This window comes from Pararge aegeria, chromosome 8 (assembly GCF_905163445.1).
Source record: "Pararge aegeria chromosome 8, ilParAegt1.1, whole genome shotgun sequence".
NCBI classification, from domain to species: Eukaryota; Metazoa; Arthropoda; class Insecta; order Lepidoptera; family Nymphalidae; genus Pararge; species Pararge aegeria.
The window spans coordinates 10,882,983-10,949,826 of NC_053187.1; the positions used below are offsets into that span (position 1 = coordinate 10,882,983).

Here is a 66,844-nt window from a genome sequence, read left to right on the forward strand (position 1 = left end):
TTTAAAGTCTAGTAGAATAACTTATTATAATTAAGGATATACATATTATAAGTTATATCGAATATATTTAAACACTTAACAGATAACCATCAGCAAAACACGAGAACAGGACATTTTCTGTTGTATTTTGTATCTGACTACATATCCAGTATGTTATAGATATAAGCACAACTCGAAGTGACTACGTATATATCGTTTTTAGGAATGATACAAGATTATGCAAACGTTTCAGGGATCCAACCTCATTCTGGCAAAGTAAGCTCGCGCGATATTTAGGTATAACTTAGGTGATACGAACTGTATTGGAGCATTCGTGCTTAACATTTAGAACACTGTACAACTCCGTAACACCATATAAACACAGGAACTTGTACATATTTGACCTTCATTTCTACTTATTCGTTCAATTGTTTTATGCATCGCATATCCTGTTCAATATTTAGTGCAAAATATTCTCAGTTTGATTCGGCCCTAAGTGAAATAAATTTCAAATATGCATTTGAACAAGATTCTTAATGGTTAACTAAAAGACATACTATACAATTTCAAAATATAGTTAACAGATATGTAACACTTATCCAGTATTTACTATTACCTATGTAGTATGGAATTTCAGAAATCTAAAATCTCTTGAAATGACTATCTTGTCATATCCATTGTCACTTGTGCACTTATTTGTAGTCACTACCAAATAAATTAAACAATCTTTCAACTTCTCTGATCATTACTTAGAAACCCTTTATTTGCACAGGAGACAATATAGCCTGCAAACGCACGCAAGTTTAAATATGAGTAATTCTTATTTAAAGCAAAATTGAATTAAAATTAGCCAATAACAACAAGCAAAATTATTGATGGGAATTTTTGATGATGTGACTTGATTAAAGTCTACATAACTCACTTAAATTTGTGCATGTGTTAATTAATGGAAAATTTAAATCAATTAGATTCAAACAAGAGGTTTGTGATATGTTACACATACATTATTATTTTAATTGTTAATGTAACCCAAAGCAGTTTCTATTATGCATATTTAACTAATTTACACGAAATATTATCAAAATTAAGCTTAATTTGCTATACTCCGCGAAAAGCAGGAGTTGGAGTATAAAGATTGAAATAATTCAAAATTACATCATACAGATTCTCCTGCTTTTCTTGGAGTGTAGCAAATAAAGCTTTAATTTTTACAATATATCATGGAGTTTCCGCAGAGTAACGCTTGCTTCTATCCAATTATTTACACGATTCTTCTCTCCGGTGCGAATGAGAACTAACGTGCTGGCCACTGAATTATCGCAACGATGCGCGAAGGTAATATACCAAGCATTCCACGAGTAGCGGCCACCTACGAATAACGCGCGACTCGGCTCGCACACCGCGCGAAAATTCGTCCCGTGGCCAGCACGTAAGGGAGTATTTACAAATTTCGAAATACGTGGGATGTGCATAGGGTGAGGTCTGGCAAAAATACTTTTAGTTTGAGTATGTTTATTGCTCATAAGCATTATATACACTTTGCACTCTTGAGCATCAGCCTTAGTACAAGATTTGCTAGTTCGCAATCGAGGAATCGCTATGGAGTAGGGAAATACTTCAACATCGGAGTAAAATGGATCTTATATGGGATATTCTAGGCTCGATTCCCGGCAGGGGCCATTAGGGAATTTATAATTTCTGAATTTTCTATGGTCTGGTCAGGTGGTCAGGTGGGAGCCTTTGGCCTTGGCTAGATGTCGCGTAGAAACCGATTAATAATATCGTGCAAATATAACTGGTATACTCCCTAACAGGTTAGCCCGCTTCCGTCTTTTACTGCATCATCACTTACCACCAAGTGAGATTGCAGTCAAGGGCTAACTTGTAATGGAATAAAAAAAAAATTGAACTGAAAAGCTCAAATTTGCGTGTCTCCAGTTGTCTAGCGCAGGTTGTTTACAAACATTCTCTCAAAAGAGAACGTTTGTAAAATCCAATACGACTGACATGTTCCATTTCTGTAATGTCAAACAGAAAATAATACTCGAAAAAGGTGCCTCGATTCCGAGCAAGCAAATCTTGTACTTAGGCTTCATAAAATCATATTAAACTGTTTTTGTAAGACCACACCCTGGTTTAGTCACATCCCTGGAATTACAAAGCTCTAATTGAATAGTCCCTTATGCTTGTAAGTAGCGGGCAGAAAGTTAAATCACCTTGATAATACTACATGTCACAAAACACTGTCACTTATCACTTGTAGTCACTACCGAACCAACGCAAACACTATGTAAGGTGTGTACTGAGAGACAGTTGGGCTCCGTCAGCATATGTGCGAGGGTGACCTTGGTGGCCACAGCGGGCATGCGGCTTCAGCGGACGCTTCATCTTTGTCGGAACAACGGCGTCTCAGCAGTTGGAACAGGGATGTGAAACGATCTTGGTCTGACAAAGTGGCCTGGAATATAATAAAAAACCATTGTACCCATTTGTATATATTTATAACTAAAATAATCTAAAATGTTATATTCGTATCACTATGTTTTTATGTTGAGCATCATTAGTTAAATATAATTTTTTTTTATTATTGAAAAACCATACAATGCAGTTTATAACTCGGTTACATTTAAGCTATTAACAGGTTTTCATAGATACATTCTATATAAACAAGACTACCTGGTATAACCAAGCAAATATGCGACAAACTATAACGAAAAGTTAAATCTTCTGTGAAAAAATTTTGCTAATTTAAATTTTACTAACTATTCTGCATTCGTCAATTTAAGATTCATTATTCATCAAAATGAAATCTGTACCAACTTATTTTTAGTCAAAGGTATGTGTAGAATCTTTTTATGACTTAGTTAATTGTGATTTTGTGTCATATTATAATTAACAGTCTTTCTAAGAGGTCAAAATTCGAGAACAATTCAATAAATGTTAAGTTAGAACTTTATTGAAGTTCTTTTGTAAAAGAATATGCTAAGTGCGACCGTGTAGGTCATCAATGCATGATATTGCTGTTAATATATTGCAATATATTTGAAATTTAGCATAGAAGTGAGCTATTAAGTTTTACGTACCTCAATCGCAATAGCGAGCATGAGATGTAAGACGGGTATGATCAATAAATAAACTCTGAACATGGTCTGCTCAGTATCTGCCACCTTCATGACTTCAATTTCCATGTAATCGGCTAGCCACTCCCACGGGCACAGTAAGAGCACCGTAACAAACACAGACTGTGTTACAAGCGCTATTACCATACAGTCTGTGGAAGAGTAAAATCACATTAAAATTATTATATCAACCCATTACGGGCCCACTACAGGGCACGGGTATCTTCCCATGAAAAGGTGGTAGGGCCGTAGTCCACCACGTCTAGCCCATTGCGGATTGGTGGCCTCCACACACCTTTGAGTAAATTATCGAGAATTCTCAGGCATGCAGGTTTCCTCACGATGTTTTCCTTCACCGTTAAAGCAAGTGATATTTAATTACTTACAAAACTCACATAACTTAGAAAAGTTAGAGGTGCGTGCTGGGATTCGAACTCGGCCCTATTAATCTCTGGGCTATTACCGCTTCAATTTATATTATAAAGAAAACCAAACAAAACGAGACGTTATATTGTCGCTAACTATTGGTCTTATAAGAAGGTGCAGAATAACTCAGCAGGCGATGGAGATAACGATGCTCGTAGTATCTCTACGCGATCAAATGAAGAAAAAGGAGATTCCAAGAAGAACCAGAGTTACCGCCATAACTCAACGAGTCGCTAAGCTGACTCTAAGCCCAAGTCACTGACAAAGTCACTGTAAAAAATATTTTATTCAAGTTATAGATTGCATTTATGATGCGTACATTAAGACAAAAATTGTGTATAGTAGTGAGATGATGGCGTTATTTACATTTGTAAACTTAAAACTGAGTCTTATAATAATTTTATCCAGGTTTTTTTTATTATCACGCTCTCACATCGTCATTTGAAAATTAGGTTTAACGGTCAATTTCTCAGTACCAGTCCAGAAATTAGCGTTGTCTAACCGCGAGATTCACGTAAGAGAGCTCGTTAAGCCACCTATCCCGGTTGTTATGCAATAATGGTCATTAAAGTCGCGGATTCTTCTTGAATTCTTCTACTATGAAGCTTTGCCCATGCAGTGGTACACTACAAGCTTAAGACAATAATGTGATTGTTTTTATACTCACAGTTAGCACAAAATGGCTGACGGAAGGGCCAGCCCTTAGCATAAACGCAAGCCATTATTAAGTACTGGAATGATGTAACTATGAATATTACTGTGTTTTCCCAACACATAACTTGCTCCACATCTGGACCACCCTGCACAGGATCGAACCTTAAACAATTGGTAAACATCGTTACACACTTTTCCATTTTGTGAGAGTTAAAAGCGGAACCTGCGTCCAAGCGACCTTACATAATTTAATGTTAAAATGGTAGGAGTTCAGGAGATAAATTTAGATTCCGTAATCTGAGTAAGGTTGCCTGGCAGAGATTTCTACTAAGCGATATGGCCGCCTATTGTATTATAAAAAAAAATCTCATAATTCTAAATTCATTTATTTCCAACTCTAACTTAACTCTAGGTCTAGTATAAGCACTTTTGAAACATCAAGTGAGTCTGTTTGTAGTGACTCTACCACCGGTCCGGAAGGCAGCTTCCACTGGGAAGAGCCGGCAAGAAACTCAGCAGATTGCTCTTTTCCAATATCATTTTATAGTTTAACAATCTTTAGAATTTTTACTACTTTAAGTGTCTGCTTTTAAAAATTGTCTTAATTTGTTATAGTGAAAAGATAAATACTATAAATACGAAACTTAAAAAAATAGCCTTCGAGAGATTGAGATGGATATAGAATATAAGGAGTATTACGATAAATGCGAGCTTAAAAAATGTTTGATATTTTAATGTAAAATATTTGGTTACATATTATTCAGTTTCCATGGTAAACAAAATAAGTATTCTATCACATTCTCTCGCAGACTTTATTCTTTACATATACATATGTGATTGTTACTTTATCGTGACGTACATTTGTTTCATAAGGTTCCAAATCACAACGATTCTAAAGGATACGCTACGAATTTAAGTACGAGGTCACGTGTTCTATTCCCGTCAGGGGTATTTGGGAATTAACAATTTCAGAATTTTCTAGGCTAGCTACCACCGATTCAGATTTGTGACTACCATACTCCCTAACAGGTTAGCCCACACAATAACATCATCTTAGACTGCGTCATAACTTACCACCAGGTGAGATCTACTGCTAACTTGTAATGGAATAAATAACAAAAAAAAAACTCACCATACTTGAGACTGTAAGAGGTAGATTGAAGCCATTTGTATGGTCAGTACGAGCAACACCTGCATGATAAGTGGCAGTATACTAGCTATAGCGACTAGAGAGACTGGCGGAGTTTGCTTCGTCAACAAGGGCCCGGGGGACGCCCGGCCCAAGGATAAAGCCAGTATCGTGGTTAGCACCAAGTCAATGTACAGGAACTGGTTGTTACCGAGGATAGAGTAGAACTGCAAACAAAATCCATATTAATATTATAAATGCGAATGTGTTTGATTATTTTTTTGTTTTTCCTTCCTTTTCGCCCGAACTAAGAAACCAATCAGCTTGATTTTTAGTTGAAAGGACAGAGACTAACATAAGCTACGCTACTTGTGTGCGTGGGTGTATGTACCTATGTGAATGCGTATGTGTGTGTGTGTGTGTTTGTAATTTCTGAGAGGGATTTAAATAAATACAAACTTAAACAAATGAATTATTCGTCCTTTCAAAAAACACTTAAAATATTGAAGCCCCGTTCCATGTAAGATGTTATTAATCAGAAAAGAAAACAATACTCACATTATAAAGGATGAGAATAGAGAAGAACTGGATAAGCGAATAGAGAGCCATGTATTTGAAGATCGCAAAAGAAGTACTCAGCGCACATCGTCCCTCCAGGGCTAGAAGTTTCACGCAGCGAATGTTCTGCTCCTGTGACGTGAACGGCGCTGCCACTGGTGAAGATAAATAAAATAAAAAAATTATAAGCTTAATTAATTCTAATATGTATTAATTATCGCATGTTTCGGAAAGTAAAGGCAATTGCTTTATTTAGCGGTGAAGAATAATGCCCCAATCAGCACTGGTGGCCAGCGTGGTGGAAAACGGCCTAAACCATTCTCATTGTGGGAGGAGACCCTTTGCCCTATAGTGGGCTGGTATTGGTTTAATAAGATGAAGAATAATGAATTTGAAAATGTATATGTTACCCAATTGGGAAATTAATATTAAGCTTGCATCCTGTATAACAAAACCAACTAAGTGCAAGTTAGACTTGCAGACGAAGTTTTCCGTACCAAGGTGCAATATGACCAATTACATAGATTAAACTTCCAATAAATCACACTAGCTGACCAGAGCAACTTCGTCTGCACCAAATCGGTTATTACCGGAAAACGCGAATAAAATGACATTTTTTAAAATTGAATCCTAGCTAGATCGATTTATCGCTCCCGAAACCCCCTGTATACTAAATTTAATGAAAATCGTTAGAGCCGATTCCGAGTTCTTTCGGATATCTTTGATGTTATAAGTATTCTATTTTTATTATTTGGGGATATAACGGCATATGTAGAAATACATATTCTGTGAAAATTTCAACTATCTACCTATTGCTGACAGACAGGCAGACTGATGGACGGCTTAGTGTAGTCCATTTCCGGACATCATCAGCCTATTAACAACTCATAGTATAGTGTATCCTTACACTCTCATAGGAAAGAAGCTATAAGAGAGTTAGCCAACCTCGCCGCTCCAATGCGGGCCCCGTATCTGATGCTCTGACGTTCATTATTAAGATGATGATGATGATGATGATGATGATGATGACATACATCTCCTGAGGATGTTTGTTTGTTTTAAGTTTGTTTTTAGTCTTTATTGCACACACACATTTTATATAAATTAAACACAAAAACAGAAGAAACTTAAAAATATAAAAATAAAATAGAGCGTGCAAAGACGGTCTTATCACTAAAGCGATCTCTTCCAGACAACCTTTGACGGTAGGAAAAAAAAAACGAAGGAACGGGTTGGTGCAGCAATTTCAGTATAAAAAATATATATGAAAATATAGATGCTCCGGTTTCAGAGCGAAACGTGCGTAAAGGGTACATTGTCGAAGATCTGTTTGGTGTGGAGTATAAGGATTGCAGAAATTATAAATTACACCACACAGAATCTCCTGCTTTTCGCAGAGTATAGCAAATTAAGCTTAATTTTCATAATATATCATGGATTTTCGCAAATGAACGCCTGTTTCTATCCAGCTTAACGTGCTGTTTGAGGCAAGAGTACCAATTTTGTAAGCCTGGGTTAGTGCAGAACTGAAAATCAATCTAATCGGAAATAGTTAGTTTACCTGATGCGTCCGCTTCGGATAACGAGATGCCCACATGTGCGGCCTTCAGAGCACCGCAGTCGTTGGCGCCGTCTCCACACATACCCACAACCAAGCCCTCGCCTTGAAGGGCGGTAATCAGCTGTGTTTTTTGGTCTGGCCCAAATCGCCCGAAGATCATTCCTGCAAAAATGTTACACAGTTATATATGAACCACAGACAGGTCTCTCTCGATACATATAGGACTGGTTCTTGCAGTCACAGAACAGCCTCACATGGCAGCCTTCTTAAATGATTTTCACTTCACGATATTTACCTATCTGTACCCGTACCTAGCTACCGTATCAGAATGTATATCGGACTTGACCGAAGGAGCTTTCCATTTGCATAAACTCATCACATCTTATCTAGACAAATAATGGAGCTATGAACAGATCTCTAAACTCTAAAACTATCAACCGAATTTGAAATTCACGGATTCGATAGCCCTATCCTTAAGTAAGGATACAGGCTATTTATCATAATTGATTACTGTGATGGCACTAGACAGAATTTGTAATTCGAACAAATAATTGAATTTTTTGCTGGTGTGTATTATGAATAAATAAATGAATAAAAATAAACGTCCCGCTACAACACTTTGGAGTGAAGTACACGAAATAATAGCACATCTAAACAGCTCAAACATTTTACCGTTCCAGGTGAAAATACAATAGTTTGTGAGAAATACAAACAAGCTATCACTGACCTCGGTTTACAATAGTGGACATCAGTTCCGGATAGTGCGTCCGTACTACGGCCCAGGTCTTGCCTTCCATAGCCAACACGTACGCGTCTATCGATAACTTAGGCGGGCCACCTTCGCCAACCACCTACAAAAACATAAAAAAAAAGAGAAAATGTGGTTTATGAGTTAAAACGACTTTAACAATATCAAGGTTAAAGTGGTAATAATAAAATTACGCCCCATGACTTTTAAATTCAGTCTAAATTTAGTTGTACTTTTGTTTGTTACCTTGGGACACCCTATTATATTTATAAACTGTTTTGAAAAGTTCTTCTTTTGTTTGAAACGCTATATTTTAATGTTGGCCCGCTATATCGCGTATCCTTACATTCAAATCTCGCTGCCCCCAATAATTTAAAATGAAAATTCAGTTCGATTTTCGGCTTTGTCACTTGCGAATCCGGGTTTATATTAGTATGTGAGAATTTTTTTCTTACCTCCATACATAATGCCGGCCGTGTGTCAGTAGTTTGTTGTTGGCCAACCGTGATCAGAACTAGCCTTTGATGAGGTTGAACCATACAGCAACCGCGGGCGACCGACATCGCGGTCATTATGTTGTCCCCTACAAAATAATACATGTAAAAAATAATACTGCTTATCCAATCTATTAACTTTTTAAGCGAATGTAAAACAACTTACCGGTGACCATAATTTGCCTCATATTCGCGTCGTGCAACTCCTTTATAACTTGCGTTGTTTCCGGTTTCAGGCTATTTTGCATGACTAGAAAGCCCAAAAACGTCATATCGCACTCTATGGACTCCCTCTTGAGCCGCTGTGCGTCCACCCACTTCATTTTACGGTCCAGCTTCTTGTGGGCTAGGCCGATCACTCGGAATCCGTTGGACGTGTATTCGTTGAGTATCATACTGAAGTTGTCTGGCAACGACACCGGATCGCACATACCTGCAACCTGTATTGTATTTAAAGTTTATTTTTAATCTTTTTGGGACTTATAAATATAGTATATTTTTTATCTCGGAAAAACATAATAAAACCGTTCCTGCTTTGTTTATATAAAGCCATAATTACCAGCAAGTATTAAAAACGGCTTCACAGCCAATCTTGTGTAAATGAACATGGAGGTAGCTTGGGTCCAAGATAGGATTTAAAACCCAAACAAACACGGAGGAAGTCCCGGGCAAAAGCTAGTAGATTCACACACCTTTTCGGGCGCTCCTTTCACGAAGTATACCATCTGTGGTTGTCCGAGGACTCTGGCGATAACGCCCATTGATTGTTGGGATGATGAGAAATGGAATCTGCGCAGCAAACCAATCTAGAAATAAAAAAAAGTAAAACTTTTTTACATTGTGTTTTTAAATAACTGAATAATCTTAATAAAATAATAAATAAATAAATATACTACGACAATACACACATCGCCATCTAGCCCCAAAGTAAGCGTAGCTTGTGTTATGGGTACTAAGACGACTGATGAATACTTTTATGAATAATATACATGTATACTTAGAATATAAATAAGTATAAACACCCAGACACTGACAAACATTCATGCTCATCACACAAACATTTTCCAGTTGTGGGAATCGAACCCACGGCCAAATAGAAATAAAGATTCACGCAAAGTACCAATTTTTATATCCCTACATAATGTCCCATTTTGCAATGTAAATGAAACTAGTGTTATTGTTTGGTTTCTTTTTGTATCAGATACATTTACAACATAGATAAATATCATTTTAAAAATTATCACATACAATCACTGTACACAAATGCTGCGTATATCAATAACAAGTATAGAAAAAGAATAAGCGAGGTGAACTATCATCTTGAATTCTGAGGAAGGTTCGAGATTCATATTCAAATTTCAGAACAAAATACTTTTCAAGAAAAAGCTCATAAAAAACTTATTGTTAAAAAAAGTGGGTACACAGTCGCGAATAATTTCGTGTTTAACACAAATGCACGCAATCGGAGACTGATTTCAGAGACGAGTTTTAGGAAAAGGACCCCTTTTATGATGATTTAAATATTTTTCACTTATAGTAAAAACGAGGATATATGCTTGAGTCCGACTATTATATATGATCAAGCAGATTGAAGCGACTGATACGGTGATAGTCCAGTGGCTAGGACTTCGACATCACTTTCGGGGCCCGAGTTCGAATCCCAGTACGCAACTGTTATGTGCTTTTAAAGCAATTTAAATATCCAGTATTACCCGCCTTCTTCTAAGTCATAATTTTAAACCGAGTCCTTTATTATAACGTATTTTTTTTATAAGGCATTTGCAATAAAGTTGAACAAACATTACCTATATTAGTAGTGCGTATCAAAAACGTGGAAAAAAGTTCCATGCTAGTAGATTTGGCGAAGTATAGCGGAGTATCCCCACCACTAATGCTGCTGTGAGTTATATGTAAAAGCTGACCTCATACGGCATTTCCATGGTGAAGGGATCGTAGTTATCCAAATTTTGCAAATCTCCATTGGCAGTTACAGGCTTAACGATAGCTGGCATTAGGTTATCATATCTGGTGTTTTCAGGACCTGGCTCCTCGAGGACCTAAAAATACAATTACAGAACTTAACAGGAATTGAAGCAAGAAACCACGACGACAGGTATCATCGATATAATCGATATAAGAATGTAAATTTTAGTACACGAAGCGACGCGCGCTTTTCTAGTGGTAACTAAATGTACAAAATACGATACGGTTCTGTGCGTAGTACAAACAAACAAATAAAACGCGAGTCCCTTTGCCTCATAAAGTATTTTTCCCTCATAAAATATTCTGTGCAGTGCACGCTTTTTTCCAGATTTAAAGAATACAGTATCTAAATGCTTTAATTAAGGGCTTCTCTTGAAATCGGTAAATAAATCAAGAAATTTACTTACCCACTGTGTAAACTCAAACATCTTCAAATCCAAAGGGTCACCTTTAAGTTGCCCTTGAATGCTGGTGAGTGAATGGCAAGAGGCTAAAGCTTGGACTAGGGGACTCTTCGAAGGCAGAGCGGCAATGTCGTCGATGCAGCGACCGAACTTCTCTTCGGAGTTGGAAGGAATAACTGCGTACAGGTCTAACCCGTCCTCAGTTAAGGTTCCAGTCTGTAATAAAGCATCTACGATAGAATCAGGAGTCTATGATACAATGTTGTTTCAGAACATTAATCTTGTTTTGCTTTAGTCCGCAACAACTAGATATATCTGAAAAGTCTATTTTTTTTGGAAGATCTATTAAAATATGCTTTCTTAGTACATTCGTTCTTTTATTCTAAAACGCACAAGTGACAAAAGCGCCTAGTCACACAATCACAACCAATATTTAACTTTTTTTTAATAGTTATAATTAGCAGAACGTTCATATAAGGTAAAAAAAAGTGTGACGTTTATTTTTGCGTAGGTGATAAGGTTAAGTTTTAGTTACTGTATTTTTATTTACTCATTGTATATGTTTACAAAGGTGTGTTAGCCTAAACAAAATTGTTTATTTATTATTAACTTATTATATCTATTGTTCAACATTTGTTACATTTTATTGACAAAATAAAGAAATTTTCAAACAAGCAATGGTCATAATTGACCTGATGGTAGGTGGAAAACCATAGCATATAAGCAGGGCAACACTTCGCAGGGCATGCCAGGCACAGGTCTTGCAATGTGCCATCCTGTGTCCATCAACATAAGTCGTAGGTGTTAAGCCTCATGTGTCTGTGATTAAACCGGCAACTACGCCCTTCAGACTGGAACACAGCATTGCGACAATGCTGTTTTGCAGCAGAAATAACAATGGCGGCAAATCTTCCCTAGACGAGCTTTGTCACAAAAAAGCTTTAAGTAGTGTGGATACATGTGGATTGTACTTATATATATAGTTCCATCTGTTAAGTTACCAGTGTTTCCTTAGGTATCCTGCAGGGCTAGCACGGGCAGGAGACAAAAATTATATCCCCTGAGGGATATAATTAACGTGTCCACCTGCTAAAGCTCGGGAACATGGAATAGAAAACTTTACCCTTATTATTATTGCAATTATATTATTTGGATACTATTTCCAATTGTGCGCCAATGATCTGAGAGTCGATAAAGCTGTGGAAGACGAAAATTTTTTATCCTTTCCCCGGGGAGATAATTGTATCCTGCTCATGCTAGCCGTGCTGGGGTGTCAAAGGTAGTACTCGAAATAAAAGATGTTAATGGGACACATATATAATTGATACACCGTGTTTCACAAGCAGAGATGCGCCGGGTACTGTTGCATCGCGCGCAGGCCAACTATATATATAAGTACAATCCACATTAGTAACCACAGTAGTAACTGCTAAAATTATTATCAACATCGTGTTCATTGATCACACGTACGTATATACGATGCGTACATACAATACGTACGGCATTGTGTACGTAGCGGCCCTGATAATACTCAACCAATTTTTTTTTTTAATACACACATCGCCATCTAGCCCCAAAGTAAGCGTAACGTGTGTTATGGTTACTAAGATGACTGATGAATAATTATATGAATAATATACGTAAATACTTATAGTATATAGTTAAACACCCAGACACTGAAAAACATTAATGTTCATCACACAAATATTGTCCAGTTGTGGGAATCGAACCCACGGCCTTGGCTCAGAAAGCAGGGTCACTGCCCACTGCGCCAATCGGCCGTCATTGTAATGTTGTCCTGTGTTCATTTTTGAGGTAACGGCGTTACCCCGTTTTGCACAAGGGAAAATTTTCGTAAGAACTGTGTTCGTTTGCGGTAACACAACTGCGCTAGAAATACCAAATGAGCTTACCTTATCGAAGCACATGACCTGCAACTTCCCACAGATAATAATGCGAGGCGGTGACACGCAAAAGATCTTATTGCGCTTGAGACGCTGCTGACTGTAAACAATCCCAGCTGTCATGGCAGCAGGCAACGCCGGTGGCACCACAATCGTTATTATATCTAGCGTTCGCAGCACTATTCTGCCTATAGGACTCTGGAAACCGGAAAAAGTTTTTTTTTTCATTAACATACTCTCATGAGCTATTCTACACTATATACCACCCAGGCCTACCGCGTCGCATCGCTCGCCTTTTTTTCATATCACTACTAGTTAGCCCTTGACTGCAATCTCACCTGCTAGTGATGATGCAGTCTATGATAATAACGGGCTAACCTGTTAGACCCCTAACATTTATATTAAACCCATCGCAGTTATATTAAACCCATACAAATAATCGCTTAATACGCGAGCACGTATTTGACGGTGGTAACAAGCAATGGCCGCAACCTCCCACAAGACCGGACCAGAGAAAATTCAGAAATTTTAAATTCTCAAATTGCCCCAACCGGAGATCGAACCTGAGATCACCCACTGAAAACCACAGTGGCGCTACCCCATGCGCGTCAAAAAGCCTGACATATTACTTACGAGCGGCGTTATATTTTTCCATACAGACCCACCGCGTCGTTTCGTTAGCGTGGTCTGTTATTTTTCTCGGCCCCTAAGCCCCTAGCCCTATGTTAAACGACATTCCTCACGAATTGGACTATTAATATTAAATTTTGTGCAAATTCTGTTGCACACATGTCTAAATATAGTGCTATCTTTTTCCAGGGGATAATAGTGTGAAAAGGTCAGCAATTCCTTTAGAATTGTACCACAGAGTCAGCACCATTCCATTTTTATAATACAGATTATGTACTTACATCTCTGACGACATAGAGCCATATCGAATATCCCATTCCGATTGCGGCAATGCAGAACATGAATATAACAAATTTGACGGCATCCTTGTAGAATTGAAAATCAAACTTCTTCGGGAACAGAATACTTTTGATTAACTCTCCTTTGGCAGTGTAAAAGCCGGTGCGTACGACTTTGGCTAAGACCTGAAAGTAATGTACGTATGTAAGTATATCATTTTTTCTATGGATTATATACGTATGCATCTGTCTATAATATCTAATATCATTTTTATTAATATATAATATGTAATGTTATTTTTGTATCGAGTTTTTTTTGAACACACTCACACTCGTTTTTCTGGAATGTCAGAAAGTTGGAAAGAAAATGCTTTAGCATTAGGTCCGCCTTCTGAGAAAAAAAAGACCCTTGACGTTCGACGCGCATGCAATTTTTACAATTGAATGAGAGCCAAAACTTTGTGTGGGCCAGTAATAAGTACATAAGAAAAGCACTTCTAAATTCATAGTCATATATAGAGTTTGAATTCAGTAGATTATTAACTTTAAGCGTTAGTGTAACGATCACTAAAGTTATGTTTAATAATAATAATAAAAAAAAAATTAAATAATAAATGATTCTTATGTATTTTGTATAAACCGTGTCCTGCGCAGTAAGATGGTTGCAACGTTTTTGAGAGTACGAACTGATCATTAAAGTTGCGTTTTATAATAATAAAAAGATAAAAAGAAATAATAAATGATTCTTATGTATTTTGTATAAACCGTATCCTGCGCAGTAAGATCGTTGCAACGTTTTTGCAACGATAACGAACTGTGTATAATAAAACTTAAATTAAAAAACAACGTTCAAAACACTGAAATGTCATAATTTCAATATTAATACCTGATTGTTTCCGTAGAATCTTGTTTGAATTACGTGAGTGCCAGCGAAAAGCGTATGTCTTTTGTGCGTTTCAGTTGAATATGCCTCTGTCGAAATACAAGGAGGTCCTTTCATCACAGGCACACTCTCACCTAAAAATATAAATAATGGAAGTTACTGTGAAACAAAAAACCACACCAAACCAAAGCCACCCAAAGTGCCAGTACCTAATACTGCAAGCGTTTTGGGCAATTATGGAGTTGGTGAGATTTTAGAGTGAATTAATTATAACAAAACAGCAAATATATAATTATAATTAGTGTAATATAATTTATAATTTGTATCTAACACATATAAACAAAAAAAAAGGGAAGGGGCCGCCTTTGTTATTGATTAACAAATACAATACCTACATCGCAATATTGCAAAAATCACTACATTGTGTCGGTCTTTGGACTTGTATTATTACTTATTATAAATAGTTTTTAATTTGTATGTATAATATTATGTGGAACTAGCTGAGCACTTATTTTAATTCCCTAAAACAGAGAATAATATGCGTTTATCATACGGAGGGTTCATGCTGTAAATCTTCATATAGAGAGAAAAAGCTTGTGACCAGCAGTAGTAAATTTACGACCATCAATTAAATCACACTTTCACGATTAAAAGATTAACGTTATTCTAAATTTGAAGTCTTCTAGTAAGTTAAAAGAGGGAAACTACATCGGTAATTCCATTACTATTTTCGATATACACGCGAATAAAGACTGCGGGTATTGCCCGTCGGCAGGCAATTCATTATAAATTCTGATCTCGTACCGTTACAACAAAGCAATATCGTACTATACTAAGACATTTTTCCTAAAAAAATAAACGAACTTTTGTCATTAATAAACCTCTTCCGCAAAACCAATAACGATATATTAGTTCTTACGTTTTGGCTTTAAATTAAAACTTCCCTAAATATTCAGCAATTTTCAGCAATTTGACGCGTAGGTACTTATTATTATTTTCGTGTACGTTATTTAGCTAATTATAGACCATTCCCCGAGGAAGTTCTGCGACCGAAAAAATAAATACGCAAATCATCCATCAGACCTGATCAAATAAGTGAATAAAAAGAAATGAGGTTCTAGGATACTTTTAAAGTTGGTATAAAAAGGAAGATTTTCTCAAAACTTTCTTACTGTGAAAATCAGTTAAAAGCCCAAAACATTTTTTTCTATGATATGAATTATACTCTTTCGTCATTAGACATTTCTATCATAAATTCTGGGTTATTGCATAAGAAACCTTTACGTTCTGGGAGTCCAACATAATTAATTGTGTCTTAAATGTACGACACAGTTTTCAACCACTTGATGCGAGTTAAATAAACTACTTACAGTGAATTAACTCCAGTTAACGACCGACAACATCGTTCATTGAATTGTATCTACATAAACGACGATTTCTTTCACCGATGTTTATTGGAAAGAGTTGAACTTAAATTGTTATCAGATTGGTTCCATTAAAATGTCCATAATAAATTATATTCATTTTAACAAAAATTACTTATTGAATTGCTTCAGCTTCATGATACCACAATAGCATGCTATTATTAAACATTTATTGATACTTAGGGGAAATGCATTTGAAAACATTGCTAGTTGATAAGGACGCATAAAAATCATCGTTCGTTTATATGCTTCAAGTGTTAGCGTGTATACTAACGTACACTTTCTATATTCAATCTATCTGTAATCTGTTGATAAGTTGCTAAGCAACGTAGTTTTTGTTTTGGTAAAAATTGTATGGACACTAACAACGTTGCTAAATAATACCTAAATATAAGATTACGGACAGATTGAATATAGAAAATGGGCATAAGGAAACTCGTTATTTAAAGTTTAATTTCATATTGGACTGAAGCAGGCGGAATTCCATTATGTACAGTATATGTATTGCACTGTTATTTTTTCTATAATGTGAATGAAAACTACACATATCGCCATGGTATATACGCGGCACCGCACTGGAGGTCTACAAACGAATCTAACTTTTATGAAATAAAAACGTCGAGCAAGTTATTCTTCATTACATAGTTAAAACGGGGGTAACCTGGTAAGCATTGACAGCCTGGTGGTGGCGACTTCGGCTTTACTTCCGGGGGGCCTCTCACACCTCTAACTTCTCTTAGTTAGTTTCAGGCAATTAAAAATATCACAAGCTTGAATGGTTAAGAAAAACATCTCGAGGAAACCTGCACGCCTAAAAGTTTTTCATAATGTTCCCAAGGGTGTGTGGAGTCCACCAATCCGCAATGGGCCAGCGTTGTGGACTACGGCCTAAACCCTTCTCATTGGGGGAGGATACCCGTGCTCTGTAGTAGGCCGGTACTGGATGGATATGATGATGAAGATGATGAATTAGTCGCTACTTACCAGTGAGCATAGATTCGTTGACAATACAAGTGCCGGTCAGCAACATAGCATCACAAGGCATCACGCATCCATCGGGCGGTAAGACCAGCACATCACCGGGCACTAAACGGCTGGCGTTCACTACGTATTCCTCGCGACCAGTCCGCGTGAGACGGAGAACTGTTGCCGTGAATAAGCTTGTCGAGCCAGCCATATTGTGAATATTTATGCTCATCTGCGGAAGGAATTTTCATAACTTTCAACTAAATTATTGTAAATTGCAAGACAAGGATAGAAACTACATAGTGTGGTATTTGTATGTTGAGTCAACTATTATTAGTTTATGAATATATACAGGTATCAAGAACTGTGGAAAATGACAGATTTAATTCTATATTATTTCTCAGTCAGCATTCGAACTTGGAATCCCAATAAAGTAAAAATCTAATTGTAAATGACAAAAAAATTTGAAATTCTTAGGGAAGAGAAGCAAAACTAAACTAGATATTTGGTATGAAGCAATGTGGATTAACTTAAAATCTGATATAAACTAATATTGTATAGTAGTTTGTATTAAAACTATCTGTAGTACAATTCATATTAGACAACTGCTTTTTAGATTACTAGAAAAAGTTTCCTCGTTGTTCTTTTGTTGGTAAGTCCATTGTTGTATGTAAGATATATTTACCTGTTTAGTTTGATATAGTGACATCATACAAGATCCCGTCGAAAGGAGGAAAACACATGTTGCATATTGATAGTATTCGTCTAATGACCAAAGAACAATAGAGAACACTTGAAATAGATAAAACGGATTGAAAACTTCGTTTACGAATAATGTCCAGTAACTTTTTACTTCAACTTCCACTGAATTATTTCCGTACAACTTTATCCTAAAAGATTAAAATATAAAGTTTATCATAAAATATTTGTTGACATATTTTATAGGAGACTTCAGAATTTTAGGAAAATGTTTTAGATTTCAGCAATGCCACAACAAGAATATTTCTAATCTTAATAATATAATATTAATAATTAGAGCGATGCGTAATATCTTGTTTATTAAATACTACGCAAGCTACGACTTTGTCCACGTTTGATTAGTTTTTTTTCAATTACGAAGGACCCATTTATTATCTCTATGCAAAATTTCGTGGAGATCGGATTGGCAGCGGCCAAGCTACATAGGTAAAGAACCTTTTATTTTTAATACAGTGACGGAATTGTCCCAGGGTGCTTTTCGGAGATACAAAGAATCCTATGGCCGTCTCAAGGATACTTTGTGCCAAATTTTGTCAATCTGCAGTGGTTGAACACTTAGGTAACAAGCAGACACACTCTCGCATTTATAATAATAGTATGATTTCCATATGGTTTTATATTCGTTCATTTTTATTTAATATTTTGCAGAAGAACAGCTGCAAAATATTAAATATGTAGCATGTAGCGATCATTAAATTCTTTGTGGAGGTTTTTCGTGAAGCACCCATATTCCTGTATTATTATTCAAACAGCAAAATAAGCACGGCAAGTATTTTAAAATACAATGTTGAGAAATATATAATTTTTAAAAGATAAAGGCTCTACTTACAGTTCATTCTGTTGCCTTTTATTTATACCGGACATATTTTCCATCAATAAGCTAATGGTTATTTTTTCATTTAGTGCCAGTACATTGATGAACGCTCCATGGTCATTCAGCCAGATATAGCGGCTGTGTTGGTATATGAAGTAACGAAGTTTGTTATCAGTATGGCTGGAGATGCTAAGATCGATTTCATGGACACTCTCAATGTTGAAAGAGCCCTCTCCATCCATTACTAAAATAAATAGAAATTAAGAAAAAAAATCATTACTATGTTAAGAATGTCTTGTATTGATCAAACTTTCATTAAAAATTTAAGAAAAAACACATCAGTGTACCCGAGGATATTTTGGCGCGGGCTGGACTCTGCCAAGCAAATACTGAATCAGCAAAACAAATATTAGTTAAGAAGATGCTGCTGTTCCTGGCACAAATCAGTATTGAAAGGAATGACATATTTGTATAAAGAATTAAATAGGTATAAAAACATAGTATTTCCTTACCACATACTTCTTCAGCCATTTTCAAACTACGTTTTAAGTATTTGAATAGATTTAATGTAGGATAGTAGGCCAAAGCAAAATATGGTAGCCCACATAGTACTATGCAAATGGAATGAAAGATTATTGCACGTATTTTTGAATACTTGTAACCATATATTTTGATGACATGGTCTTCGCCATTATTCTCCAATATTTGCCAATGAGTTTCGCCAATAACTTCATAGTCATCTGAAAGAGAAAAGTTTGACAATTGGAAACCTACTAGCTATTTATTTATACTCTTTATTTGCACACAAATAAAAATACAGAAGAATAAAATAAAACACAGACAGAAGAAGTATACAAAAGGCGGCCTTATCGCTTTGTAGCGATCTCTTCCAGGCAACCTTAGGATAAGGAAAACAAAAGGATAACCTACTGCATAGCTATGATAGGACATAAATTTTTTTAATTCAGCAATGAGATCTCAGATTCCATTGATCCAAGCATGTAGGGAAATATGTTGTAAATTTACATTGAGGAATCAGACAAGTCAATCAAAGGTAGTATTAATGTATATTTATTTCTTTGAATAGCAATTCCTCACCATAAAAAATTGCGTTAGTAGACACCTGTTAGATTGACAACATATAATGATTTACTTGGCATGTGGAAATTTCTCCTAATAAATCTATGCTGAGCAATAAATATTCAATCAACACTAGACCAAACAATCCAATCATATTCCTGTTTTTGTCATATTGCCTCACTCATGCCCAATATAAATGGCTGGATCAGACTAAAAGTTGCAGATAAGGTAGAAAGAAAAATACCATGAGGCAAAATGACTGCTGAAACTGTGGAGTATTTACTTACAGTCATATTTTAACAAAAGTAAATTGAAAGCTGAGATTTGTGACATATGAAAGAATTTAGTAAACAACACTAAGAAACCACTGGGGTTTAGAAAAGACATAAATAAATAAAGCATAAATTATGCCCATGTATATGAATGCCTATGAAGAGGAATAAAACTCAAGAGTTTCTTTCATTTTTGGATGTTAGTTTGAATTTGCAACAGTACAAGAAATTTAATAAATGTTAAAAATATTATTTTAATGACAATTTCTTCTTGTCCACACAGTTATTATATTAATAGTGAAACAATCAATTTTAATTGAACATAATGTTTTTAAGTATATGGTATTCAGGAATAGTGTGTCATATGAAGAGAATAAGATATTATAGTTTGATAGACACTGCAGACAAGGCAACAAAGATAGCTAAATTGATAAAATATACACCTTACTTGTGAAAGTTATTGCACAACTAAGCATAACTAATGAAACCTATTTTTTTTTCAATTGTTTGTAGACTGAAAACTTTAATGTGAACAATAATTAGGTACTTAAGACCGCAAGGGTTATTAATAACAAATAAATACAGTCTATTGATGTGTTTGTCAGCCACATACTATAACTGCATGTTATTACTTGCTCTAATTCCTATACAGGTACTGAATAGATCTTGAATGTCTTATGAAACATAACCCCTTCGTAAGGTTTGAATGCAAAACCACATAACTTAAAAGCATGCGTTTAAATTAAATGAGTCACTTGATAAATTGTTGTTTAATTCTAAAGAATTATAAAGTAAATCTACACTTACCATTGGCGACCGAGGCATTATTCATGTTCAACATCCCCGTTAAACTATTTTAAGCAAAAAAAAATTTAGGGCATAATAATTAAAATGATATAAATTATTTCCGTATTGCTTTCTGCTACCGCATATTCTTATTCAGTTTCACTGATATTTGAGTAGATTCCAACAAATTTTTAAGATCGCGCTCGCACATCACACCTTTTTGTAAAGGAATGAAATCTGTAGACAATAGAATATTGACATTTCATGTAAAATGACGTATAACTTTAATCTATGGTTAAATGTCAAAGAGCTACTACACATTGCTACAACTTATGTGACGGCACACCTAAAAGCCAAAAAAGAAGAAGAAGAAGAAGAAGAACTTATGTGACCAACTTTTGTGCAGTCAAGGACAAAGAATGCTCGGCTTCCCGATTCACTAACTTTTCCAGAACTTGCTAAATGGTGGCCATCCTTGTATCCCCAAATAAAATATGCAATGAGTTGACAACTATCGCTATAAAATAATTATGCGATAGGTATGAAAACAACTAGTTGGCAGCTTGTTGAAAAAGTTAATGATGATTTCCCAAATATTTTAAAAGTTTCATCTAAACATATAGTAATTTATAATAAAACTTTGAAATCCTGTAAGCAGTCAGAACATTGTAAATTTATCTGAAAAGTTGGCATATCAAATTTTTGACTCTATGGTTAAACTAATAATTCATTGACCAAATCAGAGATGGCGTTAACAGTACTAAAATATGTTGCAATATTAAAAAAAGAAAATATGTAACACTGGACTGTAGTGTGGAGATATTGATTTTGGCGCGAATGAATGCAGATTGTATGAATGAACGACAAGCTAGGAGAAAACACCAAATATACAGCGACTTTTTAGTTATTATTTCTTTGTAATCAATATAAATTTAAAATGCCCCACGGAAGCTTATCTGATGCTAAAAGTGAATATCTTGAAATTGGCGAATATAATTTTTCATGGCCCGGCGAAAATGGAACTTTACAGGATTTTGGGTCAACCAACTATACCATGCCTTCAGGTATGTGTTTATAAATATTTATTTACATGAAGTGCCTAATGCAAGCACTTTTTTATTTTACGTAAATAAGCCCCACGACGTTTGTTGTTTCATCGTGAGATAATTTTCCTAAGTTAAAATTAAAATATTTAGATTTTTTTATTTTTCATACCTACATGAACTTATATCAGGCACACAAGGGTTAAAACTGTATTTATTTATATAAAACATGAAATTATGGATTACCTATATGCTAATTATATTTTTTACTGCAAGCTAGCCATTGACTGCAATTTCACCTGTTGCTAAGTGATGATTTGTAAGATGGTAGCGGGCTTACCCGTTAAGAGTATGAAAACTATAACCCAAATCGGTTTCTACGTGGCATCACCGAAAATCGTCTTTGTTGGTATGGGTGGTAACAAGCCGAAGCCTCGGCAGAAAATATTATTAAAAATAAAAGCCTTATGTATGCATTTATTCTGACACTGCGTCTTTTCCTTTTTAGGACCATGGTATTGGCCGTGGTGTCCTTTATGGAGATTTCCACAACATCCATTATTTCAGGTTTGTTTATACTTATAGTTTTATTGTTGTTTGTATCTATTAAAATATATTAAACTTACCCATTATCCTATTTCCAACTAGCTCTTTTTTTGATAGGACTCCACCTGACTGTAGCTTTATTTTTCAAGTTTTCCTGACTTACCTAAGAAAGTTGCTTCGTTAAAGGTGGATAAGGCAACGAACTCAGTATCGCATTAAGATTTATATTAGTAGGTGTCCCGAAATAAAACGGGTTCTGCGAATGATCTAAAACTACTTAAATATTAAAATTTCTCAAAATCCACACATTTCATGACTTTGACGACCGAGAGGCCGTGGTTTCAATTTCCATAACAGCTGGAAAATGTTGGTGCGATGAACATGTTTTTCAGTGTCTGGGTGGTTATCTGTGTACTTATAATATATAAGTATATGTGTAAATTGCTCAGTAAAATATTTATCAGTCATCTTATTACCCATAACACAGGCTTCGCTTATTTTAGGGCTAGATGGCGATGTGTTTGTATTGTCGGAATATTCCTTAGTCGCAGTATATTTTTACACATCTATTTTTGTATCAGGACGTAAGAAAAGAATCGCGTTTTATATTTACCCCATACTTATGATTTTTTGTAAAAAAATGACTTCGATCCGTTGTTCTGTTGCTGCGTGAACTATCCAAAAATTTGTATTATATGTTCTAAGTAAAGATTAATATAAGCGCTTTTGACGCCATTGCGGCAGCTGACTTTTGTTTTTCGAAATGCCGTCCCCTGAACTCTGCCACTGGGGGCCAATGTTTCTACGGTCCCCATCCACTCTACGTTACTAAATCTAAATGAAATAGCAAACCAAAATGAAATAGAATTCATGTTATTAATTTATAATAAAATTTGAATTTAGCTCTCAAATGCTCTCTTCGTGGCTGCCTTTTGCGCTCCAAGTACAAAGAAGGGACAGCTTTGGATGCACACAATTTTAATATTTGGTAAGTCATATTTTTTAAATATTCTCTTTAGTCTACCCTGTATGTTTCATCGTAATATGTTAAACGAGCCCTAAGATTTTCCGCGTAAAAGAGTTCTTACAAAACCTATTTTAACTAAACTTAGCGTATGTAAATCTTAGTAGATGCTTCGGAACTGTTTTATTGAAGATGCTCTTTATTTGTATCTAAACCAACCTTCGTATCTAATTTCACGAAAGAATTAGAATAGGTCACAAGGAAGTTGGTATAGGATAATAAAATCAGTCAGTGAGTTGGATTTTAGTACGCAATTAAATGTCTCGTTTAGTTGAAATTACTTAAGTAAGTTATACTCGATCTCGCCTCGATCTTACATTGGCGTCCGTCGCCATCGTTAAATTACTCTGCTGTTTTTAAAAACAGCACATCCCTTTCATACAATCTTGCACATCATTGGCAGAGAACCCTAGCTTTTAGTACCCTAAGTGTAAGTTTTCAATTCAACATCGTCGTAAGCGTTTATCTTTCTCCTACACAGCCTACTATGTGCCAAATTAGTTCCATTCAAATTGTCTTTTTTGTGGAGAAATCCTCAAACTTATAGGGGAAGGCGCAAAGGTTATGTCGAACTCTTAGTGACTGACACCCCACGGTGTCCCTACTTACCACATAGGGGCGGAGCCACGAGAACGCTTTCACATTCAACCATGACTTCGCCAGCGGATATCAGACGAAGCTGACCTACCCTGAGGGACGACGTGCGCAGTTTCACCCGTCAGAGGCGTGCCAGAACAACAGCTCGCTAGCCGCGAGCAGCAATGCGATGGCCGTGGTGAAGACACCAGGAGCAAAACGGGTTGAAGTGAAACACCCTCCAGATCCCGGCCTTCAATCGCCGACGGCGGACGCAGCGAACGTTCGCCGTCCACCCTACCCACTAGTCCCATTCCTTGACGGGCCACAAGCCCTCCAATGAATGTGGGCAACCAGCCAAGTCACCCTTTCCCGGATAAGGCAAGCGAATTCGCAGTAAATTCGGAGTAAATATAAAGTGGTAAAAATACAAAATGGTTAATTTCGCGTGCTTAAGTATGGAATTAGAGGGGAAGTTGCAGGGATAGCCTTTAACCATTTTCCAGTCGACATAACCTCCTCGTCGTTGCAAGAGGATTTCCCTACAAAAGAAAAGGTGTTCTGGTATCAGGGTGGTTCTGTAAATCATACGCACCTTGTTTAACAGGTTTTATGCTATACTCAGTGTGGGCGTGGCACGTAATTTGTTCACCTGACGCATTCTCGTGGAACTTCGGCTTCGTGTTCCTGAATCTTGCTCAGGTTGTCTACCTAGTTTATGAGATGAGACCTGTCAAATTTGATCCGGAGCTTGAAGAAGTCTATCATACACTATTCGAACCTTTTAAGGTAACAAAAAGTCCTCTATCATACAAAAACATCGTCATCATCATCAACATCAGCCCCACGGGCACGGGTCTCCTGTCAGAATGAGAAGGGTTTAGGCCGTAGTCTACGCCGCGCTGGCCAAGTGCGGATTTGTAGCCTAAAAAACATCAATAGAGATATTTTATTTAAAAGGATGAATTTAAATACAAATTTTAATATATCTCTTCAAAACAAACTAATGCCCGTTTCGGTTACGGCAGTTATTTCCCTATTTTTTTAAATAACAAATTTAAATTTCATTAACTGCCTCGTTGGTTTAGTGTTTAATTCCTTTGGATCCTACGGATCCCGAAGTTCTGGGATCGATTCCCGGGTAGTACCAAACGTATTGATAGGTTTTGGGCTTAGATAGCTCATAGAGAGGTACGATTTGTATCTTAATTAGAAAATAAAGGCTGCGGACTCCTTGAAGAACTTCGTTAATTTATTTGGTGCATAAAATACGAGTATATAAGCACGTAATAGTATCTGCTCAGAACCTTTGTTGCAGCAAATTTAGATAGATAGGTAGGTACCTATCTAAAAGTTTAAATTAGTCCTAAACCTCCAGGTACCTGTAAATTTTCAAAGTTTGTCGTACGTGAGTTTGGAAAATTTTAATTATTTTGATCTGATAATAATAAAGCGAATAAGTATAATAAGGTGAACAAGCACAGGTGACAGGTTAGGGCTTCGGCCTCACTTACGGGGAAACGGCTCACGGAATTCGATCCCCGGGACGCACCTGTAACGTTTCGAAGTTATGTGCCTTTTAAGCAATTGAATATCACTTGCTTGCAATCTTTTGCCAGATAACAGGACACTGGTCTCCTCTCAGATTGTGTAGGACTATAGTCCACCATGCTGGCCAATTGCGGATCGGTAGACATCACACCCTTTCAGAGAAATATTAATATATTACCTAACAACTGTATTCTTGTAGTACACTAAAACGTCTGTACACTTAAACATACCTCTTAGGTGTCAAGACTCCAGTTTAAAAGGATGGTGTCGCCGGATTTTGCACATGTTATGTCGTTACACGCTGGTGAGGCTTACGCCATGCAAAACCTCACGAAAACAGATCGCCTTGGACTTTTACTCTCTGGAAAGGTAACTACTTTTTTATAGTTTTGTTTCAAAAAGTTCCCCAAAAGGAGCTTTGCTAAATGATTTTTATTTTATTAATATAAGTATGTATTGTTTAATTGTCCCCAAAAAAAATAAGATAATCGAGGACGGCACTTTATTTTTATTTGAAAACCCTGGCGATGTTATAGGTATTCCATGTCTCCAGATTTCATTTATATAAATTTCTTTGCTGAGTTGGAAGTATTTTCGGTACCATTTAAATTTAACTCCTTAGCGTTCTGTAACTCTACATTGCAGAAAGGTAAAAGTAAAAGTAGTTAAGTAGTAACCTAATGACAAACTTGCGCTCTAGCGCATAGGAACTCTGTATTTTACCGGGATAAAAAGTGTAGTAAGTATATTACGGCAGCTACCTACCTAGCCTTTATTTATAGTATTAATTGTCGGACGGAGAGAAAACCATCGCCTATGAACAAAGCAACTTTTCGCAGGTCATGCAAGTCACACGTCCGACATTTTTGCAGTGTTTTTTTTCTTCTGAAGTTGTAGTGTACAAATAAAGCGTATAAATGAATAAAGTGTTAAATTCAAATTCAAAATTTCTTTATACATATAGGGCTATCACAGGCACTACAATTATGTTAACATATATGTAAGCGTTCATACATTGGGAAGTATACAACGGGTTCCCCGGACGTCCAATAAAGCCAACGAGGGGGACATGCCGTGGTGGTTTTTAGTTCGGGTAAACGAGTCCCATATAACCTCTGTCCTGCCTAAAAGGACAGAGGTAGCCATAAAGCTTTTCCACCACGACAGAAAAAAAAAGCGTTCATACATATATGTTTACATAATTGTAAGGGGATGGTCATAAATTCGTTCGCCTACTTAAACCTAAAGCTACGAGGGTTCCGAACGCGCCCTGGTCTAAGAAGAGCCCACAACAAACACAACTTCTGTCGCCTGAGGACATCAAGCTGAGGCGTAGGTGTTGAGCCTCATGTGCCGATAACCACGCCTTACATGATCACGTATCTTACGAGAGGTTTGCAACAGTCGTAAATCTTGCAATCTTTGCTGCCAATCGTTAATATTGGTTTTTTTTTGTTTGCAAAAATGACGTTCAACAGCGATGATCGTGTGATTTGCGCCTGCCGGAAGCCTGTTGTGAGATACGTAATCAACCAGCGGAATTGTGTCCCGCAGCTTAGCAGCAGAAATAAGCATGGCGATTCGCGATAGTACTTCCCCGGATGGACACTTTTACAAAAAGCTATATTACTACTAAATATCACCCTCCTGCCCACAATCTATTTCTCTCGTTGCAAAAAGTCCCCTCAACCAGTTGACCTGTTGCTGCGTGAAAAAAGCAAAAAACACACATTCACGTTTATAGTAATACTTAGTATTAATTATAACAAATTTGTAGCCGTAGCGTTGTAAGTGAAGAGTAAATAAACGAAGCTTATTATATACTAACAATCGCGTGCTTATTATTCAAATGTTTGAATAAGAAGCAATCTCGAAAGTAGACACGTAAAATAGTATTCCGAAAGTAAACTATTTACTCAGCAAACTAAGGCGTTAGTGTTGGCACTGTTATAAAATTTCCTGTAAAATAACTTGGCCGAAGTTACATGCTTCTAAATGAAAGTTGAGGACGGCTTAATTTATACGTGAATATACGTCCTTTTTGCCTGCGATTTCGACGATGGGAAATTAATTTTTTTCATTTTTATGACCGAAGATAAAGAGAATTACATTTGGAATCTCCATTATAAACTTTATTAAACCAAATTAATTTTCTTTAAATTCTCAAATCGCAGTTTCATAAGACTCATATTTTTTCTTCTTACTCTACAAGTTAGCCCTTGACTGAAATCCCACCTGTTGGTAGGTGATGGTGGAGTCCAAAATGGCTAAACTCTAAACAGTTTCTACGCGTCATCGTACTGGAACGCTAAACCGCTTGGCTGGGCGGCAGGTCATAAATTATATAATTGTGCCTCCCAGCCAAAGACCAATTGTAGGACCATAATGCGTCAGGTCAACAAAATTCAAAATTGTGGACATTAATATCATGAAGCTAATTTTATGCCACTAATTCCGGAATTTTAAAAAGCAGAAGCCGTAGAGCGAGTTTTATGAATTTTAGCGTCTGGGATCGAGTCTGTGTATTTATTATTTTTATGCTACAACGCGAAACATTTGGTAGTAGGTAGTAGAAGTTTTTTAGTTATTCATATGTACTCGTATGCATTTTATATTTTGTACCACCTGCAGTTTGTTCTCCTCTTTTTTTTCCGAATTCTAAGGTTGCCTGGCAGAGATCGCTACTAAGCGATAAGGCCGCCTCTTGTATTCTGCTTCTAATTTTATTTCTCTGTTTTCTGGTAAGTAAGTGCTTATTTAGGTATTTCATTTGGTGTACAAATAAAAAGTTATAATTATAATAATGGTCGTCTACTAAATTACTGCGAAATTTCCTCAAAAACCTTACAGCGGTTGAAAACATACAAACAAAAAACAGATTGTCTTGTGCATTTTATTTTTTAGCATTGCACGGTTTATGTAGGTAGTTGGGGAAAACGATGAACTTGTTGATCAAGTATTTATGAGGACTGCAATTCCACCATTACCGTATCTCATAGCTTATCTAGCAAGAATCACTTGGGTGGAACCACTATCCTCGGCGGTTACAAATTATGCAAATTGCAGGCTTGTTTCATGGATCGTTACACAGCGGGCAAATTTAAAACAATTTTTGTGGGTGCACGTGCCAATGTTTGCTATGTACTTATTGCGATACGAGACTGCCTAACGGCGGGGACGTGATTTTTGACGGCACTTCGCATTGTTAAAAATGAATTAGCATGTGGGTGTTCATTGCGACGTGCGGCCATATTATATTAACCCGGTAGTTCCGCGATAAGTGCGATAACCGGGTTGAATTTCGGACAGTAAATAAAATTGACGGATGACGTTTTTTTCGTTATATCTACATATATATATTTTTTATCAAGCATATTATTTTCCTTTTTATTTATGCACCTCTAACTACCCATTAGTTAGAGGTGTATAAGTAAAAAAAAAAATAAGTGAATCATAAACCAGGAGGAGGATATTATAGTAATGCTTAATAAATAACCCAGATTTACTATAGGTACGTAAAAACTGTTTAAGAAGACTATGTTAAAAAAAACACTTTTGACACAACAAAAAGCAAGAAATAAATGTTTTCTACTACATTTTTAAGACGGTGCCAAGTAAAATGTAGAGATTTACTATGTATAGTAACAATATAATTGGTATTCCTTTTTAAATCGTAGCAATGAAAGTACTACTACTAATTTTCTACATTCTCCTTGACACCGACTTAAAATGACTTCCCAAATGCTGCCCAGCTCAACTGTATTCTTCTGTTGGCTTCTTCTTCAAAATTGTTTCCAAGTTGTATGATCTGGCCAAGGTACTTGTATTTTGAAAACATTTCTATGTCAACATTTTCGACTATTGTAGGAGTCGGGACAACTTGTTGATTGAATGACTTTAGTTTTGTCCACGTTTATCCCGAGACCTACAAGTCCTACAACGGACCTACAACGTCTGGAAGAACGGCTTAGGTAATTCAGCAATTCTTCGAGATCTTGAGGAGTTTCTGCCAAGACAACCACGTCGTCAGAAAACTGCAGGTGTGAGACGAAGTCGTTGTCCTTTTCAATCCAGCATTTAATCAAGTCTACTGGAGCACTGTTAAACAGTTTTGGAGATATAATATCTCCCTGTTTACACCTCCACGTAATTTTTACAACCAGTGTAATACTTGTTATTGTGTAGTTCCGGTGGCCATCTGTGGTCTTCATCATAAGTTTCAATTCGTTAAATGGTGCTTTTAATAGAAAATGCTGAAAATAGAGTACTTTAAAAAATACTCAAATCGCTATTGTTGTCCCTGTAATATTTCAAGAGTTCCCTCAATTTCTCCTGGATCACTTCAACAGATCTTGACATGATGAAAATGGGACCACATGGAAGGTCATCATCATTCTCATCACCATTTTTCTGGCGCTTTCCCTATTTGGGGTCGGCCCTCCTGTTACTTGGCCGCCATTTGTTGTGCTTTCAGTTTAGTATCATGAAATGAGTTTGGCTATGCATTTTACGTTTTTTTAAATATTTTTTCAAATCGGTTTATAAATGAAAGAGTTCTGAGCGAGCAAACATAAAAAAAAACCGAATTGAGAACCTCCTCATTTTTCGTAAAAATGTTGAAAATGAGTTATTTTGCGGATTTCGGATCTGTGAGGCCTTAAACCAAATTATTGCCGTTTTTGGTCTGTTTATGTATTACAGACAACGCGGAATGCTTGGGAATGCCAACATTTTAATAACTGTGGTTAAACTTAGTTGCTAACAAACAATTCCAAAAAAATTATACCAGGGGTGCTTCGCAGTTTCACCTCCATTAACTTTGCGTCGCGGTAAACCTAAATCGTAACCTAAACGGGAACTCACAACTATGGTTCGTAGATTTTATACAGTCTATAGTTTCCTTATGAACCGGGATAAAAAAATAAAAAGCTTTAATAAAACAGTTTTCATACATACTTTACAACATCCCAAGGTAGATAAATGTTTGCCCTGGCCTCAAACTAGGATCCTTGTGTGAGGTGTTTTTGTATTCATTCGAACGAGAAAGATGTTATTCGTAGTTAAATGCAGTATCACATCAAAATCTCACGCTTCGAAAGGCTGTTTCTTGTTATTCAATGTAACTGACATGAAATATTTTCAGCGATAAAAGAGACCATTGTTTTAATTAAATTTGATACCTGAAGCTGTTGCTGACACACGAACGGGCAACTAGACGGGAAATAAGACAAAATTTATTGATCTTTTAAGGGTTTTTTCCATTAGGAACTGTAAAAAAAAAGAACAAACAAGCAAACGGATTAACTTCATTTCGGATGTTTGTTACAAAAATCTAAGCTTACTGTCTCATATAAATCAATATCTACTACGTATATATACATTATTTTCTGAATTTTGTTTGTTATCTATATTTCTGAATTACGTGAATTATATAATGTAATGAAAAATATATTATTAATGAAAAATTTTAATGAAAAATTTATCTTCCTATGTAGGTAAACGTGATGAGTGGACATCAATTTCTTCATCCGATATTGCCCTGTGAATTTCTGGATTCACCGGAATTCGAATCCAGTCGAGCTACTATAGATGAAAAATTTAAGGTAAGAAATTGTTATCCCTTTAAAACAATGTTTTAATATGTTACTATACTAAGCTCAGTGCTTTAAAACGTTAACGCCAATACCACCATTGGTGCATGGCTATAGTAAGTGGAATACGATTACAAATAATAACACTGGATAGAAGCAGGCGTTACTTTGCGGAATTCCATGATATATTATGAAAATTAAGCTTATTTTGCTATACTCCGCGAAAGGTAGAATCTGTATTGTGTAATTTATAATTTTTTCAATCTTTATATTCCAATATATATATACCCTCTACGCACGTTTCGCTCCGAAACCGGAGCATTAACAGTTACATTGCTTCCCTTACAGAAGATGTTTTAGAATTACATGTCGCATTTTGCAACAGTAGACAGTAAATATTAAAAAAAAACGTACTTGACGACCTCCCTAACGCAGCCGAGAGCGCTGTGTTTTAAGTCGGAGGTCCCGGGTTCGATTCCCGGCAGGGGCAATTTATATAGTTTCTGAATTTTCTCTGATCAAGTCTGGTGGAGGCTTCGGTCGTGGCTAGTTACCACCCTACCGACAAAGATTTAGCGTTCCGGTATGATGTCGCGTAGAAACCGATGAATATACCAACTGTCATATTCCCTAACAGGTTAGCCCGCATCTTAGACTGCATCATCACTTACCAACAGGTGAGATTGCAAGGGGCTAACTTTTAGTGGAATATAAATTTAAAAAAAGGTTCTTACCCTGTATACGTGTACAACTTAACTTAATCGATTGTTCCCCCTTCCACGTTCTACCACAGAACAGCGAGACACCGAGAGCGGTGGCATCCTTATGTGGTTGATAAACGTTTTTTATCCACGTTTCTGATACGTGCCGCTAAGATGTGGAACGCCCTCCCGGTAACTGTGTTTCCTGCCACGTATAATTTAAGTACCTTCAAGGCTAGAGTGAATAGGCTTTTTCTATGCAAGCGTGCTCCAACCTAGACCTCATCATTGCTTTCTAACGGGCATGATTGTCGTCAAACGCTGGCCTATCGTTAATAAAAAAAAAAAAAAGATAGATAGGTCGATAGATAGATGGAAAAACTTATTTATTTATCGTACAACGTGAGGTTTTAGTTCGAAGTAAACTATATGGATGCTTATTACATTATTACACGTTTTTTTTTGAATACGTGAACCGCAAATAGATACACAAGTTAACTTTTTAAGATTAGAGACCTAACTAAAAAAACAGTAAGTTCGCCTGTACGTAAAGTGTGAAACTGTGTTAGTTGCTATTCTACTTACTTAAATACGTAATGGAAATTAGTGTGCATTATCTTACTTCCCGTCCCAAATGTAATAGCGTCATCGTCAGCTCATTAAACAAAGCAATGGGGCTAAAACAGCTGTGATGAGTTCATTATTTCGGGAGGTTTCTCCGCTCCACCGAGTCTTCCACCCGACCTTTGTGCGAAATGTTACAGGCACTGTCTATAAAGGTCGTTATCGCTATCTACATCATTGGTAATTTGGTACAGAATTATTAAATAACTAGCTGTTTGCGCTACGTGTAGAAATAAATTAAATCGAGTGTACATTAGACCAAACGACTGAAGTAAAACTTCTTTAGCTCCATATATATGTAACTAATTACATAAACATATATTACAAATATATTAAAATATTTCCTACAAATATTTAAATTTATTTTGGGTTGGCATTTTTTTTTAATTCATTATTTTGATTTCGGATACATCAGTAATTAACGTGGTTGATTATAAGAAAGAGAAATTAGACTTGGCAGTCAGAGAAAATGAGAAAGAAAATGTGTGCAATCACCTCTATCTCGTGCACCTATAGTAATGTACGAAACGGAACTCTCTCTCTGTCTCTTTCTATCTTCACTAACTTATATCTCCTTCTCAATTTCGTTGGCCTCGCCAGATCACACTTTTCGTCACGCATTTACCAGCTTACTCCCAAAGTCAAGCGCGCGTAAAGATGTGTTACTACAAAATAAACCTTTTTTATTATACGTCTAGGATGTTCAAATACATTCTCTTAAAATTAACCCTACATTATGTCGTCTGTTTTATTTATAGATTAACTAATTCGATATCTAAAACCCAGAAAATGTGAGAAGGCGAAGCTTAGTATAGTAGGCACCTTATGGATAAAACTTTTTCATAATAATACAGAACTTTTCCACAGTCATGTTTCCACAATCTCTAGGGATTCAAAGAATGGAAAACTCTCACATTATTACTCCGCAAGGGCAGAGTCGTATCTCAACCAATATTATAAGTGATGGCCTTGTACATAAAGTCTGGTGGAATTTTACTACTCATCCAGTTACGAGTACTTACAGTGATGTTGATATGGTACATAAAAGCTGTACTCAGATGATACAAGCGTTCATGAACTTATATATAACCTTATTACCATATAGATTGTTAGATTAAGGGCTGCCATGCTTCGGAGTTTGCTGGTTTGTACTAGTTCGGAAAGCTTCCGAATGGTTCCGAAATATAAAAAAAACACTTTCTTAGAATCAATTCCTACCAACTTTATTAAATCATTTGTTTTTAGTTCCTTTTCGAAAATGAATTTACAAATTTTACTAACTTAAATTTAAGAGCAGTTAATTTAGTTAAGGGCGTTTGTGCAACCGAACTAGCTACCACTATGCGACTATAGGCGGCTCAATAACTGTAAGTAATATTTAAAAAATAAAAAACATCAAACTAATTCATATACCTATCGGATAGAAGCAGGCGTTACTTTGCGGAAATCCATGATATATTATGAAAATTAAGCTTAATTTGCTTATAGTCCGCGAAAAGCAGGAGAATCTGTATGGTGTAATTTATAATTTCTTCGGCAATGTACCTTCTACGCACGTTTCGCTCCGATTCCGGAGCATCCTCAGGCGATGTTGACTTTACAATGAATAATCATATCTTCTATATTAATATCTTGATAATAGATAACTAGTTAATATCTAGAAAGACATTACAGTTTCCCAATTCGTCTCCCCAGGCTACATTTATTATAGTATATTTGCATAGCGTAACATGATAGCCATTTCAAATTGTGTTTTATGGGCAATTACATTTGAGCATACGTCATTGTGAGCTTTCGCATCACCTACCCCATTCCGGTGACCTAATTGTTGTCTGATACGGCTGTATAAAAGCTAAAGTGGCTATAAATGCAAGAAACTAGGTTAAATATCGATGAACTTAACACTAAACACTTTCGTCAACGCCCCGACACACGCTGTGCCCGTAAAATTGCTTGTTTAGCATGAACTACCTTTATAGCACTAGCAATTTGCTGAAAGCATTTCCTCAGTAATTATTAGGCGCGCAAACTAAGAACATTTTTCGTGAAATTATTTTGAAAAGATGAAATTGTCTCACAGAGTGAATAAGGAGGAAAAAGTGTTAGGTGTGACGTTACCTTAAAAGACTGAACACTTTTTATTATATAGTTCATTATTAAATTCGACAAGTATATATTGATATATTAATAACAAGGCTACATTAAATCCCGTGCCTCGGAGATCACTTTAAGCTGCATGTACCGGTTATAGTCAATAACATAATAAGAAGTTGTCTTTGAGAGAGGCCTGTTTCCAGTAGGACAATAAAAGGCTGAGAAGGTGCTCGTTTCGACCTTATGAAACAATTGTCTCGTGTACTATGAAGATCCGCATGCCTCGTGATGTTTTCGAAATAAGGTGCGGCTGAACAGTGACTTACAAAATTACGTGAATTTGAATTTGAGGTTGGTGTACTGAAATGGCATTTTCTGAAGCTCTATTTTGACGTTTATCATTCGAGATTCAGCATCAGTTAAATATACAAATGTTTAGAAAGTTAGACTACTATGAAAGTTACATTACTTTTTATTTATGTTCCTCCTGAACATACTTTACGTGTAAGACGAAATGGTTTTTGCAGCGCAAGATTCAAGTTGCAATTGGCCTACAACACGTAATAAGTCCATCCGGATTTGATATTATTGATTTTAGGATTTATTCCTTCACTCATGCCAAAAGCACCCAAAAGACTCCCCTTCGTGCCAAATTTCAAAGATTATACGTTACTGAGTAGGTACTACTAATACTATATATTTTGATGATCATTTATAAAATGGACATTTTTGTATGAAAATAAACCTTAAGCTAAGAGGATATTATATTATTTGTTCATTGCGTTCACAATGTTGTTTTTTTTTTATTTTATTATATTGTGAGGCATCCATTTTATAATCATTGTATGATGTACTTTCTTCAAGGTGCATTTACAAGAAAATAGGGCACTGACTGAGGCCGACAATATTGCAAAGCCTCCCTCCCTAGTTAGTACCTACGTATCCTTTAGACAATCTAAGATGCCCATTCATCGAGCAACCGCGATGTTCTGCGGCGAAAGCCCTGTCCTGTGTTAACATGATCTAGTAAATATATATGTTATTAGCAAAAAGGGCTCTTCACTAGAATAAAGCAAGTTTTATGGAAAAGGCTCATTAAATATTGCGATTGATTGATGAACCAGCGGCAAATACGGTTCCTTATTTTAGGGCAATTTTTAAAGTAAAACTTCTTTAGAATCGTTTTAATTTGAAACTCGATTGAAACGAAAATACGTCAAGATAAAGAAATAAACACAAATGTATAGGATATATCGGCGAGATAATGTGATTCTGTTTTAGAAACACACATTGAAACAGAATAATATGTTATATAAGTAATACTAAGAACAACGTATTATACATATTGTTCTTAGATGTTATATATATATAATATAATTAAATATTTTTTAAGCTTGGTAAAAAATAATAAACCTTACATTCATCCTAACATACTCCTGACACTCTATATCCATCTCAATCTCTCTTAGACTGCTTTTCAGATGTTTCTGCTGTGTGTGAATTGCACGGGATTTTTTTACTAGGCATAATTAAAAATGCGGTTAAGGCTTAGACAATACAGACGGCTATTATTTGTTCAACCATACTCATATTTTTTTAACGATATGCCAACGCTTGTCGACAATCATGCGTGTTAGAAAGCAATGATGAGGATAAGGTCTAAGTTTGAGCACGCTTACCAAGAAAAAGTCTATTGACTCTTGCCTTGAAGGTACTTAAGTTATACGTGGCAGGAAACACAGTTGCCGGGAGTGCGTTCCACATCCTAGCGGTACGTGAATCATCAGAAACGTGGATAAATAACGTTTCGTGCGTGTTGATGCAATATCAACCACATAAGGATGCCACCGCTCGCGACGTCTGCAACAACAACGCGAACGAGATGGCAAAGTTCTTGAGCACATTCACCGATTCATATCCTTTCAAAAACCAATAAACAGGCCACATTGCGTCGGTGTTGTAAACTACGTAATTATTATTTAAGTAGTTAATTATCATATAATAAAATGTATATTAGTTTATGTATTGTTTTATGTTTGTAGTCTGGTTTATGTAAGTAGTTATTTGGTATGTTTTTAATGCTATACGCCTCACCATTTTGTTTTCTTTTTACTCTTCTACCTTAGGTTGCCTGGCAGAGATCGCTACTAAACGATAAGGCCATTTGTATCCTTCTTCTTCGTGTGCATTTCTTAACATGTCTTGTACAAATAAAGAATATAAATGAATAAATAAAATAACAGAATAACTGGTCCTTAGGTTTCTATAGTAGCAGCTTCATCCTGCCGCTACGTGTACTGGCAGCGTAGCTCGTTGGAGTACTTGTTCGTGAAGGAGCCGTACCTCGCTTGCGTGGTCACGACATTGATCGCCCGTGACATCACCACAAAGTTGTACGCCATGAACAATAAGATCGTAACGGAAAGGGGCTCGCATCTAGACATTCGGCTGCCAAGTATAGCGCATGCATTAGCTCGCAGCCCAAGGAGACTGCGGTCTGCCAACAAGCCGCCGCCGCCAACGACTGTGCAGCCGGTACCACCGGAAAAAAGATCCAGTAAGTGGAAATAGTGAAGCAGTGATAACCTAGTGAGTACTGCGTCTTTACTTTCGGGGGGCCGAGTTCGAATCCACGCACTTTAACTTTTCCAAGTTATGTGCGTTTTAAGCAATTTAAATATCACTTGCTTCAACGGTGAAGGAAAACTCCGTGAGGAAGCCTGCATGCCTGAGAGTTGTCCATACTGTCCTCAGAGGTGTGTGGAGTCAACCAATCCGCACAGTGCCAGCGTGGTTGACTACGGCCTTAACCCCTTCTCATTGTGGAAGCGTTGCCCATGCTCTGTAGTGGGCCGGTAATGGGTTGATATGATGATGATGATGATGATGAAGTGGAAATAGTAGTAGTAGAGCTTTATGTTTCAGAGTTCGTTCGTCGAAGTACTACCGTTATGCTTATTTGTTTCATTGTTGCGGTGCTGTATTCTGGTCTTTAATTATAGGCACGTAAAGCTCCTAGCTTAGCATAACTGCCATACGCCTCCGGTTGATGGACACAGGCGGGCACATTGCAGGATGTGTTCCTTGCCCGCCTAGCGAGGTCTCGTTCTGTTTATGGGCTATGGATTTCCACTAATCTGCTTGGCCCGTCAATTATAATTAGAAAATAAAAAATAGAAAGTACAGCAATGTAGGATATATTTCGAAGAGTATGCACAGGCGAGTATGGCAGGCTTAGCGAGTTTTTATCCCTGTGTCGTATCACAAAAACTAGCTTGGTTTGGAACGTCCTTTGAAGTCCTTTTCCTGTTTTTTTTATAGTAAAAATTGAAGAACCAAGCATAAATATCTATTATAGTATATATAAATTTATATCGATATTTTAATAGTTATTTAGTAAATGTAGTATGTATGTTCATGTAAGTTTATTTTATTTTTTGTAACATACTTTATGCACCATCCACTTTCCACTTTTTTATCAGCTTCGCAAGCTCAGGTTAGTGATAAGGCCGCCTTTGCACTCTAGCACTAAGTACTATTACTGTTTTCCTTGTGTTTTTGCCTATTGTGTTGTGTTGCAATAAAGTTTTTCTATTCTTTTCTATTCTAATGTTTTATACTACAAAACCATCGCTTATAAACAGAGCAACACTTTAATGCAAGGCGTGCATAAAATACGTCTTTCAAAGAACTGCCCTGTGGCCCATTAACCCGAGGCATAGGTGTTAAGTCTCAAGTGCCTAAAATTACACTACGCCCTTCAAACCAGAACAAAGCAATTCTGCTTGGCGCCATAAATGAGCATGGCGATAGTACTTTCCAGGATAGAAAGAAAGAAAAATCGTATTTCTTGTCACACATTTGTGTCATAAAATTGTTAAAGTATAAAAAAAAAATGTGTGACAAAGGAGCTGGCTCAGTATAGCTGCATACTAAAACGCGCAGCACTGGTTTTCAGCCAGCCCCATTATCTTCGCCGTCACTGAATCCTCGCGACTAAACAATAACAAAATAATCATAAAAAAGGACAATAACATAGAATATAATATATAAACAAACAAAAGATATTTTTTACATTAACACAAGCTTATTTACATCGAGAAATACAAAATCATCAAAGAGGTAAATAATAAACAGAATCAAAAATTATTAAATTAATAAACATCACAAGGATCAGCTCTACTACAATGAAAACCTTATAATAATAGTGAAATAGTGAATAGGTATCTTCGAGGTATGCGCGTCTCATCTAAAACCGCATATAAAATATCTATATCCCATTTCTATCACCATATGCCTATAAATATAAGGTAAAAAAAAGAGTTTTGATCACTTTATACAGTTCACTTGACAAGGTCTTTTGTAGGTCTCAAACTCTCAACACCCGATATCTCGAAATAATTTGTCCAGCAACTCCCAAACATAATTTTGACGCGGTAAAAGTCACGGGTAAATGCTAGTTTAAAATAAAAATGCTACAATTTGAAATGATTTCAATTTCTGAAATTGAAAATTAAGCCATGGATTACCAATTTACCCATTGAATGGGATCCAATTCATTGCCCGTTGGCTAAAGGCCATGAGAAAACTTTGCGTAAGTGGGACTAATTTATGTTCACTCTAACTTTTCTGTACAGAACCGTTAATTTCAGAAAACTTAAGAGGACATTCACTTGACATACTTTTCGCTCCATAATTGACCTAAATTATGGAAGATGGCGCGACTAGCTTTTAGCCGTTCGTTAAATATAAAGGATAGCAAGTACTAATAGAATTCTTAAGGGAATATCCGTGTATATCCCACGTGTATACGTTTAGGATTCGTATTTGTAAAATTTCAAAAAAATAGGTAGTTAATTAAATGGATATGTTACCCACGACAAATTCTATGAACTTTTTTGTTTACGGAAGCGATTTTATAATATACTGGCTGTTGCCCGCGACTTCACCTGCGTTTGTTTTTGTTTTTCGAAAGACATGTGGCATTCAATTTAGAAAGTTGTGTATAAAAAAAGATTGGTTTGTTTGTCTGAAGTCTTTATTGCACACACACATTTTATATAAATTAAACACAAATACAGAAGAAACTTGGAAGATAAAATAGAGCGTGCAAAGGTGGTCTTATCACTAAAGCTATCTCTTCTAGACAACCATTGACGTTATTTGTTTATTTAATAGATATATGGTATGTTTATTTAACTAGATATTTTATTTTACCAAAACACTGATTGAACTTTTTGTCTTTGGAATGAATGTTATTGAAGGTGTATCTCGTTTAAAGAGCTTCAATACTTATATACGAAATTTACAAATATATTATACTGATAATGATCTAGAATTGGTATTTTTGATCAAACTAACAGAAACCATTATTAACTTTAAACTGGTCAAGCAGAACTAAACGTGTCGCGGTTTGAATTTTTTTAAAAGCATTTAATATATTTAATCGGCACAAAATTATATTCATCCATCTAAGACGATGTGAAGGTGCGGTGATAGATGTCAACGCAGTCTCAAAAAAAAAAGATAATTTATAGAAATGTAGAAATATTTCGGCTTAGATAGGGTACGACGGGTAGGAATCGACTTGACGTCAATTTAAGACATCTTAACCCATCATTTCAGCGACCGGTCGTTTGATAGCCAGAGTCAAGTCGCGCTGATACCACTTTTTTTTTTATTGTATTCCTAAAACTGTTATTACTTTATAGCTTACTGGTCAAGAGATGCTGAAACTGGACCAAGCATTGCCAAACGCAACGGTGTCGCAGAGAGCTATCCCGATGAAGACGAAGAGCTGATACCTCTAGCGTCTCACGAAGCACCCACAGCTTCCTCTGACGAACTGTCAGTTGCCGATAGCTGTCCCGACACTTCCTCAAAGTATCACAGCTGCGAGGCAGTCGAAACTGACGACGATCTAAAACATTGACACATAAACGATGATTTGTCATCGTTTATGTGTCCTGACAATATGGAGGAAATTGAAACGTCGCTTACATTTTGCAATACGAAAACAGTTTCGTCAGAAAGCCTTTTCGCAATAGATGATGAGAAAGTGTTGACGGATCAATAATTTCAAGCTAGTAAATAAATACTACAAGCATAGAGACTGCAAACATATTATTGAAATGTATTTTTTTAGATTACATTATGCCTAAAATCCTATCAAAATATGTTTATATTTATGATTTGCTTTCGCAAACTCCAAATGTAATGAATGTTTTGATTTATCGCTTTTGCGAGTATGTTAAGTGAATAAAATGATGTATTGAAGCTTTTTTTATAATTAGTTGGTAAATAAATTTTAATAATATTTTTGTATATATAAACGCTTTCAATAAAAGTTACAATCATCTAAGTATACTTAATTAATTCATAATTAAAGCTGGAAATAAATAAAATAATATTATTATTTATCATTGCCGCACTATTATATTTTCCTCGTATTTAGTAATTTTATTTATAAAAAGTCGATGAAAAAGTAATTTTCGTAATGAAAGTTCGTAATTTTTAAAGACCTATTCTTTAAAAATTACGAACTTTCATTACGAAAATTACTTTTTAGTATTAAGAGTAGGACCAAGTTGTTTGCCAGGCAGAAAATATAGAACAAAACAGCTTTAGAAGGTAGCTACTTCCACTTCTTCGAAACTGCTATCTCGTAAAGATTAGAAAGATTTTTTTTTAACATAATTTATGTACCTATTGAATTGTAATATTTATGCCGTTATCTGGAAACAGAAATGGGTTCTTATTACTTTCTTGGAAATATTGGTATCTCAGTATAGTTTAAATCATAGATTTATCTCTCGTTTTCTTTACTAAGTTATATCGATCGATCAAAGCTTCAAATAGTCCTATCAAGTTAGTATAGTATAGTATTGTATAGTACTCCAACACCAACTTATACTATTAACTAATACTATTAAAATAACGTTTCATGTAATGATAAGAAAAGTAGGTAGCTAACCTACCTCTATTACATTAAGACCTAGAAAATCTTGATTTCAGTAAGGCAATCCATTACCTACCGTGTTTCCCTTTAAAACATTGAAAACAGCACATACGTCATTGTCACTACAATGACTAGTGATTGTATCACAGTATATTTCCACCAGGTATTTAGCCACTCCCAGCAAAACGTAACATCCAATTAATGGTGGAATTCCAACACCTTGAATGTATGTAGCTAGCATAATACATTCGGTGTATTCACTTTGCATGCTATAGTTGGAACGCTGGATTGAAATAAAATTGATCCAAACAATCATGACCTTTCCATAAACACCAATACATTTAGGGTCAATAATAGGAAAGGTACTACGGAAAATTATGTTTAGATAAGATCGGTCTCTACAGCCAGTAGAGTGAATTAATTATCAAATAATTACTTATTATTTACTCGATATATTCCAATATTCTTAGGTATAGCAATGTGGGTACTCAAGAACGATAGACTCTCTACTTTAAGAGTGACGGGAAACGGATGGCTGAGGCCGAAGGTCGGTGAGGGAAAGGGTATGTCCAATAAATATACTACGACACTTCACACATCGCCATCTAGCCCCAAAGTAGGCGTAGCCTGTTTTACGGGTACTAAGATGAATGATGATTATGTTTATGAATTATATACATAAAAACTTATGTCAATCTTATGAATATAAATTTTCATCACTCAAACATTTTCCAGCTCTGGGTATCGAAGCAAAAGAAAGAATGCATTATGCAGGGTCGCTGCCCACTACGCTTATCGGCCTTTACCAGCATTATCCAGGCTAATATTGGATTGATAGTGATAATAATTATGAATTAGGTGGTAGCTAGGATTGAAATGTGTTTTAGTAAACACAATTTTGCCCTGTTTATATCCACTGAGAAGTTTCCATAATAAGGTCTCACGTGTAGCTGATACTAAAATCTGGTCTAATCAGTTCCGATTAATAAATGAAGCAAGGACTATTATCCAAATATGGTTATAGCACTGAATTGAGAACACACAGAACTCTCAATCAGCCATTATTGCATGCAGTGAATCGTGTCCAAAAACAGCGAAAATAACCCGTACACGCTTCACTTCACACCCACGCAATGTTGCTAGCTCGCAAACTTTTCCATTTGCCCCATTTCATGGTAAACGTTTAGAACATTAGATGTAAAATAATAACTGTCAACTGCGAAATGGAATAATGTGACTAACCGCCTAGCCTATTCGAGAAACACTACTAAATTGGAGTGCATTTTGATGCATCAATATTAGTCGTCTACACGGTTTCTGTATGTTCTTAATTCTGTAACAGCGTCAAAAGCGTCGACTGACTAACTCCTCTTTTTAGGTCGATGATAAATTAAAGTAAGAGTTTTGTATAAAAAACTTAAAGAAGACAACAGACAAGACATTAATAACGTATTTTTTTAAACATTGGCAAAAAGTGCTGGTGCACTTGTGGTGGTGTGGTGGTGGAATCTGGTGATTCCAAACATGAAATAATATAAAATAGTTGAATTTTATTTGTAATTTAATTTATTCTAATTTTAATTTTAGATTTTTATTAATTGTTGTTTTATTTATTTATTTTGTTATGTTTTAAATCTGAGTGTCTTTTATATTTATTTTAGGTTAACCTCTCAATTTTGTATATGGGTCCCCGACCTGAAATAAAATGATTTTATTTTTTATTTTTTTATTTATTTATTTACATACCAAGATATGAACACAATCTTCTATTATAGTCACTTTCTTCAACGAGAGGTTCGGCTTGTACTGTGCTATTGGGATGATGATAATAATGAAAAAGGACAATGAATTATTAGCTATCGCAACGCTTGCTTCTAGATCATTAAGGATATAATATAACGATAAATAAGTTCTCAATTGATTAGAAGCAAGAATTTCATTACAGCAAACAAGTTGTTTCACAAACCATCAATTCGATTTCTTTATTAAGATGTGCCTGCTATCGAGAGCTGACTAATCCTTGTAAATTCGCATCACAACGTAACAGGTAAGTGATGTTTACGTTCCATACCGATATTAACCGATGTTGATTATGTAAATAAAATGAGACCAATCCAACGGATTAACAGGTAGTATTTGATACGACCTGTGGTTACATACTCGGATTATAATGGTAAAATACCCACTGTAGGAAATAATGACTAAGCTTATGAATGGATAGAATAATGTGTTCCATCATATCAACCCTTTACCGGCCCACTACAGAGCATGGGGTCAAGGCATGATCAACCACGCTGGCTCAGTGCGGATTGGTGGAATCTACGCACCTTTGAGAAAATTACGGAGAACTCTCAGGCATGCAGTTTCCTCACGATGTTTTATTTGAAGCAAGTGATATTTTAATAGCTTAAAACACACATAACTCAGAAAAGTAAAAGGTGCTTGTTGGGATTCGAACTCAGCCCCCCGAAAGTGAAGTCAAAGTTCTATCCACTGGGCTATCACCGCTGTACCGTAACCATCGTTAGAAACGATATTAAAGCTTACATTTTGGCGATAAAAAGATCTTAAGAACCATTCTTAGCACGTTACTTATATGTTCCTGCAAGGAAAAATGATTATTTTCTTTTTACGTAGTACCAAAGGGTAACATAAGTTATTGTAGGTTTCATTAGCATCAACATTCTTTATAAATCGATGTCGTGCAGCTGAAGACTGCAGATGGTCAACCTAGCGACGCATTAAAAGGCAGAACTCTCAACAAGATCTAATACAGAAAGTATCAAAAGCGCAAAACTGGACCTGGGTATATTATTACGTAATTATACCTTCACCTAATCAAACACTTTATGGGAGGCCACTGCTCTCACTCGTAGCGTAGAGCCAATTAATCAACTAGAACCGATTCGGTATCGACTCATTATCAATTACATTAGTACCTACCTACCTATACATACGCATTCGATTTTAATCAGAGCGTACAACCTGGAGGGAGTTGTTAACTGATAGACATTATTAGGATTTAATTAGAGCGTACAGCTTTAATAATAATTGATGTGTGGGTAGATATGGAATATTCTTTTATTAAATAAATAATTTCGCAATTCTAAGGGCGATTTGGAGTAAGAAAATGTAACTAAGTTACATTTCCTTGCAGATATTTCTGTAGCTATAATTATGTTACTAATAATGATGTTATATACTCTACGGATTCCAAACCGGAGTTTTCACTGATCTATATAAATATTACATGTTCTAGTAAATTTTTGGTATAAATTGGTGAAAATACACTTGTCTAGGCTTACTTAAATCCATAATAAATTGGCACTTGAAAGTCAATCAAAGAATTTCGAAGGTTGGTACGGATTAATCATCTGTCTGAAAAGTTTTTCCCAATTTTAAAGTGAGATTGAGAAGACGAAGCAACAAAGCAGCGGAAGCAGACTAGGATGGACTTAAATGGACGGTTAGCTACAAACTGTTACAAAGTGTAATTTTAATGCAATCTCACCTACCTGCGTATTCAGAAATTTTCTGTCAGTTGCTAATCGGTACTAAAGTAGGTACCTATATTATTATTTATGAACCCCCGACGAACGACATAGTGTTATAACACGTATTTGTGTGTGCGTGTGTGTGTGTTTGTTTATTCGCGCGATTTTGTGTGTGTGTGTGCGTGTGATTAATGGGTATGGGTTGTAAATTTAGTTGGTTAAGCTAATCTCATCGGTGTCAATGCGGCCTTACTCTGAAAAGCCAATTTGCGGTCTTCCCTGGAGACAAATCAGGTATAAATAATTTCACTTACTATAGTTTCAATAAAAACCATAAAGATTACGCCCCAATTCGACAAATCTTGCGATAGTTCTAAAAAAGCGTGATAATGAAGTTTTATCGCTAGAAGCTATTACTTCTATAATTTTATAATAGAACCCAAATTTAACGATACACAAAATCACCAATGCTAGTTTTTGATATATAAAAATGTTTCGATTAAAAGTTAACGTAACCTACGGAATCTACCATAAAGTACACCTCATTAGAAGGAAAGAAAAATTATGTTGTTTTACACAATCGATTTTAGATTTATATCATGGCACGGCAGCCCAAATCGAAGAAAGTTTCCCAATCACGAAACCAGGTAGGTACTTCAAAAGTTGTTGTGCTTTTCAGGTGTTTTGTAATTTATTGTCTTCAACTGCCTGCTGAATTTGCAGTAATCATATGCATATTTTCCATTTGCAGATAAATTACTACTATACACAATGTTGGGCGGAATATTAACACACACAAGAAAACCACTCCAAAAAAGAATTAGGAACTAGTACACTGAAAAATTATTGTCACTAGTTCAATGAATTTTTTGCCAATATAATTTAATTCTAAGTTTTACAGTATATCTCTAGCGGCCATATAATTTTTTATTCGCTCGATTTATAGTACTCCTTTTAAAAATATTATAAAAGATAATAAAACAACATTCATAAAGACTAAAGATCCCTCTTTATTTTATTTGTTATTTTTTTATTTTTTTAAAAAAACCTTTTTTTTTAACTTACCTAAAATATAATTAAATGATTGTTGACAATACTTTGTCTTATTAGAAAAGTAAGGAACATTGCCTGATTCTCAAATTACTCAACTTATATAAGCGACAATATAATAACTCAATGGCTTACGTTCATAGGGGTCGTTGCAAGACATTTAGATAAGAATCGGATCAACAAAGTTGGCCAAGGCTGACTCGTACTGACCGCGATGGCAGCCGCTAGGCTCTCTTATCCACATTCGCTATTCTTGAGCATTGTGTGATTTAGCGTTTTACACGTTATCAGATTGCCTTAGCCACAAAAGGGCCTTTAAAATGCTCGAGTAAATCGATAACTGAGTGAACTGTTCTACTTACTAAACAAGTAAAGCACATCGTTAAGGTGCATTATCTAAGCTCACGTTGTTCGCTCCTCATGAAGCTCCAAACCTCTCAATAGAATAATGGAAATTGATATATCTCTATCACTATATTTATGTATATTCGTACGCCTGCCCATCTGACCGTTTCTCAAGACATTCATTCTGAGATACAGCTTAAATTATACAAAGTTCATACTAAATACCTTCCTACTTATATTTTCAATAACTTTTTATTGCTGGCAATGTAAACATATCTACAGCAAAACATATCTTTAGAGTGCTTTGATGTTCGAATTTTAAGGAAAACTGAAATCGTTGTATAATTTTGGTTTTTAGAAATCAACGTTATATCGTTAGAATAAAATATATTATAAGGGAGCAGTTCATAGCTACACAACTAAGTTCGCGAGTTCTAACAGCACACAAGGAAGTTAAGTCTATCTACATGATTTATACTTGAATAAACGGATTTAACTGTGAAAAAGGCTTCCTCCATACTTCGTGCTCGAATACAGAAGCCCTGTGTTAGAAATTTGGAAAACTTGGTTCATAGTATTAACAGAAGTAGATCTTTTGCGACAGCATAACTTATTATTATCCAAAATAATATTACGAGTATAAATTAAAAAGTGTCTGTTCCTGCATTTGTTTAGATATTTGTTACCTTTTAACGCATACATTTCTGAACAGATTTCGATAAAATTTGGCAAGGAGATAGATTGCCTGATGGAGAAGTTTAGAGAACACTTTTGAAGTATGAAAAACAAACGTTTTCGCGTGATTAATAAAAATATAGAAATAAACGCTGATCAATTTTAGATAATAGCACGTACTTAATTTATAAAGTTTAGTTTGGTAACTAAGTAGTAAAAACTGAGCAGAGGGAGGTCCTGGCTTTTCTTGTAGTCACTTAACATATTCTGGATAAATATTCCAGAATTTATAGACACTATTCACTTATGTAAAGCTTAGTTTTATTGCTGCTGACTCGTTCATTTGAATTTTATCAAGGGCGAATCTGATTGCATAAAAATGTAGAAAATTTGTACTTGCATTTTGTTTGTAAGACTTAAGGATTACCCGACACAATGTTTATAAATAGATATAGTCATCTCCATCTAATGTACACTGATGATATGGCTATATTAATATTTTTGACTACGCTAAACTATTGAAAATATTTGCGAAATTCTTTCCACTAAAGATAAATTTATCTTACACTAGCTAGATCTTAAACGAGAACTCTTATCAAAATAAGTTAGGGATGATTATTTGCCTTCGATTTTTGCTTAGGCTAGGTCGCATTGAAAAACGTTATTCAAGTCTCCCCGACGTCAATACATCGGTCTTAATCCTCGTGGCCTCCTCGTCCTAACATAGACAGTGGCAAACGTTCTGATCTACATTTTCAAAGTCGCTCAGCTTGATTGACGGAGCAGGCTCTCGCAGGAGAATGATACTGGCATAACACAAGACCATAAGCCACTTTAATTAACCTGTTACAAACGACTACAATCAGTCATCGTAAAAGTTAATGACCGTTTGACCCGAAAATCCTAGGTTGAGATCTTCAGAGTATACTTTGACTTTGCTAAAGTTAGTGCTACAACTAAACAGATTTATGTCGGACTTATAACTTTGTCGCGTTTTAAAAAATTCTTAAGCCTTAAGTAAGGCATGAAGCGGTGATAGCTTAGTGGTTAGGGCTTCGGCTTCCTTTCTGGGGACCGAGTTTGATCCCCGGCACGCACATCTAACCTTCCAGAGTTTTGTGCTTTTTTAATTTAAGCAATTAAAATATCTCTTGCTTTAAAGGCGAAGGAAAACATCTTGAGGAAACGTGCATGCCTGAGAGTCCTGCACAACTTTCTCAAAAGCGTGTGAAGGCTTTCAATCCGCACTTGGCCAACGTGGACGACTACGGACTAAACTCTTCTCATTCTGAGAAGAGACCCGTGGCTAGTAGTGGGCCGGTAATGGGTTAATAATGAATGATACGGTTAGTCAAATCACTTCTTACGGAGCCTTAGAGTAGTGACCGCGTGCAATTTAAGTTTATAAGGTCGTCATTTAGAGCGATAGACGCGACGATATTAGAAGTTTGGCGGGAGGAGGCAAGATCACGTTGACTGAGAAACGGATCTTATGGCGCTTTATAGGTCAATGTCCAGCCGTGGGCGTCGATTTGTCGATATACTCGTAACATAGATGGTGAGTTTTCATATATTTTTAGATTTTAATCCAACTATTCTATTATGAGTCTGATTGTGTATATTATTTAATAGTCGGTGTGGAGACGGTAAGGCTGCATCAGTGGAAGGTTCCGTTAACAACTGGACCTCTGCCAACCGCTAATCGTCACGCAGTTATACATTCAATCGCGGAGGCCAGTGCTTCAGGCGCTCATAAATAAAATAATTCATAGCACAGCCTTAAATTCTGTGCTAACAACCGTTTGCCCGTGTCACATAAATTACTAGTTAACCTGGACAGTTTGCAATAAAAAACCGCTATTGTCGTAGTATTTTCTCCTAACTGTAAGAACTCTCAAAGACTTGCCAAATACCGAATATTCAGCAAGCCAGGTTTACATCTTTAACACGCGATGTATGATAACCGAGATCTTAGTCATAGGTAGTTAAATGTTTGGAGGTAAGTATTAAACGAAATCAGTGAGACAAATAAAACTAACTAATAGTCCCTTAATCCTTTATCCTTGATGGATTAAAGGCGTACATTTAGTATCTATTAGAATTGGACGGTACGATTAACCTAAAGTTATGAGCGAAACATGTAATATTCATGCCAAATACTATAACCGATTCTGTAGCACATAAATTCTAAACGAAACTACATTTATTTACATGGTTCTAAAATTAGTGCTATCCTTTTAATACTGTATCCCTTGAAATAAGTTACCACTATTTTAAGAGATGTAAATGTTATTTAGTTAAGTTATATGTACACAACAGACTTAGCACTCTGACTTCTTCAATATAGCTACTTCATTACTTTTCTTTATATTTTTACAATTTTAAGTACTTAACATGTAACGGTCTACGCAGCAATGATATCTAAGAATGCTTTAGGAAGAAAGATTTCTGAGATTCCCGGGTTCGACATTTTGTTAAGTAAAATTAGAAACCATAGTGTCCAAATTGGCTTAGTGATAAAAATTTCCAACTACTCGACTCGATACCTGAAAATTTCTGGACTTGTGCCGAGTTCTATAAATGTGTCAATACTGGTCAGTCACTGATATATCTTTACTAAAAATGGTTCAATTTATATTGTTACCTTAGATTGAATCTCGTATTGTACATCCCTACGTTTATTTAATCCCGTCTCTCCAAGATGATTCGATTCCAGTGAAAGGCGACTTGTCGATGCGTAAAAAGGTTAAGTAAGCGTGACTAAGCAACTCCATTCAGAGACAGTGTAAAATGTTCGAATTGAAACGGCATAAAAATCGTATAGGTATATTTGATGTGATGCGGCTAGTGGACGAGTTGATGTTGTACAATAATTTTATTGATAATATCTAAAGTAGGTAGTAGCGAGATGTGAGTAAGGGCGCGAGGGCGCGCGGGTGCGGGCGGGGAGGCCGCGCGTGCGTGCCGCGGCCGCGCCCGTCGGTAGAGCGCCGTGTCGCGAAGGCAGTCTAGTGCCGCGCGGCGCTGCGCCCCCAAGCCGAGCGCTCCGTGCCGCTTACGTGCCGCTGCGTGCCGCTCGAGATCTACTATGCGACTCGCGTGTTGCGCGTGCTCGTGTTGTGGTGCTTTATGATGGTACGGCATGAAAGTGCAAGATATGCGGACGTTCCGTGAGCGACGCCCTGCTAGATTCGCTACCGCCACAAGTGGGCGGAGAGACGGGACGCTTTCTCGGCTGCTCAGGTGAGCGGCCTCTCTTATCTCACGTCGCTGGTTAAAGACGCTGCCATCTCGGGGTCGATAAAAAATGCCTAACAAATTAATGGGTATGACCTTTTACCGCCGATTTGGTGTGTGCTACGTGAGCCGCGTAGAATTCGTAGGCCCGCTACACTCTACCCTCATATGCATGTAGAGATGGATTCTGTATGTGTTGCTTTACATGATGTAATAGCGCATTTTCAGAGCCGAATATTTAAACGATTTACCACATTGCAACCAATAGAAACAAAGATTACTCTAGTTGATGTTTTTTGCTGAACCACCTTTCATATAGCTTAAATATTTAGTCTTTTTTTTTATCCATATTCCTGTATCAATATTGGAATATGTATTTGTCAAAACATGTAGGTATTTTAAATAAAGTATAATTTTGTGTAAAAAGTGTAGCGCAGATAGTCAGTGAGATGGTAGATATTTTATTTCTAAATATAAACTTCATTAAAACTGTATTCAGATGAATCTTAATTAGGTTTTGAGGCAACCTTTCATCAAATCCCACGTTAATGAGAAAGCATATTCTAAAGATTTCTGACATATCACGCAACAAACAGTTCGTGTGACACTTAATTAAAAAAATAATCTGTACGAGTTTATTTACAAAATACTATAGGTTAAATAAAGTACATAGAAATGTTTTTTTCCGATCATGAATTCGTCACTCGACTATTAAGATTTGATTGATTAGCTTTCTTAAGTACGGAGAATAAAGAGGCAAAAACTATTTTGGAAATACCAATAAGTTCATCATAATATTTCCCATTCGATAAACTTGTTATTTTCCCTGTAAGAGTTTAATAACCTATTTAGGTTCTGTCATATTTGATGATAATTCAAAAGAAAAAAAAACCTCTTTTACAATTTTCAGATGAAACCTTTTTATATGATAGACTACTTGATGTGGTAATCGAACTTTAATTTTAATCACCCTCATTTAGACTCTTTTACAATATAAATAAGAATATTTTAAAATGTCGTAGTCAAGATCATTAGAGAAATATCGAATTTTTCGCAAACCTAGGACGATTGCTATGGATTAAATAATAGGAAACTAAGACATTTTTTTTGCAATCCTAGACTAACTTTGGATTTCGGTGAAATAAATGCGAAATCTTTCTTAGTTTCCAATATTCATCTTTCCCTTTGTAACCAATCTAGATTTTTTTCGCAAAGATTCGATTTAACTTCGTTGTTACGAGTCTCGTTTCAAGATATATTTTTCACTAGTGAAAATGCCGCCCAGTAAAGCGCCACCGGGTCCAACAGAGTTTTTAAACCAACCAGGAACCCATTCAAATATAAACAAAATTTTATCAAAATCGGTCTAACTGCTTAGAAGGAGCTAGGTGACAAAAATAATTACATTCGTGTATATTAGTTTTCTTATTATTCCCTAGACTTCCGAGAATATTTCAAGACCTTAAATAGCCAAATCGGTCCGGCCGTATTGGAGTTTTAGTGGCACTAATGAATAGCAATGACTTTACGTGTAAATACATTTCTGCAAGCGGTGAAAGCCCAGTGGGTAGGACTTCGACTTTACTTTCGAGAGGGGCGAGTACGAATCCCAACACGCACCTTTAACTTTTCTAAGTTATGTGCGTTGTAAGCAATTAAAATATCATTTGCTTCAACAGTGAAGGAAAAACATCTTGAGGAAACCTGCATTCATGAGAGTTCCTCATAATGTTCATAGAGGTGTGTGAAGTCCACCAATCCGCAGTGGGCCAGTGTGGTGGACTACGCTTTAACCCCTTCTCATTCTGGGCCAGTAATGGCTTGATATGATGAAGTGAACTTATTGTAACTTGGTCATTCAATTACGTTATTAATATAGATTATCTGACGCAAAAACATCCTATTTATAGATCCAATACGTCACTAATGTTGTTTTTAATATAATCGAAGCCAAGCCGGCGGGGCTTATGCGTAAATCATAACAAGGAAATACATCGTGACTCGGTGCGTTTTTACTGCTTGGTTCGTCACGCAATATTGGGAATACAATGTTATCTTCCAGTCGATAAGTTTGTGCTGTCGTCATCAATCTCGTGCCTTCAACTACGAATACAATACATCCAATACGTAATAACGGCTGGTTTTCGATTCGTTTTTTATAAACCTGCCTAAGCTCAGTTGATTAAGAAATCAGAAGTATTAACGTACTATAATATATTTTGTGTGCCAAAAGCTTGTCGTAGACACTTTTAAATATCCCAATAATCATTATCTGAAGCGGTGATACCATGGTGGTTAGGACTTCTGTCATAGTATCGAATAAATCTCCAGCATCTCTAACTTTTCGAAGTTTTGTGCGTTTTAAGCACTATATATAACTCGCTTTACCGGTTAAGGAAAACATCGTGCGGACACCTACATCCCTTCTCTTTTTCCAACGTATTTAACTACGGCCTAAAAACTTCTCATTCGTGGTCGTTTGTGGGTATGTACGGGGTTAATATCAAATAAATTTTGACAGTTATTGATTTTCGGGTATACCGAAGGGAGTATATCCTATTCGTTCTCAGGTTAACGTTGAAATATTGCTATTGATTTATTAACGTACTTTTTGGTACACATACGAACCACATCAGTTCCAAGATGGGACGCCTAGAAGGTTTGCCTGGTTAGTACAGTGATTGTAAAAAAATATGGGTATGAGAAAAGAAAGATATGTCGTGAAATACACAACCATAGAACACCTTGCATGTGTTTGACAGAACAAAACTTAGTCGCTCCCAATTGGCGTTCGGAAACCTAGAAACTTGAACTCATCAGCGTATACCAAAACTTAATTCTAAAATACTGCAACTGCAAAATGTTACAAAATAAAACTTTATTTGTGCAAAACCTCAGGCAAGCTCTAAACGTGAATAAAGCATCCCTTTTCCCCCACCATCCCACTCCCCGCCGCTTCACCGCTCTTAATGCTTTTGCAAATAGTGCTCTCGATTATATCTCTAGTTGCACTGAAGCGATTAGATGAGACGTTTTCTTCTATACCCATTGTTTTTTTTTCTTTCAACAGCGACCCTGTTCATATGTCTAATGTCTACTATATATTGATAAAAAATAGAGGTAAAATGTTAATATCTAAAACTGAAGTAACTATCAAGTCCACTAGATAAAGGCTGTTTTATAAAACAGCATTTATCTAGTGCGCGCTACGTGGTACATGATCTGCGACAGCACATAACAAAACAAAATTTTTATAATAAAAATGACATTTGTAATAACTTCAACTGCTCATCAATTTTTACAGGATTTGTTGTGTTCTTCGGGTACTTATCAACCATTTTTAAGAACGACAACCCGTGAAATACCTATTAATTGTGTAGTTCTGTTGACTATCCGAAACATTTTCATCAGTTTTACGACCAAATGATCTTTTTTGAGTGAAAATGCACAAGTTTCTATTAAAAATTATCCCAATTGCTATAGGTGGGTCTATAATAGTCGAAGACTTTCCTCGATTTCTCCGAGTTACCCTCCATTAGATCACCACAATGGGACCACCTTGGAGGTATACCGTTTCAAACGAAAGAGGTTCTTTTCAAATCGGTTCATAAATTACAGAGTTCTGAGGTAATGAACCTAAAAAAAAGCACAACCAAATAAAGACCCTCCTCCTTTTACTTAATTAAGTAAAAAAAAATCTCTGTTTCAAAACTTCCCTAACATCTGGTTAGTATTTGTAACTAGCTGTTTCCTGCGATCTGTCCGCGTTTAATATGTTTTTTTTACAAATTTTGTGGGAACCGTTTGTTTTCCTGGTTTGAAAAGTAGCCTATATTACTCTCGGTCCTTGCAACTAACTCTGCGGTCCCAGTTTTTATAATTTATATGATTTGCCCACAGAATTAAGAACACACAGAATCCGTGTACACGACTAATATAAGGACATCGAAAACCACTACAGTTTAGAGTTGTTTGTCGAACAAACCGGTATTCACTTCATGGGATAATGAGAAAAAGTTTGTGAGCTAGCAATGTTCCGGATGTAAAGTGAGACGTGCGCGGGAGTTTTTACTGTTTTTGGACAGAATGCACTGCTTACAATAATGGCTGAATGAAGATTCTATATGTTCTTAATTCTGTGGATTTGCCATAGTACAGGTCATTCTAAAAACTGCAATTGCGAAATGCAATAAAATAATACAACGCTAATGCAAAACTTTAAGCAAACGCTAATCCATACTAATGTTATAAATTGAAAAGTGTTTCGGTTTGTTCGTTTGTGACCTACGATCTGCTTAACCACTGCACTTCCCATTACATGGGAAATATACTCGCAGTTTAAAGTATCTGTGGTTGCCACTGATCGAACACGGTACACGGTATCGAATAAAAACCGATCTTTGCGAAATTGGGCATAGCTTGGATTTATGCAGTTTTTATCCCGGTAAAATTAAAAGATGTAGTTGTGGGCATCAGCCAGTTGTTAATAAAGCATCCCCATACCTCTTTTGACTTGCTGGCTTCAGCGCTCATAAGGCTTTCGCAAATAACGCTCTCGACTACGATCTTCGGAGCGATATGATATCTTTAATAGTTTGTCCTGCCACTATTTTTACAACTTCGTACGTCTAGTGGTTCTCATGGTGGACTTTGAGGTATGATTCGAAGATCGGATGCAATATTGTTAGTTATAGAGTTTTTCTGTTGAGAAATTATTATAGTCGATGAAAAGTAAACACACACACCCACACACATACACAGTGATTATTTTTATCGTTTTGCATCGAAAGCCCCTTTCGTTTATCAAATCTAAAGTAACTATAAGCAATATTCAAAATAATTAAAGTTAACTGCACCAGTGACCAAGTTGGAATTAATAATTTGGTAGTAGCAAATCAAATAATGTACCTATTCGCATGTTTTTTCTGCTACATGAAACCGCAATTGATTCAATTCATACCGGCGCCGCACCGCGCCGCTAACACTCCATATAGGATGTTTTTTAAACCATAATTTTCTAAATATCTCTATTTTCTCATTATTTTTACCATTGTATATTGGCAGGATAAATTGGGTTACTGTTGGAAAAAGTCACCGTGGGTTACGGTCGGAAAAAGTCACCGTGTAATTTAGTGCTGAATACAGCAAACGATGGGCCAGGCATGGGATTACCGCATCATGTCAACTAGGCATGTGCCTCGAGATGGCATTTTCAGTCATTTTCTTCAAACGTGCTCTAATATTTATCCCTCTACACGAATACCACACTGCCACATAAAAGTTGCGACCTCAGTAGTCGCTATGGACGTAGGTTGGACGTCACGGTTCTGCCTTTGCTTCAGTCACTTATTAAGCTTCATTTCAATTACCTTCTTGTTTGGTGTAGTGTTGCCCAAATTCAGTCTTGGTCTTGCAGTCTTGGTCTTGTTCTTGCGTTTTTGCAAGACCAAGACCAAGAACAAGACCGCGTATTTTTAGCAAGACCAAGACCAAGACTGACCGTGCAAGACTTGAGCAAGAACAAGACATAGCCTGCAAGACTCTTGCGTCTTGCAGCTAGGACTTAGCGCTATTTCACGGAGTAGTTAGGTGTAACAGTTCGGTGTATAGGTAGGTAGGTACGCTTAGGAATTCTATGAGACGCAAAAAACTATATCAAAGAATATGAAAAACTGGACCTATGCGCATTACGACTAATACCATAAACATAGCGAATAAAAAAATATCTATTAAAATCAAACTGAGTGCATGCATAGTTATGTTTTAACCATCGGCACTTTGATAATGCGGCATCAAAGGTTTTGTACTTACTTCTCAAAGAAATTTGCCGCTTTTCGGAAGTACATGGTTATGATACACGCGCCGGCGGCTTCTTTTGAAATCTAAAACAATCGTTGCCGCCGCGCCGAAATCATAACATTTGACACTATTCATGCAAAATAATTTCGAATTTTAAGAGTACCTACAGGTGTTCCAAAGAATAAATAAGTTTCAGAGTACTTAGAATGAAAATGAATACATTATACTGATCACGCAAGTAGTATTATGATTAGGATAAAATGGTGAGGATAGGTAGTAGATGTCATAATAATTCATTCTAGTAAGTAATTATAATATTGATTACTTATATGGTTTTAAACTAATTACTTAGGTACTATTATTGTACATTTAGTCATTATATTTCTTAAGTTTTTACAAGTTGTTTTAGCAAATGTAAGCTTATAAATCATAAATGTTTATGAAGAAACAGTTACTTCCATGGAAAACGACATATAGGTCAGTTGATTTTTCGAATTTCTTATCAAATCTTCAGTTATTTATTAATCTGCTTGATCTTTACTATGGCTATGTTAATTCAAGCTCACAATGTTCCAATTCTAATACGTTTTTCTAAGATTTAAAGTAAACTTTAATAAATAGTAATAGACTAATAGGTAATTGCAAGACTTGCAAGACTCTTGCTGCAAGACCAAGACCAAGACCAAGACTGGGAGCGCAAGACCAAGACCAAGACCAAGACCAGGTGTATTGGCGCAAGACCAAGACCAAGACTGGCTAAGTCTCGTCTTGTTCTTGCATTTGGGCAACACTAGTTTGGTGGCTACGTATACCAATACCTCTTCATCATATTCATAGCCTACTTCGCTCTAACAGTTGGGCACATACCAAATTTCCCATACAACTGAGGGTTTCGGAACTACACTAATGCGATGCGATGTTTATTTAAATTTCTGTCGAAATCTCTTTGCAATGTAAATATATCAGGTATATCTTTACATACAAATATGTCGTCACATGCAAGTAGATTTTGTATGCAACTTAGTCCTTGGCAAACATTTTTTAAACATTCCTAAACGGAAATACGAACAACGACCGTTTGCGTCGTTTGCATAATGATTTGCTTACGAAATGACATTCTGGCTTTTACGAAAAGGAAATATTTTGTACAGTTTAAAAATAGGCACAGGTTAGGTATCAAATCACTCAAGTAGCAATTTCTTTGCAAATAATTTTGTTGAGGGACGTAGCGAATTTGGAATGCTATATTAGTTATTACTCAAGACAAAGCGGAGAAGGTATAAATGCGTTTGGCGTTAGAGATATGGGTGTTTGTGTATTACTATATTCCTTAAAACTAACAGAGTTTTAACGGGTTTTTGCAGGTATAACTTTTGGGAATGTCCATCCTTGCTAATATTATCACCGCAAAATTTTGTTTTTTTTTGTCCTTTCTTTAAGCACTAACTAACCAACCAAATAACTTGATATTTCGCAAAAACAATTGAATGGAGAGTAATACGCTTTTATCCCAGGAAAATAAATGGTTCCCACTGGATTTTTGAAAAACCGTAACAAACGCAGTCAACGCGGGCAACATCTAGTAAATAGGTAGGTATAGTAATTTTAACAGCTATATCACAAGGGGCCAGGTTATTTTTTAAATTTTATGAACTCGTCATTCTTTCTTGATAGGGATCGGTATAACTATCGGCAGTCGGTTTAACACACGGTTCCCCGCGACTTCGTCCGTATACAATTAATGATAAGTAAAATTTCCACTCTGAATTATATACCACGACCTATCACGTCTCAATGACCGTGTGCTCTTTTTTCTTTGTTTGCTAAGGGTCATAGCGCACCTTTAACCTATAAACGTTTTTAGGGATTGGACTATGGAAATCAAATACAAAAATGAAACCTAGTGATAAGTACGTTCAAACAAACAAAATAACAATCTCTTTATCATTGGTTTAGCGCTTATTTATTGGTACCGATAAATAGTTTTACAAAACTTGCATTTGTCGACTAATAAAAACAACAAATTTAACACTTCATTGGTTGTTGTATGTACGAAATACCCCAAAATCTATTATCATTACTATAAAAATAGTTTTGTACTCTGTCAAATAAGTGATTTCCAACATCACCTAACTAGCTAATGTGATGTTATAAAAAAATTATTGACCCCTATTTGCTAGTATACAGCAATTGATTCAATCAATTTTTTTTTTAACAAATTTCACATAATGTTTGTGAATTTTGATTACGTATTTACATTCCAAAGCCGCGATAGCCCAGCAGTTAGGACTTCGGCTTCACTTACGGGAGGCAGATTTCGAATCCTAGCACGCATCTGTATGTTATGTGCGTTTTAAGTAATTAAATAATTGTTTGCTTTATAGGTAAAGGAAAACATCGTGATAAAACCTGCATGCCTGAGAGTTCTCCATAATGTTCTCAAAGGCGTGTGAAATCTACCAATCCGCACAGAGCCAGCATGGTGGAGTACGGCCTTAAACCTTCTCATTGTGAAAGGAGACCCGTGCACTGCAGTGGGTCGATACGATTATGATAATAATTTACATTCCTTAATTCCGATGCAGATCTGACTGATTAAGAGTAGGACAAAATGCAATTTCACCCATGTAAACTCTTTAACACTTCGCGTTCTTTCAATAATACTTATATTTTCACGTAGATTCACAACAGTTAATAAACTTCTTAGAATGCGATTACAAGATTACTAAATGGCAAACTTTGCTCCGAACTAGTACTGGGAGGACGAGCCCTTGTCATTGTAATAACTCTTTCCTCAGGAAATAAAACTCGGTAGAGCAACTGTGTTGGTTTTTTACGTATCGGTAATAGCGGTCACTATTTGTTACAGGCAAAAATAATATTGTGCTAAACTGCCTATTCAATGAAGTTCTAAAAGTGGTCGTAAGTTTAAAACAAAAATAAATCACAGCTTAATACTTATTAACTTTACCATAAAAATAGCATATAATATTTTTTACGATAATTGGAATTTTGACGAAAATTATTTAAAAAATTGATGCTGACGTGGCATTCAGATCGAAACCTTAAGATAGGCACAAACACGTATACCTTTTGCCTGGACCGGTACTTGGTTCTATCAAAATTCCTACGAACATAACTGATCTTTCAAATAGTAAGTGTGTTAGTGAAGAAAGCCTTCTTACCTGAGATTTAAAGAAGTTTGCAGGTCTTAGTTAATGGCGGAATATATACACTTTGATTTTTATAGTATTCTCGAATACTTTTAGCAATGTATTTTCTTATTATTGATTTATTTCTGTAATGATATTTGATTTTTTTTTTTTGAAGTCATAATCGATCACAAGCATCGAATTTTTTATTATTATTGTATTTTTGTAGATTTATAAGAAAAAGTTGTTCTTAAATTGGCTTTCATAATTGAGGTTCACATTGCCCTTTAAACTTAAATAATAATAGTTAACTAAATAAAGAATCGAATAATAGTTTCATTGATTAGTATATAGCTTATATGAACAATTATTCGAACCAGTTGTTTTGTAAATTAATCTATACATTTTAAGCTGATGAGTACAATTTGCTTACACAATCGTACCGCTGGATGTGATTGAGTGCATAATGTTGGTATGTATGTAAGAAGATATTGGTGGGTCACAGAGGCGCGGTCGCGACAATCCGTCGCCTCGTGGCAGTGCCAGCTACCTCACCCCTATATGACTAAGCTGGTATGAATGTTGAAACCAGCTATGCTAGTTCCCATATTATACTACCATTTAAACGTATTATCGCGTTAGGTGAAATGCATTTTTGCTAAATAGAGACTGCGCGTTCCAACCTCATTCTCGCGAAAATTATTAAGTTTTGGTAGAAGATTGGAGGTTTATGTAATACTAGCTGCTGTCTGCTTTCTTTGTCCGCGTTTTTTATATTTTTTTTTATAAATCCTTTGGGATCCGTTGATTTTCCTGGGATGAAAATTATCTAGTGTTACTCTCCGTCCCTACAACTAACTCTGTGTCAAAAATTAGGCAGATTGGTAGCTTAGTTAGGGCGTGACGGAAGGACACCTAGACATTTATAATACTAGTAAGGTTTTTTTTTAAAGTTTACATCTGGTAATGTCATGGTGAAATAAAAAAGAAGCCGACTAAGCAGCAGTGGCGTTTGCTACACAGATAAAATAGAAAAATTCTCCTATGAAACGAATAATTAAAAAAAAAACTTTATATACGATATGCTTGTTTGTTTATATGAAGTACTAACTAAGGCCACAAAATGATAATGATTTTGCTTCAATACCTAGCACTTCCATAATATTATTAATCCTGTGTCAAAGTACCTATAACTAAATAAATTTTAAGCTGTTATTATGGATACCATAATATGACGTTGCGTTCTACGCTTGGAGTTTTTTATTAATATTTGGTGTTATGGAATAATTAAAACGTAACATCAAGACCTCTCAGCACCTTGCAATCAGTGCAGGCTTAAAGGCTGATAATTTGAAATAGGTGAAAAAATATCAATACGAGTTATGAAAAACCTTTAGGCTGGGCATTACTTTTATGCTTGTATGGAATACCCGAGACTCTCAGGTGCCAAAGATCCAAGTTTACCTACAGGGGAAAATGTTCCTGAAATGCACATTGCGAGATACAACATAAAAAGTCAAATTTAGTTCATAATTAAACATTATTGGGCAACTGAATATGCCCTAAGCTATAGATAGATCAAAGAATCACTTTAAAAACCATGATTAACTGTTATCATACTACAATCTTAACCCCATTTATATCATAAAAAAACATTTTTGTCACCAAAGGCTGTTAGGGGGTTAAAACCGCCATTGCAATGTTTGTGTAGGCAATAAATATTGCCATCAATAAATAAATTAAAATAAGAAATTTGTTTTTTGCTAAATTTGTACCATAAACTTACCGAAAAAATCATTCTAAAATGTAAAAGTGGAGTTATCCTAAGTTTCTTGGTGGTAGTGCAAACAGACAGACTTGAGGTTTCAAAAGTGCTTATACAGTAAACCTACTTAATATGAATAAGTTGTAAATTTAAATATGAATTAGAGGCCAGAGCAACTACAAAATATGTCTGTTATAAATAGCTGACGCGCGAGTCAATTGACCCATATTGTTTATTATTTCAAGCTCTATAATATTTCAATACAATAGCTTAGTTGTTAGAGGAGCGGAACACTCAACATAAAACAGCCACTTTGGCGCCAAGTTTTTCGCAAACGGTAATAATTTCTTAGAAAAACTATTAAAGATGAATGTTTTAAAAAATTCTTATCCCCACGTCAAGTCCCACTCGTGGCGATTCGTAAGAATTAATTTTTCAATATTCACTTTTCAGGTAACAGATACAGTAAGAATATCCTAATTCTCAAGTTATTTGAATACTGGCTGTTGCGACAATTAAAAATTTATTTCTAAATTTTCAGTTCGATTTTGATGTATGAGAACAAATTACAGTAGGAATACTAATTTTATTCTTTATAGAAATACATGCTGTATTAATTAAATATACCTTTTCTAAGTATCAACTTTGTAGTTTAAATAAATTGGATGTAATATAAAGATGAACAGACAAAAATTTGTTAATAAACGAGGCATAACGTATGCAGTATTTTGTCACACAGACAGCACGTTTCAAAAGTCAGAGCGTGATAAAACACCGCTTTACTATTCAGACGTTATGTCACGTTCATTAGTAAGAGTCCTTAGATTTTTTTCTCTATCTCTCTAAAGATGATCTCTCTGTTAATCTTTATATCACATCCAATTTATTTAAACTATATAAAACTGATACTTATGTGTGTAGGATATAAGGTATTCTCGTTTCGAATACAGAACCCTAAAAATAGAACATTTTTGTATTGGAAAATAAATTTCACTGAAAAGGCAATGAAATAATAATTTGTTTCAATAGGTACCTACCTATTTCCATCTGATATGAGGCCGTAGCTCGCAGGCGTTTTGTAACGTTCGTCCGTGTTCTACCGTCCGTATCATATTTAGAATTCATTTTTCTGTACTTATTACTCACAATTTTATTCTTCTGCATGAGTGTATGTCGTTTACATACACTCTTGCAAAAGAATAAAGTTATATAAATATAGTAATGTATATGTACTTTTAATGCTCATGAATTCTCTGGCAAACAAACTTAAATCCTTATTTTTCTCGCCTCCTTGCAATCCTAACTTCCTAATGCTAACTAATATAACAAATGCGAATGTGAGTTTGTTAGGTTGTTACGCTTTCAGCCGATTATGATGAAGTTTTGCATACGTATACAGGTTCTCAGTGGTAAAGTAAAGGATATAGGAAACCTCTCATGATTCAACATTTTTCTTAATTTTTATCCAATTTTGACGGCTGATTGGCACAGTGGGCAGCGGGTTCGATTCCCACAACTGGAAAATGTTTGTGTGTTGAACATGATTGTTTTTCAGTACTTATCTGTGTTTCATAAAAATATTCATTAGTTTTCTTAGTACCCAGCTAGCTACGCTTACTTTGGGGCTAAATGGCGATGTGTGTATCATCGTAGTATATTTATTTATTTAGTTATTATTAATTTAATGGAGGTAACTCGAAAAATATATTGAGAAATGAATTTTATACAAACTTTTAACCCTTTGAAATTTAAAAATCTCACCTATAAATTAACCTAATTTTTTTGTCTACGGCGGACGAAGCTGTCCATTTGCGAGTTTTTTGGCTATATTTCGTGGAAATGCCAAATATATAATTTGAACTCACAGATGAAGTTTCAGAACTGGCGGGATTTAAACCCGCATCTTTCGGGCCATCCTAACTAAACTAGCTAAAAGACGGACAAAAGTACTGATCTTAAATTAATTCAACATTGGCAGCAAGAGGACCGTTGCAAAGATATTATTGGCAAAGATCTCAAGCCACAGTAATCAGAGATATGCGGGTTCAAATCGCGTCAGATCTGAAATTATTACCTGCATTTAAACTTTAAAATTAATCTCAAATTATAAGCCATTCCCCATCTGTACAGACTTTTAAAATATTTTAACAATATGGGAGGGTGCTATTACAAATCAATGAGTTATGTTTCTTACCACAGATGTGCTATTTTTCCATCTGCGTTTATATCTTACCCTGGATTATAAATTGGTACTTTGGAAGTGTTGGAAGTGTATAATACCTTATTTAGGTAATCCAATAATTTTCTTTCCGGTCCCAAGTATCACCCAACGGTATACCCGATTTTTTTTCCTCACTTTGCTCCTCCATTATGATTTAACACTCTCCTGTAAATCTATATCTCAAAGGCCTCCTAAAAAGCCTTATATCCAAAGCTCCAGTGAATGTCTACGCTTTAGCTGCGTATAGAAGATGGGCAGGAATAAAACAGCGCAGGACCAGAGAGGTTCGAAAATCGAATATATTAACATTTATTAAATTAATTTATTGATATTTCTAAAAAGGATCGTCTCAAAATTAATAGCCGCAAATAGGATAGGTATTACTAGTTACATTTTGCAGGGTCTGGTAATATGCAAACCATTTTCGATTGATGAATGATTGAACCATCTTGTCGTAATAAGCAGTTAAGTACGTTGAAACAATATCTTGCAAACTTTTTACTATGATGTTAACTTTAAAATTGGTTATAAAAGATTTGTCGAAAGTTACGAAGTACCCAATATTTGTTTAGAGTACAGCAGAATTTCATCTGCATTCCGAAAGGATGGTAGAGCAGACAGACTTGACGTTTTTACCTACCTAGTACCTAGTTTTAATAAAGTTATTTAGATTTTTTATTATTTACTCGCCTGCGGGAAACCGTGGGTGAAAACCCGCGTTAACTTAAGATCGTAAACCCCTTCCGTTTTTTCGTATTACATAGGAAGACCGATCTAGGCAAAATTCGCATAGACAAAAGTTTGCATCTTAGAGAAGATAATTGTTTTCCCGTTAACAATAACGTTGGCTACGGGGTTTTTAAAAGACACGAAAAATAGCTAGTGTAGTGCATAATTTTACTGTAGCATCAATAGCTCTAAGAGCTCACGCCAAATGAGGCAAAATATTGCTACTTTGGGTTTCAATATTCCAATATTCTTCTTTGTTTTTTTTTATGAATTTTGTTACTTCCTGATAATTTTACAAAAATCTTTACTCTTCATTATAGATTTACCTAGTACTATATTTACTTTAATTTTGTAAAAGCCACATAACCTGGGATAGCGTGAAGGAGGACTTTAATACTACACCATGAAAGTGCTGTATTTTAATTTCGTTGTACTACTCTGTGCATTTATTTATAGATTTGGCAAGCCTCAGTGACTGAGACAAAATAAGTTTACGGCCCTACACAAAAGGGAAATAAAAGGGAAGCTACGAAAAAAACAAAATACCGTCAACCCTCATTACGCTATTACAGTGAAGGCACTGTATTCGCTGGATGTATAAAAATGGAAATGGAATTAATTTTTTTTATGACAGTAGATTTCCTTTGTCTTTTATGTTATGTTATGGTGTTGTCATTGCAGACCCACTGGATCGTTTTATTGTTTTAGGAGTTTGAAGATGTGTTTATCATTGATTTGAATGTGTTTCTCTCAATATGTTATTATTTATCGATATTAATAAATAGATATGATCGTGAAAATAAACATTTTTTATGAGTTCGACTGACAAATAAATCATTGTCTCTTAGAATATATCTGCTAATGAGTAAATACTTTCATAATATTGTGATTATAGAAATATTTAATATTTTCTGAACTTTAACCGGTCGTTTTACAACACAACTACATCTAAGGCCGTTCAACGCTACTTGGCCGTCTTAATGTTCTTAAGTACAGCAATAAAGTTCCTTGCAGGGTTTCGACACTTTAACATGTGCCTCCTAAATTGGTAAAAACTTCGTGAGAATTGTGCAAAACAGCTTAAATAAAATTCCCGCACTAGGTCAATTGTTAATTGCTTTTGTGTACATTTTATAGTTCTATTAAAAAAATGCGATGCACGGCAATTGCATGGTGACAGTCACGATCTTCATCTAAATACTGTATATTCTACTAAATGTCATATTAGATTCATAGCATAGCTTTTATAGAGTTTTCTTTTTCTTTATTATCGGAGAGATAACCACATCTTTACGGTTTTTTACCGGTTTTAGCTGTTACTTAAAAATATAGAACATTTAAAAAAATTGCTCTTTAGTCAAGAATCATCACCTCGCAGTTTTACCTATCTTATTTTCATATATAATTATTTTCATCATACTATAGGTTATATTACATAACGTTGCATGTTAACTCTTATTTTCAACATTTGCCTACTCAACTATTTTAAGTTGTGTAATAGAAAATGTATTGAATTTTCTTCAAACTGGCAAGTAACACACTTCATGCAATTATATAACACGACACGGCAGAGCGAGGCTTATCGCGGCTCTACTTTATACTCGTATACCTATATAACTTGCCAGGTCTCTATTGCTCTATATTTCTATGTTTCTAGGCTTTTCGGTGAGAATATTTTTGAGACAATTGATGATGAAGAAGATATGCAATGAAAACGAGTACTCGTAGGTGCTATGATCTATATAAGCTATTCCGTGATCAGAGTTCCAGTATGATGTGAATACAGCATAATAAACTGATCAAATTGTTCATCTTTGTCACCTATCACTTATGGAATCTATCCTCAGATGAAATTCAGTGAAAACTGAAATAATTAATAAATCAAATGTTGGTTCAATTGAGTTTTTGCCAAGGAACCCTAAATAGTTGTGTTACAGGGATTTATGTTTACGTACAATTTGGGTACGTATACCAAACGCACATGGTCAAAATACCGCGACATTGACTTAATGCAAACAACAAACATTTCATAACTTTTCACGAAAACACTTTTACTTTCACTTTCTTCGGTGTTTTTCTTCATTTATTTTTCTTTCTTTTTCACTCCTCTCTTTTTACTAAACTCTCGGAGTTGTCCTTTTATACCCCGCGAGGAATAATATCAATTATCTGTGTATAGAATGAACGAATACACTTTTATTGTACACCACATAAACATATAGAAAAATTGTAAAAAAAAATTTAACTAATTATTATTTAATTATTTTTTTGTGATTATTAATTTTGTGATGGTACCTGCCTTAACTATTGAGAACCCGACTGAAATATTTTTGCACGTTGCAATACATCCCTGATAGATTTTTCTCGCATAGATATGGGACATCTAGTATTCGACTCTTTGTTATCAGTTTGATGTTGCCTGACTCATATTCCATTGACGCGATATTTTAGGTAAGTCATAAACTTTCTTGAAACCGTATGAAACCTACAAAGTTACATAAACGTTATGCATGCTTGTAACACCATTTTAATAATACCTTTTCCAAAACTTACCTTCTATCAATACCGCGCATAATAAATATAAAGTTACTTGCGTAGAGATACGAGTAAGTAGAGTGACCAGTTCACCATATGGGAAAATTAGTTTATCACTTCGTAGAGGTAACCTGAGAAGTAACAAGAACTGACTTGGGGAAACGTTGCTTACGCAACTATATCGATTAATATGTGATGCTGCTACTAAACAATACATTATTTGCAGTCATTTGTGACAGGGCATTAAAAGTATAATAAATAAGATAAAGAAGAGTAGGTCCCC

At 35.6% G+C, this 66,844-nt stretch overlaps 2 protein-coding genes across 2 annotated transcripts; one reads left to right on the top strand and one right to left on the bottom strand.

The window, feature by feature from the left end:
* Positions 1-1,183: 1,183 nt before the first annotated feature.
* LOC120625873 (probable cation-transporting ATPase 13A3) lies at positions 1,184-21,054 on the bottom strand. The gene is made up of 20 exons (XM_039893123.1): positions 20,873-21,054; positions 19,226-19,453; positions 18,729-18,957; positions 17,826-18,030; positions 17,159-17,372; positions 14,754-14,884; positions 13,871-14,053; positions 12,969-13,157; positions 11,059-11,271; positions 10,591-10,725; positions 9,361-9,474; positions 8,835-9,108; positions 8,630-8,757; positions 8,154-8,277; positions 7,427-7,588; positions 5,866-6,020; positions 5,311-5,534; positions 4,192-4,340; positions 3,063-3,250; positions 1,184-2,437 (listed from the first exon to the last, which is right to left on the bottom strand). Exons 1-20 carry the CDS (start codon positions 20,904-20,906, stop codon positions 2,303-2,305), a joined length of 3,414 nt encoding a protein of 1,137 aa, XP_039749057.1. The 5' UTR covers positions 20,907-21,054; the 3' UTR covers positions 1,184-2,302.
* Positions 21,055-21,718: 664 nt separating this feature from the next.
* On the top strand, positions 21,719-40,879 carry LOC120625789 (popeye domain-containing protein 3-like). Its single transcript, XM_039892996.1, has 8 exons — positions 21,719-21,915; positions 22,403-22,461; positions 23,344-23,428; positions 24,648-24,829; positions 25,829-25,960; positions 31,087-31,194; positions 36,861-37,158; positions 40,313-40,879. The coding sequence occupies exons 1-8, from the start codon at positions 21,789-21,791 to the stop codon at positions 40,531-40,533; spliced, it is 1,212 nt and encodes a 403-aa protein (XP_039748930.1). The 5' UTR covers positions 21,719-21,788; the 3' UTR covers positions 40,534-40,879.
* The last annotated feature ends 25,965 nt before the right edge of the window (positions 40,880-66,844 follow it).

Excerpts from the sequence above, each read along its gene's own strand:
- LOC120625873 (XM_039893123.1), bottom strand. The coding sequence starts at position 20,906 with ATGTTGAACATGAATAATGCCTCGGTCGCCAATG. Across the intron at positions 18,031-18,728 it reads AAAAGGCAACAGAATGAACT|GATAAAGTTGTACGGAAATA; the intron begins GTAAGTAGAGCC and ends TTAATCTTTTAG. Across the intron at positions 10,726-11,058 it reads TGTTTGAGTTTACACAGTGG|GTCCTCGAGGAGCCAGGTCC; the intron begins GTAAGTAAATTT and ends TTGTATTTTTAG.
- LOC120625789 (XM_039892996.1), top strand. The coding sequence starts at position 21,789 with ATGCCCCACGGAAGCTTATCTGATGCTAAAAGTGAATATCTTGAAATT. Across the intron at positions 24,830-25,828 it reads CACTATTCGAACCTTTTAAG|GTGTCAAGACTCCAGTTTAA; the intron begins GTAACAAAAAGT and ends CATACCTCTTAG. Across the intron at positions 37,159-40,312 it reads ACCACCGGAAAAAAGATCCA|CTTACTGGTCAAGAGATGCT; the intron begins GTAAGTGGAAAT and ends ATTACTTTATAG.